The 60,948-nt window shown below is 39.8% G+C and overlaps 3 protein-coding genes across 3 annotated transcripts; 2 read left to right on the top strand and 1 right to left on the bottom strand.

The window, feature by feature from the left end:
• Window positions 1–1,002: 1,002 nt before the first annotated feature.
• nol10 (nucleolar protein 10) lies at window positions 1,003–20,060 on the bottom strand. The gene is made up of 21 exons (XM_044048066.1): window positions 19,897–20,060; window positions 19,481–19,526; window positions 19,303–19,401; window positions 19,133–19,210; window positions 19,006–19,043; window positions 17,982–18,118; window positions 17,804–17,869; window positions 16,168–16,228; window positions 15,537–15,622; window positions 14,110–14,188; window positions 13,172–13,321; window positions 12,682–12,748; window positions 11,594–11,646; window positions 10,029–10,155; window positions 7,627–7,706; window positions 7,378–7,476; window positions 6,071–6,163; window positions 4,848–5,024; window positions 2,682–2,995; window positions 2,450–2,552; window positions 1,003–1,447 (listed from the first exon to the last, which is right to left on the bottom strand). The coding sequence occupies exons 1-21, from the start codon at window positions 19,960–19,962 to the stop codon at window positions 1,265–1,267; spliced, it is 2,202 nt and encodes a 733-aa protein (XP_043904001.1). The 5' UTR covers window positions 19,963–20,060; the 3' UTR covers window positions 1,003–1,264.
• Window positions 20,061–22,392: 2,332 nt separating this feature from the next.
• atp6v1c2 (ATPase H+ transporting V1 subunit C2) lies at window positions 22,393–29,509 on the top strand. Its single transcript, XM_044048033.1, has 13 exons — window positions 22,393–22,521; window positions 22,940–23,007; window positions 23,724–23,809; window positions 24,285–24,347; window positions 24,476–24,570; window positions 25,380–25,471; window positions 26,045–26,140; window positions 26,228–26,296; window positions 26,913–27,005; window positions 27,098–27,185; window positions 27,286–27,383; window positions 27,500–27,620; window positions 29,094–29,509. The coding sequence occupies exons 1-13, from the start codon at window positions 22,393–22,395 to the stop codon at window positions 29,187–29,189; spliced, it is 1,194 nt and encodes a 397-aa protein (XP_043903968.1). The 3' UTR covers window positions 29,190–29,509.
• Window positions 29,510–31,883: 2,374 nt separating this feature from the next.
• On the top strand, window positions 31,884–34,475 carry kcnf1b (potassium voltage-gated channel, subfamily F, member 1b). The gene has a single exon (XM_044047923.1). The coding sequence runs from the start codon at window positions 31,980–31,982 to the stop codon at window positions 33,297–33,299; it is 1,320 nt and encodes a 439-aa protein (XP_043903858.1). The 5' UTR covers window positions 31,884–31,979; the 3' UTR covers window positions 33,300–34,475.
• Window positions 34,476–60,948: the final 26,473 nt, after the last annotated feature.

Here is a 60,948-nt window from a genome sequence, read left to right as displayed (position 1 = left end):
ATCACAGAGACAGTGGTAGAGAACATCATCCTGCCCTACAGCCAAAGAGTAGCTGGTTTGTGCTACTGAAAACGCACATTTTCAGAAGTCAGAAGATGGTAATTAAGCATTAAATTAAAAAGTGACCCTGACCAGGGATAAGATCGACCAAATAAGGTCTGAAAGTATTTTTAGGAGAAAAAGACTTTGGTAGAAGTTGAAGCCACCTTTTATAAAGGAGATAGTAAGTCAATGGTAGAATGCATCGTTCAACTTGCGTTTTAATCTCGACAAGCAGAAACTGAGACGGACAAGAAAAAAATGCAGTTACACGTCGTCTTTCTGATAAGTTCTTATCAGTTGAAAACAACTACCACCTCTAAAAAGAAGTGCAGTTGTCACTTACTTTTAGTTTCAGTTTCTCTTTAAGGGTATTAACTGAATCCAAGCAATCTGCAGGGGATATGGAATATGTACATGAATATCACATAAAAAAAGGCCGGAGAAAATGTAGCATTAAATGACATAGCATGTTATCAACTTGGAGCAAACTTCTGGGTGAGTTTGTGACTAAAATACTAATGTAATGGATTCCTCTTCAGTAATGTGTTGTGTATCCCTTCACAAAAAACAACTGATGGGTCACAGTGAAAAATGCGTGGTGACATTAAATTAGTTCAAATGAGCCTGGGGCCCGGTTTGGTATGCTGAGCGCTGAAATGCACCTCCCTCCCCTTTGAAAGCAGCCAACGCAAAAGCAGAGAAGCGTTCACACCATCAGCACACTGGGGGATGGGAGGGACACCCGAGAGGGCCCATTTCCAAGAACTACAGCTGTTGGCTTGGTAAAGGAGGGAAAAAAAACCTTTCCTCATTCACATTTTGTTCCTCCTCCCCCTCCAACTTGTCACACAAGTTGAAGAGTAATTCACGGCAAAGCAGGCAGTACTTTGAACACATTTTAAGTCAATAGAATGAGGTATAGCGTGATTTTAAGCAATAAAAACAAAGGAGAAGAGCAAGTGTTGTAACCAATGTTAATCCAATGTTGGCTTAACAATATACAATAATAGGAAAAGGATTATTTTACATACACACAATTGTTTTCTCCAAATCTTTAAAACAATAAACTCCACTGAGGAGCAATAGTAAGAAACTTGATCATGATCAAGTCCTCCATTTCCTCACTGTCAGTTTGTGTCCGCTAACCCTTAAAAGGACACATCTCCAACATCTCAAAAGACATTTATAAGCAATGCCTGTTCATTTTTCCAGGCTGCTCTCTTCAGTATCGGCCTCTTCCTCCTCTTCCTCTTCCGCCTCCTCCTCTTCCGCCTCCTCCTCTTCCTCTTCCGCCGCTCCAGCCTCTTCCCCGGGCGCTGCTCAGGTGTCCTGCTGAGCGCCGCAGCTTCTTCCTCTCCTCGTGGTGCTCATGCTCTGCCTGCTGCTGCTTCCTCTGTTGCTCCGACTGCAGAGGAGCAGATAATTATTTATGATTAACATGAACGTCTGATGACTTCCTTTGAAAAAAATCAAAGGACGAAAAACGAAACAAAAAAACACATCCCTTTGTATTAGTTTTTCTTTAAGAAACTTGAAGTCCATCTTTTTAATAAAATGTTTAAATCATCGTCACTTAAGAGTTCTGTTTTTTTTTTGCATTTTTTCAAGCGATACCTGGTTCATGGTATTTTCAGGTCAATTAAAAAGAACATCCTATTAAAAAAAAGTCACTTAATAACACTTCTTTAATTTTAAGCCTAATTAATCGTGTGTGTGTAGAATCTAGTTTCTAACACACGTAAATATCCTTAATTTAAAGAAATAAAGTCTCTAAGCCCCTTATCTCCAATGAAGCGACACTTCAGCATACAAGCACATTTTGGACAATGCTATGCGTCCAGATATGTATCAACAGTTTGAGGAAGGCCCTTTTCTATTCCAACATGACTGTGCCCTAGTGCACAAAGCAAGCACTATAAAGACATGGTTTGATGTACTGACCCACACAGAGCCCTGACCTCAACCCAATTGAGCACCTTTAGGATGAACTGGAACAGAGATTGTGAGCCAGGGCATTCCCAACCATCATCAGTGCCTGACCTCATAAATGCTCTACAGAATGAATGGACATTAATTCCCATAGGAAAAACTTGAGGTATGGAAGCTGTTATAGCTGCAAAAGCCTTTAATATGGACTGACTCCATATTAAAAGTCCTGTTATGTATTTGAATACGTCATTACAATCCCTGTTGGTGTCATGGTTTTGTCCATTGGGGTATACTGTATTTTGTTTATATGGATGGACAAAAAATATTATTTGTAGGCCATATTGCCCAGCCTTACAGAAATATTGATTGGATTTATATCGTTTTATATATATGTCTCAATATCAAATTATATAAAACAGTCAATCGGAAACATTTTTTTTCCCACATCACCCAGCCCTACGATGCATGAGCAGTTTACCTTTTTGAGAGTGAAAGTTAGCTGTTTGCTGCCCACTGCAGTGTCGGCCACAATATTGGTTTCAGAATTTTCCTCCAGCTTCAGACGGTCCTCCAGAGATGCTCTGGAAGAACATACACACATTTCTCAGATGCTACCCGTCACACAGTCCTTATTTAGGCTCTGTAAATGCTGACCTTCAGCTTTAAACATTTCAAATGACATTTTCATTCATTTAGAGACAAAGACATACTTCTGTAGTTTCTGCTTGCGTGCCATGTCATTAAAACTTCTGAACTCCTCCCCTGCTTTGATTTGATAAAACTGAGGCCGACTCGTCTTCTTGCTCTTGGCCATGTTTGAGGTCTGCTCTCCTCCGTTCTGCTCCGTCTCCAGCAGGATTGTGTTGCGGTCAGCTTGCTTCCTCTCCTGCCGCCGGCGGTCTCGGCCCTCCTCCCGCAGCAACCGCCGCTGCTCCCGGACCTCATCTACCCAGCTCTTGTCGTCGTCTGAGCTCTCCTCCTCAGAGCTGGCTCGACCCTCGGGCTCGTCCTCATCCTCAGCCGCCTGCACAGAGACATCACAAAGATTAAAAAAAAATAAAAATAATCTTTCTGGTACAGAAAACACAGCATACACACACTCCCAGAGAGTACAGCCGACCATGACTGTGGGGACAATGTAGCACTGCAAGCTTAGGCCGGATCCACACAGGAATTCAACTTTCCCTATTCCCTAAACCAGCGGAAAACCAGCCTTGCAAATTCAGGGCCGCCGACCCAGAGTCCTCAGAAACAGGAGGTCCCACAAAGTCTCGGGTCTCATGAGAAACACAAATTGCTTCATGGCACTACACACACACACACACACACACACGGCTATAAGGTCAACACAGCGATAGCATTATTTTAGACGTTCATCGTGGCAGAGCTGGCAGAAAAGAAGCAGCAACCATTGTCGGAGGAAGCGAGGAAGAGGGACAGACTGTCTGACCGAGCGAGAGGACACACATGAGTAAACATGGGACCAGCTTTTTTTCAATGGTGGGAACTGAAAAACACAGAAGCGTGCAAAATGGACACCGACTGGCAAGGACATGGCTCCAAGGGTTGTGTTCACCAGCTCCGGTGAAAACAAACACACGTGGCAAGGAGAGGGAAAGGGAGGGGGGGTGTCATAAAAAAAAAAGCACTCCCTCTAAACTGTAGGGGGACCTCCATAGAGAAATAAGCAATTTTCCATAAAGATAAACAAGAGAGAGTTGGGGCTATGACATCCTTAAGTAGCATATTGAGCGTCAACATGAAAACACAAGGATGGCGTTTTGAGATTTTCCCACTTTGGGACCTGCTTTAAAAAAAAATAGCAGTTCAGTGCTGCCAAAAAGCTGTTTCCATGTGGATAAAAACCTGATACAATAATAATAATACTAATAATAAAAAAACTTAAGCGGATTGTTCTGAACTTGTTTTCATATGTATGGCCCCTTAAGTCACACTTCCAGCACAAGAAGTGAAAGTGGAAAAGCCACAGTTTTAGTTACTATCATGGTATCACCCTCTGGGCTCACGCCAATTATATCCCCTCATAAGACTAGCTTCCTATGCAGACTTTTAGCAAGGATTTTTTAGAGGGTGTTCCCTTTTGTCTGCGCGGTGAGTGTCGCGAGTATTGTAGGGGGGTCCGGGGTGCTCAGCTTACTACCGTTGGTTTTGCCATTCATTTACAAATCCATGGTTTATAGCCCGAAGCTAACAGTATTCATGAAATCGGCTTGCGCACGTCAGTAGCGTACTCCCATCATGCCTTTCGTTGTTCATGGACGCGCTGAGCAAGTCGAGAACGTGGACGGCTTTTTCACATTATGGGAGTAACACTACTGCGCATGCTCTATGGGCCGCATAACCCGGAAATAAACCTGGAAGTCAGAAACATTTTTGGCATATGTGCTGGGTGAGCAACTCCATAGGAATGAACAGAGCCAAACAGGTGGTGCTCTATCCAGTTACATCCATGCTCCCTCTCCACTACAGTTCTCGCCGGTTGCATCGTGCTGGCGTTTTTGTTGTTTTTACCCCAGTTCGACGACAGTTATTGCCACCAAAGAAGCCATTTTCAAGGAAGAAGATGTCAGATACTCCACCAATAACAGCACCCGTCCACGCCGCGCCATGGAAAAAACGGCCAATGTAATGCGAGATGTGAGCTAAACACGAGATTTCATTGGTAAACAAACATGGCGGCGGCGAAGCAACTGCTCGGAAGACTTGAATCAGCAAATTTTGATCACATCACGCCCGGAAGCCCTGCTGGCTAAAAGCCTGTTCCTATGTAACACGCAAGAAGGCAAAAGTAGAATAAGTAGCAGTTCAACTCTGGATTGAATTTTTACACCTGGTGCTGAGAGTGTCAGTGTTACCTGCTGGGATGCTGCAGCCTGCTGAGCCAGCAGACGCAGCTTCTTCTTCCTCTTCTGCCCGACCTTGGAGACGATGGGGTTGAGCAGGCGGAACTCCTCGCTCTGCTCGTCCACCTGGTAATCCGGGTTTTCGAACATCACCTTGAAGCGGTCGTCGCTCAGGATGCTGGGGAGAGCCTTGATTTTCAAAAGGCAATATGGTGAGAATGATTAGAGTGGATGGCTAGACAGAGGATGCAGATTCAGAAAATAGTTTCTTGTGTATTAGAACTTTTTTTGGTTCACGTTTTAACTGAACCAAACAACAACAATCATTTTCAAACTGAAATCACAATGTGAAGAATACATTCAGCAAATCACAGAGACTGACATTTATTGCAAATTGTGCCATAAAGTATGACATTTCAATGTAAGAGATTTATTGCTTCTTTTGGTTTGTATTTATTATTTGTTTAACTGAGTCACAGATTTGGTAACATTTCTATTTTTTAATTGCTCTTTGTGCTATACCAGTGTTTCCAAAGCTTTCTATATGGGGAATTTTAAAGATGGCAAACTATGGTGAACCAAATCACAATATCACACATTAGGAGAGCAAATTTGTTGAGCAAACAATGTAGCAACTCATTTACAGCAATAATTTCCTTATACAATGTTCCATTGGTAACTTGATAAAATAATTTCCAAAATTGAGGGAAACATTTTTTCACGTTACTTAAAACATATACAAATAAATCTCAAGTTAAAGCTTGGGAAAATTCTGCAAATTTGGATGGAGACCCCAGAAAAAACCTCCAGTGATCCATCAGTGTGTCCCGACCCAACCACTGTTGTAGACCAATTCAAAGCAAATTACATCTGTAAGTTCTCAACTTTTTTCAACTAACTATTGATTCAGTGATTATTGAACAGAAAGTTGACTTAGAAAATTATATTCAAAATAAAATCAAAACTGCAAATACCGGTCACAAAAATCCCTATTAGGTGGTTGCCACCAAACATTTAGGCCTTTTTTTTCCCCTTACAAATAAGACTCAGGATAAATACAGGGTCAGATGGTAGCACCATGCATACAGTACACCTGGACAACAATGTTGACATTAATAAAACCAGAAAACAAAAATATAAATAATAAAAGTCATGACACGAGCAGCACCAAGTATCTCGGAAGAACAAATGGAGAATAAAGCACCTTGATGTGATAATAATCTGTGTTTAGTCACCTTGCCCTTCTTTTTCCTGGATGCCAACTCTGCTTCATCATCACCCTCATCCATCAGCTTCAGAGCCAGATCCTTGTTCACCTTGGGCAGTTTCTGTCTCAGGCAGACAGTAGAATGTTTGATTATACAGGGAGCAAAAAAACAGATCCAACCAGCTTGATTGGGGAACCATCACATGCAATGTTTACTGACACCTACACTTACATAGAGGCTATTAAATTGGCTCACATACTGTTCACACATAACCTTTTTTGCATTAAACATACAACTTGTAACGTTTTTGTATTAAAATACCTAAAAGTCTAATGTTCCATATTTTGTTCAGTAGGGTACTTATTAGGGCTGCAACAACTAGTCGATTAATCAGTTTGAGTGTTACAAATAAAGCAAGTTCTCTGATGTTTCACCTTCATAAAAGTGAATATTTTCTTTATTTTCATTATAACTGAATAAATGTGGTTTGTGAACAAGACAAGAGATTTGAGGTTTTGGGAAAAAAATGGATCGTCGTCAAACTAAATTTGGTGATTTTACATGAATTATCACTAACGTCAGTATTAAGATGAAGTATTAAGATGTGATCAAAGCAAATTAGTAATTAATTAGTGACACACTGCAAAAATTGATTTTCAAGAAAGTAAACTAAGCCTTGTTTCTTGGGAAATTGTTCTATTTTTTTTTTTTGCCTAAAATATTTGCACTAAAATAATCCCATTATAAGAGCTCTTACTTACTTCTAGCTCTTATTTGTACCCAAATGTTTAAATGCACTTTTGTAAGTCGCTTTGGATAAAAGCGTCTGCTAAATGACATGTAATGTAATGTAATAAGAGAAACTATCTAAATTAGTCTTAAATCATCATTTTCAGAGCAGTGATGAAATTGACGTCTATGGCAGCCAATGAGTTAATAAGGCATTACATCTTACTTCGAGCTTTAATTGCTGCTCCTAGTTTGTGTGTTCACTGCTGGTCTGTATTAAATGTGTGGTGTGTGTGCAAACAGAAGAATTTCTAATGCATGAATTCTTAAAGTCAGCTTAAGCAAGAACATGGTCTAATGTTAAGTAAATATTTCTTACATAACTGAATTTCTTTGCTTGTGAAAAGTGCAACTTTCTTAAATATTGGGCAGTTTTGTGTTTTAAGGCACATTACAGTCAACAGTTGTGCATTTACAAGCTAATTTTAAATACAATAAGATTCATTTTCTTCAAAAATAAAAATAACATTTAAATTAGGGTAAGAATATATGAAAAAATATACACCCAATAAAGTGGCTGAACCTATAATGACAGGACCTCTCACCTTGACCTGCACTCTCTGAGTCCTTGACTCCTCAATCTTCTGTCGGATCTTATCCTTGCGATACTCGTCGTACGCAAAAGGATTGACCATACTTTTGACCTGCAGCCGAGAACAAACAACAAACAAACAAACAAACAAACAAATAAACATCATAACGGTCAAAACCAAGCGTTCCATTTTTTCATAATAACAGCATGATAGATATTTCACATAAATGAAAGGTTGAGACTCAGGTAATGACCATCATACCTTGTGATAAAGCCGTATGTCCATAAAAAAGCCATGCATGTAAGCTCTCAGGAGAGATGATCCCACCAGGTGAGACAAACCTGACACAAAGAAGGGAAATAAAGTGATAAATTAAAAAAAAGTACAAAGTAAAAATGATAAACGATTCGATTCTAAACAATTTCTGATTCAAAATCATTTTTTGATCCAAAATGGATTCAGTACATATAGCGGCTAATTTGAGGGTCTAGTCTGCTGTCGTCATGAAATTAGAGGAAAGGGTTTACAAGATTAGAAAGCTTTTATATTTGAAAAAAGGAAAAGCAAATTCAAGAAAATGTTTACATTTATTAAGCTGAACAAGTATGCTGGGTATAACCTGAAAAGGTTACGTTGAGGGTATGTTTCACTTAAAACAGAAGCCTTTGTTTTCTACTTAATAAATTAATTATTTATTTATTTTTCTTAATTTTTAATTAATTTAGAATCATTGAGGATAAGAATCATGATGGCTCTGGTTTACACCTGAAGAAAGGGGTTTAGGGGTTTAATTACGCTTTAAGCATGCACATCATGGTTACATAACTATCTTGTATAATTGCCCTGTAGTAAACGGTTGATTACAGGCACATTCATTCTGAGAAAATATGTCACATGAGCACGACTGAGACAAACCAACCAAAGAGTTCAGTCACTTCCACCCTGTGATTAGTTTCTCCCTGGTGGAAAATGGAACAGCACGCTGCTGTGATTACTTTCGAAAAACTGCAAACATTAAAATGAGAGGGGACACTGAATGTGGGAGTGAGTGCTCTTCCCAGGAACGTTCATCACTCTGCCTGCTGCTGACTGGAGGTTACATAACAGGGTGACACTACACGGCTCCTGTAAATCAACACCGCTGTTCCCCTGCCTGCCTCCCCCTCCTCTCCATTCATTCCACATCAGCCAACCACCTTTTAGCTTCTTGTCATTTGATCTCCTCACTGCTGAGCCTGCATTCCAATGTTCATTCAACCCTTCCAAGTGTCTACTCCCTGACTCTGGGGTCTGCAACATGTGGCTCTGGAGCATCATGTGGCTCTTTTGCGTCTCTGCAGAGGCTCTCTGAAGCTTTGCCATAAAATTACATTAAAATGAATAATTAATAACTGAATTAAAAAAAAATGTGATTTTGTAAACTGAGATATGAATAGTCTATGGTGCTGGTGCCTTCTCCACTAAAGCAGAAGTCACAAACTTTGAACCCACAAGCCACACTCCCTAAACAGTCAGTGGCCCCTCCCGGTCTTGAGTTTGAGACCCCTGGCCTGCACTAAAGGAGCTTAGTCTTACATTTCTCTATTCCTCTATATTCGCTATTTTGAATCCAAAAAGAGAAAATGTTCAATTAAGAAGTATAATTTTGCATTAACAGATCTGAGTGCTGTAATCAGTAATGCTGCTTTTCCAGCTTTAACTGAAAAGTACCAAGCTGGAGATAAATAAGAACTTCTGCAAAAAGTGGATCAAATATTAATATTCACTATGATAGTGACTGAAATCTCAAAACATTGCAAATGGAAGACACTTTCATTGAAATATCATCTAATTCAAAGCTTTTTTTCATAGGTCAAATATATTTTGCGGCTCCAGACAAATTGTATTTAGTGAAAGAAGAGAAATATGGCTCTGGCTCTTACAAACTGCCAGAATGTACATCTGTCCTGAGTGATCTGAAAGCAAGTTGACCTGAATGTGTCCTTTATATCCATTATGTCCACATTCCAGTGACTCATTAGTGTAGGATGGATAAAAGACTGCCTCCTCAGCTGAAATATTCTGATCAGTGGGCAGTTTTTTGTACATTAATCATCCTCATTTATTTGCAGCCACACATATTTTGTAATGTTTAAACTTCTGTTCTTTGATCTCTCTCTGTCCCTTGTGTTTGAATGTCTAATGTCCTTTATTTACAGCACAAATGGTAAATGGTTTGTATTTATAAAGTGATTTTCTGGTTTTGATCACTGCACTACAGTTTTGCCATTCACCCATTCACACGCTTTTATTCAACGTTCATTCCCATTCCCATTCACATACTGCCAGCACATCGGCATGAAGACCCGCGGAGCAGGAATCAAACCCACAACCTTTGAATTGAAAGACGACTCACTCTAACACCGAACTACTGTCACCAAAAAAGATGACGGAGCATTACAGTTGATTCCTGAAACACAAACTATTTGACTTACAAAGAATAAGTCTTGTGGGGCAATTCTTGAATAAACAGAGTTTTAGTATGATGAGCCGTGTGAGTATAAGATTCTGCATATTCCCATGCAGAATCTGTTCATAGTGATAAGGTTTAGTTTAGCTAGCAGGACTGGGGCAACATTTTGATTTACATTTATTGACTACAAAAATTGGACAAAAGGTCTCACCAAGATTTTCCAGGTCTTTCCGGGTGACGAACTTATAGTCATCGTATACTGTGCTCTCTGGACTCTCCTCCAGCTCCTCTGTCAGGTTGTCAAGGAAGGAGCACCACCGAGGCGCAGGGCCCAGGGCCTAAACATACACACAAACATACACACAAACACACACACACACACACAGAGACACACACACACACACACAGGTGCAGGGTTCAGGTTTACACTGCTGAGTAAGTAAGTACAAGGTCTGTCATGCATTTGTTGAGTCATAAATAGCCAAACTGTCCGGGTTAATGTTTCATTTATAGTCAGGAATGACTGCGCTTCTCTCTTTTTATCTTCTTGGAACTGTAGAACTGTGCCAATTTGTAACCCAACACTGGAGGGACAAAAAATGCTGCTATTCTTGTCACGCAACAGTAATCTGATTCGTTGTGGGCTTGTGGTATGAATCAATGATTAATACATCCATTCATTTTCTCATTTTCTGTTCACTTGAGCCACTCCCAGCTGACATGATGCCAGTCATCACAGAGACCTACACTCATTCACTCAACCCTATGGTCAATTTAGAGTGTCCACTTAACTTCTGCATGATGTTTGACTGTAGGAGGAAACTGGAGAACCCAGAAAAAAACCCACTTACACACGGAAGAACATGCAGATTCTAAACAGAAAGGCCCTTGGTTGCAAACCTGAGTCAGTTTGCTGTAAGGCAACAGTGCTAGCCATTCCTCCACCATGTGACCTAAATCAATCAAGCTTAAAGAAATATTCAGAACTTCCACTAATGCAACACTGACTATCTCATCAATAATTGCATGAACTGTCAGTCAAAGACCAAAAAAACTGTTTAATGGCTCTGAAAAGTTGATTCATGACCACAAATAATGATCTTATTTGTTTTTACTGTTTTAATCCCTAAGTACATGCATGTGCAAGGGTGATTTATGTAATTGTGATGTTTAATCTGAAAAGTGACTGCATTTTTGCTCGTTGAGTGGAATCCATTCAGTCAACACTGACGTTGATGTTATAAGGCATCACATTTTGGGGCAAAGGTCAGTGACTACAGCCTACAGCACCTCGTCATTGTTTAGTTTTATCAATAAACTGATAGCGGCAAGCCACTCCTGCACAGATGTTATGTCAGAAGTCGGGGAGGGTTGAGAGAGCAGGTTTTCAACATGACGCACTGTTCTGACGATTTGTTTGTTTTCTGAGATACCAGCCTGTCAATATGAAGTAGGTCTAAGAACAGGATGTGCTCAAAGAAAACGGATATATATTGCATATATTAATCAAAACCACCTAACTCCCCAGGGGGGTTCCATGTGAGGAGCAGATAAATGATGGGAAAAACTAAAGGCCACCAAACCCTTGTGTTTTTCTTGCTCCCGAAAATGTTGATAATGATCACCTGCAACACCAAGGCTTGTAAACACAGCTGCTCTGTAGCACCTTACATCCTTTATAGCACCGTAAAATAAGGTGTCTGCGATATGTGGGCAGAGCATCTGATCAACAGGATGTCTGGTTGTAAAATTACACTTGAAAGGCTGCCAACTCACCGGGATGTAGAATGTGTTCATCTTGGGATCTTCATTGGCAGTGAAGAGCATACCTGTAAATACACAACATGCAGGCAAATCAATGTGGACAGAAAAATAACTAATATCGTCTGAGACTTTAATGCACTCATGTGTGAAACACGACATTGCATTGAGCTAAGTCCTAAGTCTTCAGTTACAGTGTTCATTTATATTAGATTGCTCAATATTCCCTTATGTTGCGTGTGTGTTACATTATAGAGAGACATTAAAGCTGCAGTGTGTAACTTTCGGTGATTTTGGTTGTTGATGTTTTTAATCTGTTAATTCTTTGTCAACAGAAATGATGTTACCATTAGTTGCTTGCTGTGCCCTTCATCTCAAAACAGGTTATGTCAAGCAAAACTATCATCCTCACTCAGGGAGCGTTTGTGTGTAAACAGTAGCCTTGCCGGGGCGGGCAGAGCCAAGAGGCATTTATCTTGTCAAACTGCTGAAGGACCGCGTTTTTTTGAGCAGTAAAATTCCCTTCTGACTTTTCATGGACACTTCTTTATGATACATTCAAACTCCAACTCTGACTCCAAACATGAAGCTCATCACAAACTAAAGTAATACTTTCAATACAATGTGAATGCCACCTCCAGTTTTTTATCTTGCATTAAATGACTGGCACAAAATGACAGACTATGTAAGACAAAGAAGTCTAATGTGAAATGAACTATGAAACAGTGCCACCTGGAGGAGTAGCAGGGCTGCTTCAAGTTATGTCATGAAGTGTCGAGTCTGCTTTGCTTTCAAAATAAAAAAAAGCGTTTCATCCAAATACAACAGTTGCTATTTATGTTGGAATATAAAGCCATAGAAATGTTTTAATAAACTTTTCTATCCCTCTGATCTAATACATTCTTAGATACAATGCAATTCTCTCTTTAAATATTAGGTCACAATGCAGACAAATGAATAGCCTGAATTAAAAAGTGTCAAAGTTGAATATATGTTATGGCCCTCTGAATCATAATCTAATTGAATTGCCACTGAGATACGAGCACTTCTCTTCCACAGTAGAAGCATTTAACATTTCGTAATTTTGTCAACGTTATTCTTACCTGAATGAGGGTAGATGCACACGTCATTAATGTTGGCCTCAGGCTGTATGGATGAGAACACCTTGCCCTGTTATAGATACAAATAGAATACAAAAAAGGATTATCTTCTTGCTTTTGTTGGCCAAATGCTTTCAATGTGTGTGTTTCATGCTATGAGATCAGATAAACCAAACTGTATGAGAATGTGGGCTTTTCTGAAGCATGCACGTTGACATGTGATGAGGACTTTTACTTGAATCGACTACTAAATTAATCCATGACTTTTCTGGTTATCAATTATTTGGTTTGATAGTTAGAAGACATATTGTGTGGTTTCAGCTACCAATATGAGGATGTATTCTCGTGTCATAATTGTGAGGTTTGGAAGGCAACAAAACGGATCTGTACCATTGCCTGAACCAAAACAGATTTATCTGTAATAAAAATCAATTTAAGGATGCTTGAGACTGATAAACTTCATGATTCTTGTGCAGCACACAGAAGGTCTTACATTGTTTTTGTTCCACATTTTTATAATCTTGGAGTCAGCAGAAACAACTAGATCCAGTTGATTGTGGAAGTCGAGGGACTTGATTGGCAGGTTGTAGAAATGGTCTTTGACCAGCAGGGGCTGGCTGGAGCGCAGGTCATACAGGAGCACCTTCAACACAAAAGGGTGATTAGATTAAAACAATTAGCCAATTAACCTCTACATGTTTCTGAACTGCAGCAATGCGAACCGGGAAATCATCTTGCTGTGAGGCTAACAAAACCTACGTAAAAATAATATTGATGAGCAGATGCATGGATTACAAAAAATATTTAGATTTTTATCACTACTGTTAGTGCAGCTGAAAATTGTGCAGTTTCTTCCTGACTTCCTGGACATGCTGTAAAAAGTGTTCTTAAAACAGCACTCTAGAAAGCTTGCGCTCAAAGTGCAGGGAATAAAGAGAATCATGTTTATGATTAACTGTCATGGGAGATGCATCCAGGATGCATTTTACTGCCAGGTGTAAACAGACATAGTTCACTTTGTGATTGGATAAGTGAGGACAGATGCCAACACCAGGTCCGAAAGAAGGCCTTTGGAAAAGTACGGGACTTTGTCTGGCATCGGCCAATTCAGCGAGAGCTGACCAAAGAAAGGACAAAGAGGAGAAATGTCATGCCATGCTGGCAGCTAGGTATTGAGTAAAAATATAATGAAGCTACAGCCTATTGATACTGAGTGAGGGCCCGTCCCTGTCTTTACAGGGAACTTTTTGAAAACGGTAAAGAAAAAGATTGTTTACGTTTCGCGCCATTTCTGTCTGGACGTGGAGTTTCAAACACCAGTGCAGGAGTGACTGCAAACAGTGTCCCACTTCATTAAATGATTAGCACCAAAAGTAAATTAAGTAAATTAAGTAAAAAATAAAAACAATGAACACAGTGCGTTTCCCTCACCTGTCCTGTGCTGGTTCCTACTGCCATTGTGAGGGAGCCATTAAACTTCAGTGCACTGATGGACGGCAGACTTTGAACTCTGTTGACAAAAACACAAAGTACAACGACAGAGGAGTCACAACAGCAAAACTAAATCATGTTGATAGACAGACTGGATGACCAAGTAACAGCAATCAGACGTGAGGTGGATATTTCTGCCAAGATGAAGCACAGATTGCTTTGGAGCACAGATAAAGGCAGTGAAGAAAAAAAGCCATGTGGTTTCCGGACGCATGATATTATCAGTACACACTTGTGTGTGTATCCATATAGTAGAGCTGCACAATATATCGTAAATCTATTTTCATCACCATATAAACGCGCGTGTTTAAACATATCACAAATGACAGCTTGAACTGCGATTAATGTTTACCCAACATTTAGTCGGCAGTGGCGTGCTCACTGCGAGCTTGTGGACCGTGCGCCCCCACAGTGAACAGTGTACAGTGTACAGCATTGCTTCTTAACTTCACGATCATTAACCCTCTTTGCCCATCATGATAATCAGGCTGCCTGGATTTATTTTGATTTTATGGCTGTAGTATTGGCAATAAATGTTTAATGAGTTAGTGCTTCTGTCCCTTTGTCCAAGATAACTTTCACTTTTGATATCTGGCAGTTGTTCGACTGTTTTTTTACGGTACTGAGAAGCTGACGTCACAAATATGTGAAGTGTTGGTGAAAGTCTTGAGGGCTACATGAGGGTTGCTGGGTGCTGTACCAATTTCAGCTGACATAGGGCGAAATGTGGGATACACCCTGGACAGATTGCCAGTCCATAGTTTTTGAATCTTCTAGATATCACAAACGGTCTAGGAGTTACAGTAATGAGAAGTACGCATGCCAAATCCTGTCAGCGACGAGGCTCAGTGTTTTCTCCATTATTCACTTGGTGAAACTCTTAGTGTATTTCGCAATTCTCTCCTTTCCTCCTGCCCAGTTCTGTATCTCAGACATGCAAGGAGTAGAGAGAAAGTCAACTTGGGTAAACAATAAGGTTTAAACTGGGCTGAAATATCAGTGCATGTGACTATCATTTGACTGCACTATCGCCCGTCCTTGAACTGGGTAACATAGTTGTGAAACACACACTGTGGCTGTGATCACAAACTTTAATATACATTAAAGTACTAATAATCTATTGTTATGTGCGTCTATACTGGGCAGCTAAGAAAAAAAAGAAAGCGACACAGGACTTTATGCAAGGAGTTCTGTGACTCTTTATTTTCTTGGTATTGGTTATCGACCAAATCTCTCCCAATATATCGGCATATTGGATATTGGCAAAGAGTCCAATATCAATATTGTGCATCCCTAAAGTGGTTCTGTAAGCATTGTCAGTCTGACATTAGCTGAAATCATTCGGTGTTCAACAGTCTGGTACTCACTCTGTTCCTTCAGTGAGGCTGCTCAGGGCACAGTCCAGTGTGCCCACTCTGTTCCGGACACGAGGGTCCCAGCATTCCACCCTTCCCTGGTGATCCAACAGAAGAATGGTAAATGGTTAAAGGTCTGTATTTATAAAGCAACATAATCACAATGACTACTAAAAGCTGCTTTACACTACAAAATAGCCATTCAACCTGTTCACACAGCACGTTTTTGTCCAGCATTTTCTTCTATTACACATCATTCATAGCCATTCACACACTGCCAGCATAGCCATCAGGAGCAATCGGCATGTGGGAATCAAACCCTCAACTTTTTGTTGTTAGAAGACAGCTGGCTCGACCTGGCTCGTCTGTTTGTGGTTTTCCTCTGGTGAGTCATGTTCAATATAACTAATGTGCTGTAAACAACTAACATAGCAGAGCAAATGCATCACAAAATGCATTTCATCCTCAGAGTGTTTATTTAGATATGCATGTAAATACTGGTTTGCATTTTAAGGCTTAGCACACTCTAGAACACATTTATCAATGAACAGTCAGTGTTTTACTTGAGCCAGATTAATAACTGCCTCATTGCGTGCACACGCGCGCACACACACACACACATACACACACACACAAAACTTACCTCTGAGGAGCCTGTGGCAAACAAATGATGGACGGGGTTAATGTCACACACATTGTTCCCTCTGGAAGAGTTGAGAAAAAAAGGCATTATGAACATCAGCTGAGTGTCATGACAACAAAAAGCTCATCAGTTAATGCCAGACTGCACTACAGTAGAACAACAACATAAATATAATAAGCAGATTTTAGAGTTTATGTGATAGTTCAAGTTTTTTTTTTAAATGGGGTGGTACATGTAGTCAGCATCTTTCTTCTTCGTCAGCTTAAAAGTGCATCTTCAGAAAATGTTTGCTGCTTAATCTGCCAAGAAGAAACTGGAGTATGTGTTACTTTGAAAACCTCTCACTCCCCCACCAAAGTCCATATAGAAAATCTGGATTTGCCTTAGACACAAAACTTACCAATCAATGTAGCAGTAGACCAGCAGCTCAGAGACACTATGAGCTTAAAGCACAGATTTTCTCTATGGACTTTGGTGCGGAAAGCGATCAGTTAACAAACTTTAGTTTTCCAGATGGAATAGGCTGTCTGAAAATGATATATTATTAAGATATTATAGACTTAAGCTGGCATTAGGTGAGCCTTTCAATGTGTTTTCCTTGTATCCACTGGCAGCAATGTTTTCTCTGAGTGTCTAAGCCTGTCTGTCTCCTGTGGCTCCTCATCATGGAGAGCACACACAGCCCATCTGCTGTATGCAGAGGTGTAGTACTTGAGTCTAGGTCTCAGACTCGAGTTCAACTCGATTCCTAAATTCCAGGATTTGTAACTTGACTGAGACTCAAGAGGTGATAACTCTAATTTGGACAAGGACTCCACCATCAACTGTAGACATACTCAGAGGTTGGAGACCTCTGGAGACTTTGTATTTGCTTAAAGTAAACTTAAAGATAAACTTAAGTCTTTCTTAAGGTGTAAAATTAAGGTGTAACCTTGTAAAATGTTCACAAGGTGCTACACCTCTAACCTGTGACAGCTCTGCTCAGATCAAGAGAACAAACCAAGCCTCTGACAGTGTTATTGCTGCTGATAGTCACTGCTTGTTTTCCCTGATCACAGACAAGTACAGTGCAAATGAGAAATAATACGCACGCACGCACCCACCCACAAAAAATGCCCAGCCAACGTGCAAGAACCAGAACCAGAACCAAAACCAAAACCGATCATCTCAAAATATGTCCTGCTTTTGTGATGTATGCAAAACTCTGACTATGTGTAAGTCAGTCAGTCATCATCTAACCGCTTTATCCTCCACCAGAGGGTCGCGGGGGGTGCTGTGCCAATCTCAGCTACATCGGGCGATAGGCGGGGTACACCCTGGACAGTTCGCCAGTCCATGGCAGGGCCACACACAAATAGAGACAAACAACCATTCACTCTCACACTCACTCCTACGGTCAATTTAGAGTGTTCAATTTACCTAATCCCCACATTGCATGTTTTTGGACTGTGGGAGGAAGCCGGAGTACCCGGAGAGAACCCACGCACACACGGGGAGAACATGCAAACTCCATGCAGAAAGGCCCTTGTTCCAGACTATGTGTAAGTACATAACATAATCATATGTTAAAAAGCCTAAACTATAACTTTAATTACAACAATTATCAGAGAAATATCAATAATCACAGAAAACTTACACAGCATCAGTCTGGAGTGAGTTGAGGAAACGTCCTTGTTCCAGGTTCAGTCTGAAAACCTCTGAGCTGAAAAATTAACATGAAAAAACAAAAACACAATTACTAAACCATCTTATTCATGGGAGACATGCACAGGATAAATGACAGTATCAGCAGTATCAGTCAATCACACTCTCACCTTGCACCAACAAAAAAGATGTCACAGGAGGGATAGTGGTAAGAGAAGTCCCTTCCAAACTTTGGAATACGTGTCTTGTAGTACCGTCCGTGTTGTGAGTGGAACTCTACATAGCGGTCACAGTGAAGAAACACCAGCTGCACACACCCACGAGAAAACACACGATTAATAAAACTAATCATTTCAAGGAGGTTGGTGTGACACAAAGACACAACATTGCATTAACTTTGCAGGAGTAATAAGTAAATTAAAGCCATCACCCGCCGCCAATTTTTTTTTTTATTATTATTCAAGGCGCTGACAGTCAGTGCTCACTGAACTGTGCCAAGAACCAGCCTGATACATGGATGGTTGCCTGATACATGGATGGCTGCCAATGGGATTTTTGCCACTCACTTAAATTGCTGACCTTAGAAAAGTCTACATGTTTTGTTAAGAATCTGATAAAATTAGGAGTCTCTTTATCTCACCATTAGACAGCCTTTTTCCTATGTAAACTGAAGATTGCAAACTGCTCACTCACCAGCACCAAAGTCCAAAACATGTGTTTCTAGCTCACAGAGACGCCGGAGCTGCTGGTCTACTTAGGTTATTCCAAAAGAAGGACTTCAGACATCAGAGTCACAAAATAATGATGGAGGCAGCAGTGGAACGAAAACTCCTGTGTCTAGCGATTTAAGATTGCTGGATTTCTCTATGAACTTTGGTGGTTTACAAGCTCCTACCAAAAGGTTGTGTAACAGCAAGTAAACATGGCAAATACATTTTGTGAGTTGCCATAGATTTTTTATTTATTAGGCAAGCCTTTTGTTGAAATCTGTGTTTTTTTCTGTTGATGTCCCAGGCTGGTTCTGGAAGATGGCAGCACACTTTGAAAAGTTCAAGCTGATAATATGATAATATGTCAATAATTCATACAACAATTTAAAAAAACCTGGATTAAGTGATAAAATGGCTCTAATTATAAAAAACAATTAAAAAATCTCTGGCAAAGTGTCGGGGCAACACATGCCCAATGTCTTACCTTTGAGTAGTCATCAGACAGGATGTCAAATGCAACGACTTGGGAGGGAGACAAAAATCAAACCTGTCAAATTCAGTCCTCACTGACAAGAAAGCCAAAGAACATGTGAATACATCTGCTGACTTACCATCTGAATCCAGACAGCGCTCAAACTTCAGGGACAGCTGATATGTGTCATAACAGCGAATCCTGGGCTTGTAAGTTCCTAAAACCCATTAACAGAAGATTCAAAAATCAAAGACATGAAACGACAACATGAAGGTTCTCTCTAAGCTCACTGTCCATAGCTCATCCTACCTGCTGCCAGGATGAACTGCCCATCTCTGGACACTTTGATTGAGGTGCACACTGTGGGCATCTCAAAGTCCTGGATGAGCTCGATCCTGCGCTGGAGGTCTGAAGGAATCAAAGAAAATAAAAGTCAGAAATGATGGCATGCACGACTAAAGTGTATCAACAGTAACACTCAACTCACCAACATCACTCTTTTGTAGCTGTCTTTTCTTCCGATCCGAGAGCCACTGTGTTGAAGGAAGACATATGAGGATGATGTGACATATAGATAAGTATTGAATCAAAGTACATGTCTCGTAGGCGTGTGGTTTATTTTAGTGTAGGTACATCACTGAGGTGAGAAATGTGTAGGATGATGGATGAAGGCTGGACTAAGTGTTAACTGATGTCCAACTATATACACGTGTTTGTTTATTCACATGATAGGTTACAATAATTCTGTTTGTTAGTGAATATACTGAAAATAATACTGTTTGTCACAAAACGCACTGTTGGGAATGCTTTTATGAACATATTAGTTGTTAGTAAACTCGCTTGGTTAGTGGTGAGCAATAACTTCATATAAACGTCGCTTTAAGATCAAGACAAGCTTCTTACCTCTGGAAGTGACTTCCCATGGCTTAAGTTATAAATCTTTACATCATTAACACTGGATATCTGCATTGTAGCAAGTGAGTTAGACACTGGTCGCACATAACACTTACAACGACACACTAGAGCACTGCATTAACACGTTGTTGCTGCGATGCAAAAACAGGAAGTAGAGGGAGTGTTGCCGACATAGGTCCGGATAGAAACTACACCGAGTGAGCACAGTTCCCATGCAACCCTTCTTCTCCTTCTTTTTGTTTTACGGCGGTTGGCATCCATCTATAGGTGCATTACCGCCCCCTTCTGCTCTAGAGTGTGAACCAGAAAAAAGGCCACCCTAACAACATACACTCACATGAACACACTCTTCTTACCCTATATATTATCCCCATTTCTGTCCCACTTTATATCCTATAGAAGAACTTCACTACTATCCTCACTCGTGCTTTCTCACTCATTTCCATTAATCCCTTTTAAATTAAATTCTTGATCCCCTAATTTTCTGGGACTATTATTCATCACCTCTCTATATGCCTCATATGCCCTACACCTCAAAAGTGCATGTTCCACAGTTTCCTCCTCTTCCTGACACCTTGCACACCGTCCTGTCGATGCTTCCCTACCAATTTAAGTGACTTATTCAGTGCACAGTGCCCTAGCCTTAACCTCATTATCACAACCTCCTCTCTCATGTGTCCCATACCTGCCCTACTGCCCTGATGCTGTTTTGTATTTGATATAAATGCCTCCCTCTACCCTCTCTATCCCAACTCTCGCCATATTTGATTGATTTTCCCCCAGATGACACTCTTAACCTCAGCATTACTGACACTCACTTCCATTTCTACTCTCCCTTTCCTTAATGCCCTCTTTGCTAATTCATCTGCCCTCTCATTCCCCCTCACCCCAACATGCACTGGCACCCACATAAATCTAACCTGACCTCTTTTCATTATTCTAGTAACTGACTGAAGAATTTCATACAATATGTCTTGCTGGCTATTAGAAGGAAATGATTTCACGTTCGATAGAACTGATGAAGAATGTGAGCAAATCAGTACCTTGTTGTGTCTAGCCTCTTCCACCCATCTTAATGCTACCAGCACTGCCAGCATCTCTACCATGTAGACCCCTAACATATTTGACGTTCTCCTACTTACCCTAATTCTCTTCACTGGTACCCCAAAAACCTGTCACTCCTGTTTCATGTTGCTTAGCCATCAGTCATCATCTAACCGCTTTATCCTCCACCAGAGGGTCGCGGGGGGTGCTGTGCCAATCTCAGCTACATCGGGCGATAGGCGGGGTACACCCTGGACAGTTCGCCAGTCCATCGCAGGGCCACACACAACTAGAGACAAACAAACATTCACTCTCACACTCACTCCTATGGTCAATTTAGAGTGTCCAATTTACCTAATCCCCACACTGCATGTTTTTGGACTGTGGGAGGAAGCCGGAGAACCCGGAGAGAACCCACGCACACACGGGGAGAACATGCAAACTCCATGCAGAAAGGCCCTTGTTCCAACCGGGGCTCGAACCCGGGTCTTCTCGCTGCAAGGCGAGAGTGCTAACCACTATTCCACCGTGTGACCCATGTTGCTTAGCTCCAGTATAAAATCATTATACTCTCCCATTATATACCTGGTACTTGGAGGAAGTTTCTGATCTACCAGAGGTACCCCAGAGGAAGCTCATGTACCACTGGCTGGTGGTACACATACCACAGTTTAAGAATATTGACTTAAGAGGATGGTGCCATGCAGGGGCTCTCAATCTTTCTCAGTTTTGCTGGGTTGCAGTAGTCCATCAAAACATTAATTAAAATAGCAGGTTGTGGCTGCAGGTAACTGTAGCCACAATAATAATCATATGAGTAATTATAATAATATTAATAACTTCACTATTAAGGAGGAGGGCCTCAATTTTAATAAGATACAGAAATACAGTTTCCACTTTAAGAATATGGCAGAGCAAATCATGTTTGACCTGAAAATAGAATGCTTTAGTTTTTGCAGATTTTGTCTGCAATTATTTAGTGTGTCCAGGAATGATTGGAAATAGGCTATAGTAGAAATTCTTAGATATAAAGCCAATCAATATAGAGATTAACTCAATAATGTCCAATTATTGTCCTTGCAGTGATGTAAGGGCTTGGTGTGATGACAGAGTTCAGTGTCAGTCAGCCTCAGGTGGAGCTGCTGCTCACACTGTGACTCTGGGACAGACGCTGACTGTGGGACCAACACAGGACAGTCACGAGGATGACCTGATGGTAAGAATGCTTTAATACGTTATTTCTCTTTCCTTTTACAAATCTAAATTTAGAGACTGGTAATCTCATCAGAAGATAAAATAAGTGTCAAAAAAACAGATATGATTTTAATGATATAATAACATATGCTTTAGTTATGTTTGTCTGTTCTGGGTCACAGTCTGTTTGGTGCCAAAGCCCGGAGGAATTGGACTGAAGGTCCCTGTCTGAAAACACTTGGAGTCATGACAGACTTGTGGTTGATTTCTGTCCCTCTGGACAAGACCAGTTTGTCCAATGTAGAGCAACTCAAACGCTCCATTGCCAAAATCGACCGGGCCTCCTGCTGCAAGTTCCATATTCCGGATCTTAAGGTGAGGCTGTTCGTTATCTCGGAAAATGACATTATTAAAAGAGTCGAAGAAGAACTGAAGGTGTATATCAGCTCTGTGTTTGTACCGGTACAGTAGAATGTGTCTGCAGAGGATGATGGTGTTTGGTGTCCTTCTCAGGTGAAGCGATAAAGGCTCAGGTTGCTCCTACAGTTTGAGGCAAAAATTCCATCTGACCCATTTCACCTAGTTTGAGCAATGCTAGTGGAATTTTATTTGACTTTTTCAGTTCTACTAAGAGTTCCTACATGAAAACCCTGACTGTGACTGGCATATGCGGTCACCAAAAACCTGAGAGCTGCTGCTCGTGATAAATGATTTGAGCTCTCGATGATGTCAGATGGACAATGCCGCATCAGCCTCAGTATCATTAACTGTGTTGTGTATGCTGTGACCTCAGGTGGGGGTACTGGACAGCCTCCTCACTATGTCAGATGACCTCTCTATGCTCGACAAACTGACAGAAAGGTAAGAAGAAAAAACAGTTACAACATGGACATAGCTAACTGAATTATCTACTCATGCTGGGTTGTGGCGAATGGCTCCTCCATTTCTCACATTTTTGTACCTTACTTTGTCATTAATTACAACCAGTAATTCTAAGCGCGTGTGCGGTCTGCGCCATGATTAATTGATGGTCAGGGACAGCTGACGGTTAGTTTTCCCTCCTGATTTTAAATGCATTGTTGGTATATCTGATCTGACACAGACTAAGATAGGAAGTCTGTTAACAACATCAGAAAGTGGAAATGTGCAAAATAAGTCTAAAACTAAGCAAGTAGCTGTAATTAAACACCAAACAAGCTTATAATCTTATATGTATGTATATATATACTGTATATGTGCAATTTAATGTTGGTAATAATAATAATTACATGTCTTGATATTACTATTATAAAAATACTGCTAGTAAACATATTTAGTATTATAGTCTGTATATTCTATCATCTCACTGGCAGCTGTGCCTCATCCAGAGGCCATGTTTTCATTATAACACGATATTAAGTGGTGGAATGACAATTAAGGTTAAAGGAGATAGGGAACAACAAGGTGGTCAGCACCAGAGGGGTGGGAACACAAAATGAAGGAGGGTGTAAAGTTGACAGCTCCACAGTAAATTGAAATTGAATAAGTTAAAAAAAAAGTTTAACATTTTGAAAATGTTCTTCCTCTTGTCTTGTCAGTGTGATCAAAAAAACAGGTCAGTGTATGAAGGAGGTGATGGAGCATGCTGCTGACAAAGTGCTGGAAAATGTCTTCGCCAATGGAGGTGAGTCTCCCAGTTTGGACCAAATTAATGCTGAAGAGGTCCAGAACCTCTCCTTATTTTGAACTACAAAATAATTAACACAGGTTCACACACTTTTAAAGACTTCCATTCATTTAGACCATAACAAGTTCATGACTAATCCTAAAGTTAACCTAACCACAATTCAAATCCTGGCCCTTAACTTAACCAGTTCCTCAGACATTTGGTTCTGCCTCATTGGGACCAGGTTTTGGTCTCCATGAGGACTACTGGTCCTGACAAGGTCAGTGTTTATGACAGAAACACACACATGTTCTCGAGCAGCATGCTTCCTGAGGACACTATAACTATATGCCTATGTCCCCTCTCCTTGGTTTATACGTGAATTGAATTGATACTTACAAAGATACAAAAGAACACACACACACACACAGAAAAACTACTGTCAAAACATAGATCAGACTAACCACTGTCTCTGATCACTTTCCCTCATCAGACCACGGCATAAACCAGAGAGTTGTCCTGTCACCACTGAACGCGTACCTCAAGTCTTTTAGGGGTATTTTCTCTGCTTTATTTTCTCCTTTGTGTGCAATATATACAGTGTCAACTTGTTAAGTGTGGTGTGGATGCGCATGTTTTTATTTCACGGCGGTTGCTAATTCATGCACTGTGTGTGTTTCTCAGCAGACCTGATGAGCTACGTGACTAAGTTTCAGTGGGACAAAGCCAAGTATCCCACAGCTCTGCCACTCTCTAGCCTGGCAGATATCATCAACAAGGTACAAAGTGAAAATGAGGATTTAATTAGCGATATGTATCTACATAGAGTGTGGTATTAGGCACTCACACATAGCCAGAGTCTTATATTCTGTTAACTATGTCCTGTATGAGCTGAAAAGGGAAGCCAGGAAAACAGATTTAAGCCTTTAACAAAAGGCTCAACTGAAATAATAGACACTGAATTAAGGTGTTAAGCCTGCACTACCTTGAGAATGTGTTTGCTGCTCTGTCTTGCCATTAGACAGCCATTCCCAACAAAACAATGAGGTCTGTGATGTCACTTTTTATTTCTGACTTTGAAATCCTTGATTCACAAATTCGGAAGGAGGCAGCAGTAGACCAGCAGCTTCAGTGTCATGAGAGCTAAAATCATTGTTCTTTTAAATGGACTTTGGTTAATGAAAAAAAACAAACAAACAAACAAACAAACACAAAAACATGAACTGTCCCTTTATAAAAGGTTCTCCACTAATTTATTACTGCATTTTTAACAGTTGAAAAACACAAAAGAAAGTCTTGGGTGAAATTGAGAAAACAACAGCTGTGGCTGAAGTCATATAGAGGACTCATGCTATAGGTGATAAAAACACAGTTTTTACTTATAAAAACTAAATTAACACATTGATGAAAACTGATCACCATTCAATTTTACACTGGACATTTGAATAAAGACATGATGTGACTGGACCTCACATAAGTGGGCATATATTAGCACACAGAGAGAAACACAGTGGTAGGAGTGTTCACTTCCATCCACACAAACTCATGTAATACTATAATAATATAATAATACTTGTATGTCTTTCAGGACGTTTCCCTGGTGGAGACTGAATTGAAATTTCAATCCACAGCGTACAACAACGTGAAAGCAAGCTTGCAAAGTCTCGAGTACGAACTTGAGTGAGTAGTATCAGTTCGAGTGATAGTTTTTTCGAGTGGGGTTGCACAAGGTACTAACATGTTGATAGAATTGAAAACATGGCGACCTGCATGGACACAAAGAAAAACAGAAACACTAAATCTTGCTTCAATTCATCCATCCATCCATCATCTACCGCTTTATACTCACACCGGGCATAGGCAAGGTACACCCTAGACAGTTTGCCAGTCCACTGCAGGCCCACACAACCATTCACTCCTCAATTTAGAGTGACCAATTTACCTAATCCCCATATTGCATGTAAAGTGCTAACCACTACACCAACCCTTGCTCAAATTCACAATATATTTAATTAAAGTTTTGCCCCTTTATCTTTCCATTGTACTGCCGTTTCTAAACTGGTTTTAAGTAGCTAATACCTGTTTTGTCTTTGTGTACCCACTGACAGACAGTGTCTGTACCTCAGGCTTGTTCCCTGCACCAGCAACAAAAAAAATAGTGCTTTGTGACAGTGCCTCATACAACCACACTTCAAAAAACCTGAACCATCCCTTTAAGAATAGATGTTGAACTGGAATATCTGTTGTTTCCAGTGGGAACTTGCAAACTCGCAGTCTAAATGGCATTGTGAGAAAGGAGGACCTGGTGTTCTCTGAGTACCTCACCACTCTGCTGGTCGTAGTGAGCAGGTCAGTGTGTGATACGCTCTGAAACATGAGTGGATGTAAATTCATGATTGTGTCGACGTGTTGGTGTACATTTGTTTTATGTGACAGAGGGAACTACCTGAAGTGGGAGAGGACCTATGAATCTCTGTCAGACTTTGTGGTTCCTCGGTCAAGCAGGTGAGGTTTTTTTTTTTTTTACCACTGATCCAGGCACAGGTGCACCGACAAAACTGCTCTCAGCATCCTAACAGGCCAGAAAACCACAGGTGTTCCATTACCAGAGAGAAAGTAAGAGTCTCTGTGGCCAGTTTCTTCGCTTACACCTGTGCTTTTCCAACAGTGGTCAAAATGTCTCCCATGAAAAAAACACATGATAGTAAATTATACAATTTCATAACTATAACACTCTCATGCTCTAGCGCTGTATACTGTACATACTGGCATCTAGTGGTGAAGGTGCCTACTGCAACCAAATTATATCCGTGAACCACACATTACTGTAAATTTGTTTTTTGGTCATCTCATTTTTAAAGTTTTTTTTGTCACATAAAGTACTCATAAATAATTAATATTATTGCATAGACAATGGACAAAAAAAAGGAGTCCATGTCTCTGGGTGGTTCCTGGTGCTTGGGGGCCAATACGTTGATTTTGTGATAGAATCTCATACTTTAAAAAGCCTTTATGTCTCACAGTGCTTGATTTGCATTTGGCTCTTTTATTTAACGTTAAATTAATAAATACAATGAAAACAGCCACAGGCCACACTCCTCTTTTTGTGACCATGACACAGGAAGCTGCACGAAGAAGGAGAGAGCGGCGTTTTCTCTGTGACCCTCTTCAAAAGAGCTGTGTGTGAATTCAAAGCCAAAGCCCAGCAGAGCAAGTAAGCAGCATGGGCTCCTCGAAACATAACCCACATAGAGTCAGAAGATGAGTGTGAGTGAGTTACCACAGTGCAGCCTCTGATCCACACAGGTTCACTGTGCGTGAGTACAGCTTTGATCTGGAGGAGGCGAAGCAGCGGGAGAGGAAGCAACTTAGTGTTCACAAAAAGGAGCAATATGTGCGTCAAACATCATGTATTCTCTCTGTACAGTTTCGTGTGTGTGAGTGTGTGCTCTGTGTTCTGCAGTGTGTTATAAATGTGGTTTTGTCCTCCCCAGGGAATCTTTGTGCGTTGGCTGAAGGTTAATTACAGTGAGACGTTTCGAGCCTGGATTCACTTGAAAGCACTGAGGGTGTTTGTGGAATCAGTCCTCAGGTCAGTGCCGATAACGTGATAAAGTGATTCTCACTCAGTTACTCTGGTAAATGAATGAATGTAAGTTGACGTGCGATTCACGCATGAGTAGACTGTTGAGAAATGTCCCCTGCCAGGTATGGATTACCTGTGAGCTACCAGGCTCTCCTGCTGCAGACTGAGCGTAAGCACTCGCAGAAACTTAAAGACGATCTCGCCTCCCTCTTCATACACCTGGACCCCACTGCTACTGCCACTGCGGGCAAGACAGACGTGAGCAGCAAACCTCAACTTCACTGCTTCAAATGTGCCTCATAAATATGTTTAATTCATATTTCATCAAAGGAATTCACAGCCTCATGGTTATTATTCTCCACGTGACAGGGAATATGGTCACAGCCGTTTCTTCTGTTTTGCTGTTAAACTGAAGTCAGACATGGGTTTCCACATTACACACATATAACACATGAACGTACACAACAAAAATGAAACAAAACAGCAACAATGTAATATCTTGAATTCAACAAGTGAACAGAAAAGCCTTAAATTATCCTCAAAAAGCCCTCAAGTTGAGAAAACAATGGCAGACATTACTCTTTCAACAAATATGCCCCCTGCTTGATTTCCCAGTCATAAGTCTTCTTTTTCTTCATTTATATGAAAGGCAAGTTTATTTATATCGCACATTTCAACACTGAGGCATTTCAAAGTGATTTATAATAAAACGAAAGAAAAATACAGCAGCAGCAGCAGCAGCATTAAAGTTATAAAAGGCATAATAAAACACTATATAACCATTTAAATGGAGAGGTAAAAGAAAGAGGGGGAGAAAAAGGAAATGAAAATCAACTAAAAGCTGCAGTTACAGCTGAGGTGCAGCAGTGAAGATAATTTAATTTAGATTTTTTTCAGGCTAGATTTAAAGGAATTAATTGATTTAGCAGACCTGCACTCTTCTGGGAGTTTGTTCCAGATATTTGAGCCACAGAACAGACCTGACCGAGATGACCTTAATGGTCTGGATGGTTCATAGTGAGCCATCAGGTCCGCTAATTTGGGGCTAAATCATTCATTGCTTTATAGACTAACAGCAATATTTTAAAATCTATTCTTTGGCAGACGAGGCGCCGGTGTAAAGACCTCAGATCTGGAGTTATGTGTTCCACCTTTTTGGACTCAACTTTGACTCTTACCTGTTTAGCTCCAAAGACAAATTAATTCTGTGTTGTCTTTGTTTAGCTGCACATTCCATCATTCATTTGCTCAGTGCAGTGTCGTCTGCATAGTTGTGGTCACATATTTTGTTTTTTTTTAGAATCTGTTGAATTGTTGATTTTCTCCATGGACTTCAGTGCAGGGAGACACACACACTTGTTTCCAGTCGGAAAAGGCTGTGATTCAGTCGAATTTCTCCATTTTCATAAAGAGTGCAACCAGATTTCACATTAATGTCAGAGGAGTGAAGATCAGCCATCTGCAGCCCGGCCCACTTAAAATGACATCTGTCTCATGCAAATGTATCCATGGCCCAGCCAGGCAACTGCAGTGAAGAGAGTCAAAGTGAGGGCTACCACACAACAACATCTACTGCAGGCAAATAAAGGCATGGTGGAAAAATAGTTCATAGGGAACAAAACTGAACTGCCTGTGAAATAAAGTGACCTTGTACAGTGTAGTGATGGCTTGTAACCGTGTACATTTTTTCTTTTCTGTGTCTCCTTCTCAAAAAAGCAGCCAGGCGGTGACATCCCAGCAGGACTGTGTCAGCAGGAGTACTTCTCCTATGTGCGCTTCGACATCAACACCAACGTGCTGGAGATCAGTTAGCGGTCAGCGACTGAGAGCTTATACCCACACGACCACCATGCTGTGAGAACTCTCCGTTGCACACGCTCTCTCGCCTTTTCTCCAGGACAGTCCCTCAGCTTTGAGAGTGTGATGGGCCCCTGACACTAAGTGAAGAATATATCCTCAAAGGTCTCTTGCGGCGATTCCTGGAGAGACAGAAGTCAACTGCCGGCCTCAGGCGGCGGTGTAAATAATCCTGCCAGGTTACCAGCGGAGCCATTTCTATAAATTGACTGCCTAAAACACGTCACTCACTGTTTTCTCTTAAATGAACATGTACTGTAAATATTAATGTCAGCGCTCAGCTTCAAGCAGTTGAAGTAATCCCAGTAATAAAGTGGATATAATAACTAACAAAGCTGTACATTTGTTTTAACACTCTACAACGACTAATCAATTATTAATCTATGCCAAATTAACGGCCAAGCACTTTTATAATCACTTAATCGGTTTAAGTGTTTTCTTTAATAATTAAAATAACTTCTCAGATTTTGCAGCTTCTTAAATGTGAATATTTTCTGGTATCTTTGCTTCATAATTAAAACTGAATCATTTTGGTTTGTGGAAAAAACAAGACATTTGACAACGTTGTCACTTGTGCTGGTATAAATAGGTGCGTTTTCATCAGCTTTTGTATGCGCATTTTTGATCTGTACATTGAAAAACGTAAATATAAACAGACAAAACAACATTGCCGAAAAGTTTCCATGCTTGAGGGAGCAGGAAACGTTGTAAACATAGCACATAGCATGTCCCTCAGTGCTCACTCTCGCTATCTGGCACACACAGACGTTTGCACAGCTAGTCTTCTTAGAACACTGCATTGACTTCCATTTAATATTGAAGATTCAATTTGTGCATGAGCAGACAGTCTGAGCACACTGGAGTTCTTGTGTAAAACTCCCAGAGTCAGTAAATTAAAAGAACCAGGCACAGAGGAATACAAAAATAAAGCTAACTTGAAAAAGTAAATAAAGATGAAAAAAAGTGGATCGGGTGACAACAATTGAGACTGTGGAAAAAAACAATTAAGATAAACAAAACCTTCTTCATTGAATATGCCATCTCAAGGAAATGTACAACACTGTAAACAAATGGGAAATATTAAACTAGATCATACAGAGGAATATTGCACTTAGGAAAAGTTAAGGTAGTGAGAGAAACACAAATTTTAAGGCGGTATTAGGTCAGTGCTTTACTTTTGTTATGGCCATCAATCTCACTGTGACCAAGAAGTTAATTTAAACAGCCTAAACAAACCATTGTGTACATGTCATTTCCCAAAGAAGATATTAAATTTGTAGACAAAACAAGGAACAGGAAACATTCACCAATACTTTTTAAGATTATCTTATCTTCTATTATTTTGCTTTATATTATGTCACATCACAGTTACATTACTGTCATTTGGTTACTACGGCTGTGGTCAGTAATCTCATATAATTGAATTCTGTAATTATTCTTACCTTTACACTGGCAGCTGCAAATTCTGGATTTGACTTTATATTTATCTCTTTATATGCATTTATACGATGGGGATTTTCGGTAATTTACTTGAAGGACTGATCTGGCATGTTTTAATGTTTGTGAATAAACACCTTTTTTTTAAAAAACTACAAAAATTAAAGGAGAAATGTGTACAGATAAACACACATGTGTATGTGCTCTTACAGTTGTCCATGCCTCTTGTCCATGTCTGTTGCTTATGGAATTGATTCCGGAATCAAAAACAATGACAAAACAAATGTATGCGTAGCCAATGCTATGTACACGGTTGGCCAGGGAATGAAGATGGTTCTGGAAAGAGACAACATAACCACCAAGAAGTAAGAAAACATTCATTCTCTTACTGAATCTACAGAGATTCTATTGAGGTAGTTTATAAAATTCTCAGATTCAACATTTAGCAACATGTATTGATAACGTCATGTGTTGCAGCTGAATATCTCTCACTCATTGGAGCTTAGGTAACATTGCATCACATGAAGATGTAAAAGTAGCAGGAGATCAAGTAATTTTCTGTAAAACTTCCCCCCAGTGGCAAAGAGAGTGAAAGCACCAGCCTTTTTCACAGCAGTGAAATTACACCAGCGGGTAACACGTCATTATTTAAGCATCTTGTATTTTGTAACAGTTTCTTTTTGGAAGAAATTACTGTTTGCCTATTAAGCTATTTTGAAGTTGAAGATTGCACATTTGTTGCACACATTGTTTACAACAAATGCAATGTCTGTTTTTTTTTATTCAAGTTAAGTATCACCACACTTAGTGCTTCACTTTGAAATTAATTAATTGTAAATTAAGAGGCTACTAGGCCACTTTTGTGATGTTATTACCCTCTAAGGTTACAAAAAGTTTGGTGTGGATAACTCAACTATAATTATGTGTTACATTGGTTTCAATAACAGACAAGCACATGTGAGTGGGCCCCAATCAAATGCTGCTTAGGGCCCCATAAATATTTGGGCTAGCACTTGTTTATACATTTTTACACATAAAAAAACGCGCGCGCACACACACACACGGAGCGAGAGAGAGAGTGAGAGAGAGAAAGAGAGAGAGCAAGGTGGGAGGTGTGAAGATGAAGCTGACTGTTTTATCTGTGGCACTCAGTGCGTAAAAGAGTCTGAAGAGGAAACATTGCAGACGCTCAAAAACTGGACAATAATGCATATAATCTGATTAGTCTCTCTTGATTTCAGCACTGGCATTAATGCAGGAGATTAACTTCCAGACTTGTTTCATTGCGCTTTTCATTTATTTAGTAAAATGTGGACAATCCCGAGGCCAAACTACAGGAGGGATGAGACCGCGCAGGCGGAGATTGCTGTGAACATCGGCGGAGTGAGGCTGGTGCTTTTAGGTGACATGTTGAACCGTTACCCGGAGAGCAGATTGGCCGAGCTGGCGAACTGTTCCACTGACAACGATGAAGTTATCTCGTCGCTTTGTGACGACTTTGACCCGAACAGAAAAGAGTTCTACTTCGACCGAGACCCCGATGCCTTCAAGTGCATCATCGACGTTTACTACTTTGATGAAGTCCACATCAAAAACGGCATCTGTCCCATCTGTTTCATCAAAGAGATGGAGTTCTGGAAAATAGACCAGTGCGTTTTGGATGAGTGTTGTAAGAGTTACCTGAGTGAGAAAGAGGAGGAGCTGACGGAGATTTCCAACAAGGTGAAAGTCATCCTGGAGGATCTGGAGGTGGAGCGGTGCATTACACGCAGCCAGCGGTGCCAGAGGTTCCTGTGGAGGCTGATGGAGAAGCCCGAGTCCTCTCTGCCGGCGCGCGTCATCGCCATCGCGTCCTTCCTCTCCATCCTGATCTCGGCGGTGGTGATGTGCGTGGGAACCATCCCGGAGGTCCAGGTCACAGATGCCGAGGGGAAACTCGTGGAGCACCCGACCCTGGAGGCGATAGAGACCGCGTGCATGATGTGGTTCACGACGGAGTACCTGCTGCGTCTCGCCTCCTCTCCGAACAAGCTGCACTTTGCGCTCTCCCTCATGAACGTCATCGACTTCATGGCCATCATACCTTTCTACGTGGTCCTGTCGCTCACCTACCTCGGCACCACATCCATGATGGAGCTGGCTAATGTCCAGCAGGCTGTCCAGGCGCTGCGCATCATGCGCATCGCGCGTATTTTCAAGCTGGCGCGTCACTCCTCCGGACTACAGACTCTGACCTACGCGCTGAAGAGGAGCCTCAAAGAGCTCGGGCTGCTCCTCATGTACATGAGCGTGGGGATCTTCGTGTTCTCGGCGCTGGCCTATACTATGGAGCAAAGCCACCCAGAGACGCTCTTCAGGAGCATCCCTCAGTCTTTTTGGTGGGCCATCATCACTATGACCACAGTGGGTTATGGAGACATCTACCCGAAAACCACGCTAGGGAAGTGCAACGCCGCTGTCAGTTTCTTGTGCGGGGTCATAGCCATCGCTCTGCCCATCCACCCTATCATTAATAACTTTGTGGTCTTTTACAACAAGCAGAAAGTGCTTGAAACCACAGCAAAGCATCAGGTGGAGCTGATGGAGCTGAAGTCTGGAAGGGACATGCGCAGGAAAAGTAGGAATTAAGAGGAGACAGTGGGCACATCGGCAGTCTGAGCAACACAAGACTTTATTTTTTATTTTTTATTGTATTAAGACTTAATGTAAGGGTAAGTTAAAGGGATAGGTCAGGTTTTTAAAGTGTGGTACAAGCACAACCAACATGCATGCACATGTTGGCAGCCAACAGATTTAAGCTCCTTAAAAATCTACGTAATGAATTATATGCCTGATTAAGTCTAAGACCTCACTCTTAGACAGCCTTTTCTGACTGGAAACTGAAGTATGTATCCACTCATACCCCTCGCCAAAGTCCATTGATTAAATCAACAATATTAGATTATGACACAAAGATTTGTTGATCCAATGTTTTCTTCCGTCACTAAGTTAAAACATCTTACTTTGTGGCTTTGGTAATTGGAATTGTTCCATTAAACAAAATGACCTAATGACAGATTTTGGTGTGGAGGAGTGAGCAGTCTACAAACCTAAGATTCCATTCACAAAAGGTGTACTGTCTGACATTATAATAAAGACATTTTAGACTTAAGCAGTATTACATTTTATTGAGTGAAAAACACAAACCATCACATTATATAGCCAGTTGTCATAATCAACATCAGAGAATTTGAAACTCCTAAGGTTTGGCTGTAAAACGTGGTACTTGTAAGTGTATTCAAACGAGCTCCTTTCACCAACACCTGTAGATAAGATAGCATTGATGTCTTTCCTTTGCTGCTGCTTTCACTGGGAAATGTGTGATGTGCTTCTGCCTCTGCACCAAGATACAGTATCTCACCTGTGACTCTTCTCATTGTGAAGGCCGCTGTTCTTCTCAAATTAAAATGTGTGCATGTGAAAATAAATCATGCTTAGAGAGTCATTACATAATTACATAAATAGGGGTTAAGGTAAAAAAAACACACACACAATTTATAAACAGTAAGAAATACAATTTTAAATGAAGGATGAACAGTTTTTCTGTGCTCTTCTAAAGCTGCAATCTGTTCAGATTAGCCAAGATTTTGTCTGACTTTCAAATTCTGCATGACTGCAGAATAAAAAATGAATAAAAGCAACTGAACACTGTCACTTAAAAAGAAACGCCTCAAAATTCAATTAAACACATAAGATGCAGCATCCAGAAAACAGGTGTGTGACAAAAAGAGTAATCAGATTATAGATGCATCTTTTGGGTGAGGAGAGCTTTTTTTAGTGTATATACTGTATATGTATATATATGTATAAATATATATTGTTTTTAAGTAGACACAGGCTCACTGAAAACATGGCCACTTAGCGAAACATTCACTTGAATATACTGTACACTATGTGTTTTTAAGCCTATGCCGTCTTAACAATACTGTATGTTTGCCACTTTATTTCACTGTTAGACAGCCTTTATGTCCTTTTCACTCTTCCACACCAAAGTCCACAAAGGAAATCTTTGATTTTACCCAGTGAAGACACAAGAACTGCTCTTACTACATTATTTTGGAAAGTTTGTGTTCCTTAGGTTAATCTAAATTAAGGATTTCAAACATCGAAGTCACAAGATCATTTTTATTTACTGATTGAAGCAGCAGTGGATCAACATCTCCATGATTGTGTGCCATGATTTTCATGGTCTTGAGTGCGGGAAGTGAGCAGTGTAAAAAGTAAGAAAATAAGTAAGTCATTTTCTTTATATAACGGTTTTCACAGACAAAATCACAAAGTCCTTTACAATAATTGCATAGATTAAACCATAAAATTAATTAATTACATACAGGGCCAATAGATCGAATAGCCATTACTTTGTCTGCAAAGATTGAGAGATAAGCAGACCTGGTTTCCTTGTTTAAGACATTAAGACCATGCATGAGTTCCTTAAGATACAGACGGTGTATTCACAGTCCTACGACACTGCCTCCTTAAGCACAGCACACTCACCGTCATCCAGGGTATAGGACTACATATGGGCTTAGATTTAACACACGAAGGAGGATGCAACATTCATTAAAAGAATGCATTAAAAACTCCACGTCAAAGATCGTTTACAACTAACTGAAAGCAACACAAACTTGAGTTTCCAGTTGGAAAAGGCTGCTTAATCATGAAACCATGCAGGTTGTGTCAGTGCTTCGTACTAACTTCATTGCTGTGTTAAAGCGTACAGTACATACAGAGACTAAGAATGTGCAACATTGAGTGTCTGATTTCGGTTTTTTTCAGCACAACCTAGACAATCTGATGATTTTTTTTTCATTTTCACCAACTATATAAACACCTCTGAGCAAAAAGTACTCAAAATGTTTAAAATTGGAAATATGTCACAGTTCAAATTTCACTTGGCTCATTTTTATGAAGAAAAGGAAAACATATATTTTGTGACTTCTGCACAATTATTGCTACTTTATATCGCTACTAAAAATGCTACATAAAACAAATCATAACTTTGACTCACATAACACATACAAAGACAAAATAACACAAGTTTAAAGCCTGAATATGTGACCTATAAGCATAGGCACATGCTGTTTAAAATAATACGTTGCTGACCACAGCTTGTAATGACTGGTCAAACCAGTCTGAAATTGTATGAGCCTGTTGTTAAGTAAAATCCACTTCTGCCTGTGGCTCGCTTGCTGCGTTTGATTGATGGATCTCTTCTTTCATAAATCCTTCAAAGACGGTAAAAGCCTTGTTGTCGATACCTGACTTCCCCCGTGTGCTTTGATGCTTCACAGGAGAGTTCTTCCACAATCCTTTTGGTCCCAGAGTGCACATCTATGCCTAGAGGAGAAATTGACAGTAAATAGCTTTGGATTGAAGGAGGGTTTAATAGTAATGATCAGTCATTTTTAATTAGTTCCCACTGGTAATAGTAATATAGTATCGTGGGCGTGTGAATAGGTGAGTTAGGGTTTAGGCGAAGTTTCACACACTTTGTTTCAGGTCTGTCGATGTACACAGCACTGCACCAAACACACAGTGACACTACTGTATTACACCCACTCAATCTTCTTCCTTTAAAGGGGTTTTGCTTGTGTCATCGCCCGGTGGAGAGCATTTTAATATACTGCATCGGTGTGTGGTTTGCAAGCTGTCCAGCAGCAGAGAAGAAAGCACTCCAGAGAGTCAGTCATCATCATCATCTACCGCTTTATCCTCCACCAGAGGGTCGCGGGGGGTGCTGTGCCAATCTCAGCTACATACAGACACAGACAAACAACCATTCACTCTCACACTCACTCCTATGGTCAAATTAGAGTGTCCAATTTACCTAATCCCCACATTGCATGTTTTTGGACTGTGGGAGGAAGCCGGAGAACCCGGAGAGAACCCACGCATACACAGGGAGAACATGCAAACTCCATGCAGAAAGGCCCTTGTTCCAACCGGAGCTCGAACCCGGGTCTTCTCGCTGCAAGGTGAGAGTGCTAACCACTACACCGCCGTGTGGCCCCTCCAGAGAGTCATTGACACAAAATAATGGGCTGCCCTCTGCCCTCTCCCCTGCTTAAAAACAACCCAGTCCAGATTCAAAGACCCATCCTCTCCCTTTGAACTGATGCCCCCAGGCAGAAGGTTCAGAACAATTAAAACCCACACGTGTGTGCGCGCGTGTGTATGTGTGTGTGCGCGTGTGTGTGTCCTTTTACCCCATACAAGCAGAAAAAAATGGAAGTGGACATTTTAAATCTGACGCTCCTTCTCTATCCTCTTTCACCCCTCTATCTCAAGATCAAGTTCTCTCCCTTATAACCTCTGACCGCCCCACCCACTTACCCTTTGACCCTATCCCTTCTCACCTTCTTCAGTCAATCACTTCTGATCTTCTTCCTTTCCTCACCCATCTCATTAACACATCTCTATCGCTCTTAAAGAGGCCAGCGTGACCCCCCTCCTTAGAAAACCCACCTGTCTCTCTTTTTCCATTTCTTACTAAAACTCTGGAGCGTGCTATCTTTAATCAACTCTCCACAACCTTCTCGATCCTCATCAGTCTGGTTTTAAGGCAGGTCACTCGACCGAAACTGCACTTCTTGCTGTCACTGAGCAACTCCACACTGCCTCTCTCTCCTCTGTGCTCATCCTCTTGGATCTTTCTGCAGCGTTTGACACAGTCAACCACCAGATCCTTACTTCCTCCCTTCAAGAACTAGGTGTCTCAGACTCTGCACTTGCCATAGTCTCAAAACTATCTTCAAAACCGAACATACAGAGTAACCTGGAGAGGATCTGTGTCGGAAACCTTGTCCTCTAACTACTGGGGTCCCTCAGGGTTCTGTCCTGGGCCCTCTCCTCTTCTTCCTCTTCTTCTTCTTTCGTTCACTCTCATGGTTTTTCCTATCACAGCTACGCTGACGACATTCTCTCTTTTAACCGGTCCAAAACACATGTAGCAGAACAGATCTCTGCTTGTCTGACTGACATCTCTCAATGGATGTCTGCCCATCACTTGAAACTCAATCTCGACAAAACCAAGTTTCTTTTTCTTCCAGGAAAGGGCTCTCCCACCACAGACCTGATCATCACCCTCGACAACTCTGTGGTAGCTCCCTCCACAGGTAGTTTTTATTATTATCGGCACATTATGTTTTTTTTGGCATCCAATTTAATTGTACAGATTGAGTGTGCAATGACAATGTCAAGGTCAAATTTCTATTTAAATTTAAATCAATTATACTTATACTATAACATAAATATTGGTATTTATGTTATATTACATTTCTGCCACAGTTGAGGTTTAATGTCAGAAGAAATGGTCTGTGCTCATCTGATCTCAGGAGAAGAGATCAGGAAAGAGAGATTTTTTAATAACAATATTCAATATTTTTTTTTATTCCTGCCTTTCACAGATTCCAGGCAAATAAATCTCTTATCACTCAAAGCCATATTATGTGATTTGTCCTCTGCATTTTAAGCTACAAGACAAAGGTGCGTGGTAAAAAGTGAGTGCAGTGTCTGTCCTTCCAAACCACATCATGTAGGCTAATCATTTATTCTTTTTGTCCCTCATTCGACATCATTATAGCAACACGTCCTCTCTCCACTTTTTGTTTCATCTTGAAAAGCACACGCACACACACACACACACACCAACAACCAGTGTCCCTCACCAGCAGTGCATGGTCCTCTTGTTGTCATGGCTCCAGTCTTAAAAATAACAGTCTCACTCTCATTATTCTGCCTCCCTGCTTTTTGTCCGGACTCCCACATTAAACGCACTCTGTAGATGATGGTAATAGATTTAACGCAGTAACACATTTTAATTTTGTTTTATAAATGATTTGATGTCAGTAGACTGAGTCATTGCTGAAGTGTTCAAATTCCCATTTTACATTTCACTTTTTTGAGTGCAGCTCAGGTCAGACGCAAAACCTAAGCCTGACTAATTCCCAACACAGTTAGAATAAATGGTCTGTATTTAAATTACACTTTTCCTGATGACCACTCAAAGCTGCTTTACACTACAGCCATTCACCCATTCACATGCATCCACTCACACTTTGGTACAGTGCATCTGAGCATTTTCTATCATTTTTCATTCACACTGAGCTACCGCAACAGAGTTTATTATTTACGGTAATGGAAACAGCAAATACATTGTTACATCCAGCAGTGAGCATCTAATACAATAAAATATAAAGAAGTATAACCATTTTTAGCATTCAGAAAATAAATGACATAGGGATCAGTGGTAATTTTATGACAGTGGCTACAAATAAATTAACATGCAAGCTCTGATTAGCGAAAAAAAAAAACCTGAAACTGATGCGGATGAGACAACATCACCTGAGAAGGTGGTCACTCGTGCATTCTCTGGATGGATTAAATTCATGCATGCTCAGGAATGTGTCCACAAACCGACTCCAAATGTGGTTTTTATGATTCAGATTGGAGTATTCAGAGATGGAGTTGTGATTTGTATGTGATTGGATCATTCTGGATGGATGTTAATGCCAGGTGTGAACAGGGTCTTAAATCGATGAAAATTGGAGTTGGTATCATTTATGTGTCCTTACTGAAAGACTCAACGGTCCATTTGTCAGCTAAATTGCTGATCTTTAGAAGTAATCAATAAAAACAGCAGGACTGTCAGACATTTGTTTCTCACTCTGTCGGTACGATGCAGAGAGAGCACTCAGCATGGTCTGCTCGATCCGCTTGCTTTTTACTCCTCCTGGGCCCCTGCTCCCTAACAGCGGGTCACTGCATCTATTTCTGAGAATGTTTCAAATGCCACCACTGGAGATCTTTGTGTTTCACTTTTTTTAGTTTTACAAAGCACTTTTTGGTGAATAATGCATGTTCTCCCCGGAAAGGCCACAACTAGCAGGGGGCGAAGAGGTTGTTCTGGCCTTGTATGTTCTGATTTATGAGCATAGATTAGAACCATAGTTCTCAAACTGTGGTACTTGTACCACCAGTGGTATGCAAGCTTCCTCTGGTGGTACTTGGAGAAACAAAATAGAAATACTTTATTCATCCCCAAGGGGAAATTTTCCCTTCACAAAATAGAATAAAATAGAATAGAAATACTTTATTCATCCCCAAGGGGAAATTTTCCCTTCACTCTAGCTGTTGGCTTAGTTGTAGAAAGTTCTTACAAACTAGAAAGAGCAATGATAAACAGTCGGAACAAAGATTTCTGTTGAGGCGGACAGATGAGCATTTAAGATGAGTATTTAAGTTTTTTATTATTCAATTGATAATAAAATCAATGTATTTTTAATCAAAATAAAAGAAAATGTGTGTGTGCCTGCATAGATTTCAGTTCAGAGAATATTGACAAATTGTCAAATTTCAATCTATAATTCAATCTATCCAGACCCACAGTGGATTTAACATCTCAAATGAACCCCACTCTTTTTCTTTTTTTTTAGTTTTTAGGATTAATAGTATCATCAATTAGGACACAAACTTTTAGTATCCGTGTATCAGTTGATAGTATATCAGTTACTGTAACTATCAATAATATTTAAAAGACACCAAAACAGATGTTTTATCAATGATTGCATTTCTACAAGTAAATCTTTCTACTCCAATGATGACCTCATTTTTGGTACATCTATTACCACAAGGTGGCAGCAGCACCAGCAAGAATTTAATTAGGGGATTTTATGTGTGTTTACAGAAGTGATGACATTTCCGAGATTTCTTGAAAGCATCTTGGAGAGGCTTCTCTAAGCTCAACACTATGTGGACCCTGCATTACTTACAATGGCTCTCATGAACTGGAGTTGATAATACTCAATGAATACTACCATCGAATAGTATTTTTCATTCACAGATAGTAGATGAGTCATGGCCAATTAGAACCAGTCAGAAGGCAAATGCATGCAACTCTTTGGCCTTGTTTAGACTGCAGCCCAAATCAGATCATTTATATTTTAAGTATATCCAGATTGTATCTAGCTTGATTTTTTTTTCAATATGTATATATATATATATATATATATATATACACACATATATATGTGTGTGTGTATATATATTGGGCTGCAGTCTAAACAGTGATGATTACCACTGCTTTCACTAATAACCCTCAAATAAATGTTAAACAACATTTAAACCCTGGGGTGCTATCATTAATTTTTGAATTTTACTAAACATCAAGAAATTTTAAGACCTTTAATCAGCAATTGAGAAGTGAGCTCAAAACATTGCTGGATTCTTGAGAAGGCCACCTGAGGGTAATGTGTTCATACCTTTGCTGTTCTGGAATCTGCGCCTTTGTAAATATCAGTGGGAAATTTTGAAATCATATGGCTGAGCTAGCTTCATTTCACTATATCTTTCAAATTGCCCTTTAAAATGTCACCGGCTGCAAGCAAGCAAAAATCATTCTGTGAAGGAAGATGGGAATAAGTGGGTGTTGGAACAACCACTAAGCAGAAACTAGAGATGAAAGTAGAATGACTGAGCTTTAGTTTCCCAATTAAAAAAAGAAATCATGAAAGCAGGCTGGTTGGCACATGAAAGAAGCTGCTACAGAGAAAAGCAAGACATGTCGGCATCATAAGGCAGCATAAAAACCCTCAAAAGATTCCTACAAAGAGTAAATGATCCCCACAAAAGATATATAAAAAAAACATTTAAAAAGCACACAGGAACTATTGAAAGACAGAATGGTGGATTATTATGGACATGGGTGAGCATTGTCAGCAGCCCCAGGACAAACCAACCACACCTAGATTAATAAAACATATAAAACAATCAAAAACAAACAGGTTCTCCACAATAGGTTCATCTGTCAGCACTGAGTCATTCAACCATAGACAAAAGAATCTGAAATATGACTTCAGTGAGACAAGAACAAATATGAGGGGGCTCGTCCATGAACAGGTATAGTAGAAGTATGTAAGGGACACGTTTTTCCACGTTCACGTTTCAGTTAGTTATAGTTCAGTGTCACTTCCTGTTTTACTTTGTGTTAGTTAGTTAGTTTTAGTTCAGTCTCACTTCCTGTTTTATTTTGGTAAGGGGTTTCTCCACTTCCTGTGAGCACCTTGTCTGTCTTGTTCTGTCACCTTGATTTCCTGATTGTGTTCACCTGGTGATCATTACCCTCACTCCCTCTCTCATTTCCTGTTGCCAGAGGTTCAAATGTGTGTAGTCAGCATCTGTGCCACTTCAAGTTTCAAACCAAGAGGAGATCCATCATTGTCTTTATCATAGTCAGGCTACGGTTTTTGTTTGTTTCTCAGTTTAGGATTTAGTTAGTTAAGCCAGTTTGCTCTTTTGTTTGCTGAATTACGGAGTAAATAAAGCTCTTTAAAACCTTCTCCTGATTCTGGTCTTCTACATTTGGGTCCAGGCCTTGTGAGAGTCCTTAACAAAGACTAACAAACCTGGGATAGACAGACATTAAATTCAAATGTCTCATATGTTCAAAATTAAAGCGAATAGAACAAAAACACATGAATAATCTGGATTAAGACCTACATTTTTCAAGTTTCAGATTGTAAAGAACTTCTTTGACCCAACAGTTATATGATGGGGGGCGGAAAGCTTCCAATCAAGCAGAATCAGCCGGCGAGCCAGCAAGGTTGAGAAAACCAGGGCCCGTTTTGTCGCAACAGAGAGGCGAACACCAGGAGGGGAGCCGAAAATAGCTGATACTGGGTTAGGGCAAATAGTTTGACCATAAGCCCCACCTATGGTATCGAAAATACTTTGCCAAAAAGGGGCCAATTTAGGGCACGACCAAAACATATGAGAGTGACTAGCCGGGGAGTGATTACATCTATTACAGGCATCTCTAACTGTGGGATAAAACCTGGCCAGCTTTGCATTCATGTAATGAATCCTGTGGAGGACTTTACATTGAATCAGGCCATGACGGGCACAAATAGAGGAGGGATGGACCAGTTTTAAAGCAGAGGTCCATTGCTGATCCGTCAACGCCACTGACAGGTCATTCTCCCATGCGGTCCTAATTGTTCTACCGCTCCAAAAACCCAGGTGTTGGTGAAACTCATGAAATAACATGAAATGATGATTTAATAGTTACACAAATAACTGAGTTAAACAACAATTTTGTTGTTTTAATGGTAACACTGCATCTGGCGTCTACAGTGGCCTTTACATACCAGAAAGTATGTTCATGTGGACCGAACTGTTATTTACCAGTTTGTTTGTTTGTTTTTTATTTCTTTGACTAGTTTGTCAATTCAGGTTGTTGTAGAAACAATTACGATGCTCCCTCACATGCACATCAAGCACTATTTGTAGAAACGAATAAATTAAGAGGATGAGGGGGAAAAAAACTGCATCACGGTTTGTCTGCAGGCAGAGCAGGTTACACAGCCGGAGACAGCAGCTCAGAGTGGACGTCGGAAAAATGACATGAAAGGAATGCTGCTTGGTTAGTGTGTTGCTAGTTAGTTACAAAAATATTTCAAATATGCAAATAATTTGCCTGAAAAAGAAAACATATGTGCAAAGGCCTTAAGGCTACATTTTTATTTTTATTTTTATGTTATTTCGAAAAATGTAATGTTCAATCTGTAACAAGAACCAAAAGAAGTTTGACTTGACTAATTCACGTCTTAAATAAAAATGTATTGCTTCTGTAAAAACTCACATTTCCAATGACTTGACTTAGTAAATATTTAGCAAACAACACTTTTGTTTAAGCTGTAAGAAAATACAAACTGAATACATATTTTCTAATCCATTTCCAACATGAGTTTGAGTTCATGCATTCCTTTGCTTTCTGTAGTTCTTTAATTTTTCAAGTGCAATGCGCCAAACAACTCATTAACTCATTACCAAAGAGACGCAGTACTCACAAGTTTGAAATCCAGTTGCCAAATCTGAACTCCAAAGGAGCTGGCTCTAAACGGGCTGTTTTATTAATGGGACAAAAAGAGACTCCTACTTTTGGACAACTAACCACCAGCAACACGCAGGCAAACGTGATTCAGCTGTAGAGCTCTAGAACCTGATGTCATGCAGCAATTACAGTAGAATCAAAACCACACCCTTTCGGCAGGAAGCAACACAGATTACATCTATAGACTCTTATATCAGATAACCTATACGTCAGGCCACTGGTCTCTTCAATGGCTGTGTTCATAAAAGTTAAAGACGATGGATATCTGTCGTGTTCTGGCAACATTTTACCGGATCACCCAAGATCCTGAGAGACAGCAGGGATGGATCGCTGTAATAAAACAAAGAAGACGGAGCAACGGGACAGAATCCAACGTTTACTAACTTGTGGTTCACAATTTTATTGCAACATGAAAGCATTCTCAGGAGTTTGACGAGGGAAAGTGTCTTGAGATACAAATAAAATTGACTTGATTTGAAGATACGTTGACCTTGATGACTCAGACCCTTCACAGAATTTCAAATGATTTGCATGTGTGTGTGTGTGTGTGTGTGTGTTACTGGTGGTTTGTTGGGAGTCTTGTGCTCAGATTTCCTCAAGGCCCGGACGTAAGACTAAAGTCAAGCTTTACATATGAAAATAGTCCAAACACTTTGTTTATCTAGGGTGTTATAAAAGCTTAGTGTCAGATCATTTGGAGTACAGATATCAACATTTTAAAATCCTTCAACAGCTGGATTTCAAACTTGTAAGTATATTGCATGTCTGCATCTTTTTGGACACAATTGCTAACCTTGTTTGCTCCTAGTTACATATTCAGGATTTAATGATATCTCTTTTTCTTTTCTTTGAAAAAGTGTTTTTGTTCCCATTCCATGAATTGAAGTAAAAAATTTAAGATTTCCTATATTGTAAACAAAAGCCTTATGTCTTTCAAATTTGTTAAAATCTGTATTAGTGAGAACGACACCTTTACTGCAATAATCCATCCACCTGCCACATGAGACAAATCAGATAATTACACAGATGAGCCTGAATATTAGAATACTGATCCTCACGTGTTAAAAATACTGTATTATTTGCTTTTTTTCCCTCTTGTTTGCAGTCAGATCAGAGATGGGTTGTTATGGGACGTTGACTCTGCTCTTTTTTGGTGAGGAAAAAGATGAAATTACTATTTTATTTCGTTGATGACATTATGATGAATTGTATTCATACAAACATTAAAGTGACTGCTTGGCTTAAGGTAAGGTAAACTTTTAAAGGTCCAGTGTGTAACATCCAGGAGGATTTATTGGGAGAATTGGATATACTACCCTATACTAAAGTATACATTCAAAATAAACATGTAGCCTTAAGGTTTTTGCACAGGTGTTTCATTCAGGCAACTTATTTGCATGTTTGAAATGTTTTTTGAACTTGCGACCAATCAATTTTTGAATGGTGGTCGATTTTCCCGAGCAACTTTCCGACGTCTACGTGTGTGTGTGTAACTTGCTCTGGTTGCAGACAAACCGTGATGCAATTTTTTTCCCCCCCTAATTTATTCGTTTCTACGCATCATTCTTGATGTGCTTGGGAGGGTGCATCGTAATTTATATTTGCCTCTTGTCTCGTGTGCAAAGACCCTCAGAACGTGTTTACTTTAGGTAACGGGTTGCCACCGTCATGCACCACCATGTTTCTACCTGAATTGACAAACTAGTCAAACAAACCCAAAACAAAATAATAGCTCTGTCCATATGAACCTGATGCATAAACCTACAAAGAACAAAGAGGGAACAGCAGCGAGAGTAAGTGAGTGGTGAAAGAGTGTTAACATCCTTTCTGGTATGCAAAGGCCACCATAGATGCCTAATGTACTTGGGGAAGGGAGCTGTAAGGGGAGGATTCCTCCTTGTTGTTACTTCTGCAATGTTACCATTAGATGGCAGTCATTCTTACACACTGGACCTTTAAAATTGTTGTTTTTAACTCAGTTATTAAACAGTAAAGATATCTTCTGTCATCAAATCTCAGGATGGAGCCTCAGCTCCTGCTCTAAGTTTCCTCCACGTAAGTACTACTACATAGACCAGTCCATGACCTGGTTGCAGGCTCAGAGCTACTGCAGAGAGCATTACACAGACCTGGCAACCTTTGAAAGCTACGATGATATAAGCATGCTAGAACCTACATTTTCCTACATGTTTGCATGGATTGGACTGTTTGATGACCCCGAATCCTGGAAGCTAAACCTTGGAAATGAACCCAACTCCTGGAGATGGTCAGTGACTGGTGAAACAGGCAAAACTACTTTTAAGGCTTGGGCTAGTGGAGAGCCCTCGTTTTGGAATGCAGAGGAAGTCTGTGTAATCATGACAACTGATGGAACTTGGGCAGACATCACCTGCACCACTGAAAACCCTTTTGTTTGTTACACGGGTAAGAATGCATTTGAGGTTACATCAGCTCTGTTTATGTTTATTTTTACAAGATAGTGTTTGTATAAATAAATGGTGAAAACATGGCTGCCAGTCGGGACACAAGGAAAAAATGGATCTTAGCCACTTAACAAAAGGCTAATTTCGCAAAATGTACTTTACACTAAATATCATAGACTGGAAGTTACCTCTTACTTATTACAACTTATTTTAGAGCCGATTCTCTATTATTCCAGAGTCAACATCTGACAAAATAATTGTCTAACGGTTTACCAAACAACACAAGCTTCAGATTCCAGTCAGAAAAAGTCAGTCTAATGGTGAGCTAAAGCAACAAACACCCAGATATATCCCAGATTAATTGGTGAAATTCAACATGAATTGATTATTGATCTTCTACATGTTTTTTTCTTCTTCAACTCCACACTCAACATTTTGGTTTTATCCACAAAAACGATCACCTTTTATTTATGCCTCCCCCTCATTCTTTTCCATGTTCATAGAACATGATTCATCATCACATTTTACACTGATCCTCATAGATTATATTGAAAAGACTGACCACTACTCACTTTCTGTTAATAAAAAAAACATGGATTTTCATAATATTAGACATGTATAGTTGTTGCCCTTTTGCACAGATCATAAAATATAAAGACACTGACTTCACTTCTGTTGCATTGCAGTCACAAACCAAAGTGAAAAAGTCTATCATTTCATCGCAACTGTGAAATCATGGAATTCTGCTCAGGAATACTGCAGAAAACACTACACAGACCTTGCTATGATTGAGAACGCTACAGAAAACGCTATGGTCTTTTCAGAAACTGATCATCGTCAGACATCTTGGATCGGTCTGTACCGAGTTCAATGGACATGGTCTGACAGGTCTCACAGTTCCTTCAAGAACTGGGATGACGGTGAACCAGACAACTTAAACTCAAGCCAATACTGTGTGGTTGAACGGGCTCAGCATAGGTGGTTAGACGCACCGTGTTCCATGTCGCTGCCTTTCATTTGTCATGAAGGTGATCGTTCAACAAAAACAAGTCACTATTTTTGATTCAGTTAAATTTCAGTACATGAGTGATGTGCATGGTTTTTTTTTTGTACTTTTCAGGAACAAGATTGAAGACCACGGTGGGGATACAGATTATGACTGATGCAAATCTGACAGATCCAGCTGTTATTGAACAGTTTCTCCAGCAGGTAGACTGCAGTATATATATATAAATATATATATATATATATACACAAAAGCTTCTAGATGCAGCTTCTCTGTCGCCGTTGTGTTCGCTGAAAAACCAAATTGTTGGCAGATTGGGTTCACCCAGGCTTATGACTTTCTATTTGTATGGTTAGTAGAGGAGTGATTGTGTGCTGTTATCAGTCAGCTGCTTTGTTTGCTGCTCAGGCATTTGAGTGCCGCATGAAATACTCATGTCATTGTTTACCATGTTCATGGCACGAGCACTGCACTCAACTACAGTTAGCCTTTATTTATGATTACAGCAAATGGCCAAAGTTATTAGTTAAGAGGGAGCATCTACTAGCTCCCTGAACACAAACAGATATGTTTCACCAGCACTAACATCTGATCTGGATTTCCGTCCAAAGAAATCGTGCTCGCTGTTTAAAATATATTTGATAACAATATTAGATAGTATTGTTCTGGCATCTCTACACTCGCCCGTCTCCTCAACTTCCACCACTAGTGGCGCTCATGTGTTGCATATTTGAACTCTCACTAGTGACAACAAGCTTGCACATTTCTTTATTTCTCCTCAGATCAATGCAAGGCTAACAAACCTGGGATGGACAGACTTCACGCTTCAGTGGCAGAATCTCTCCTCAAACCAAACCAAACAGACCTGAGTGGACGATCTTTATTCGATGTCCTAAGCAGTCGAGAAAATATTTGACTGCTTCCCAGTGCTTTTGCTGTGTTTATCAAGTGGTTAAGCTAATAGAGAATAATGATAGTAGGTGTGGTGTGATGTTAGTATCTTCTGTAACTTGTTGTCACGAAGCATCAGCTCTGTTAGTGTTTTTGTCTTGTTTAGTTCAGTTCTTGTGTTAGTTTATGTTTAATGTCACATTAAGTTCATGTCACTTTTGGTGTTGGGTTTGATTTTCACTTCCCCTTTTATTTTGGTAAATGTCATGTCTTCCTGTTGCGTGGTTTCTTCAGTTGCTTTGACACATCTCCTCTAATTCCCTCATGCACTTCACCTGGTGATCCTTAAGTAATCACTCACACCTGCCCTTGACTCCCTCTCCCCTATATAGTGTTCCCTTGTCATTTGCCAGTGTGTCGTTTATGCTTTGGATGATAGATGATACTTATGATGATATTTGCTTTATTTGGTTATTTACATCGAAGCAATTAACTGCTGAATAATTGTTTTTTTGTGAGCAGTAGAACTGTAGGGGAGGAAATATCTACCACCAAGTAACAATCACTCCCCAAGAAGTATTCTGTCTTTCCAGCGTTAGCAAGAGGTTTTCCAAAGTAAAGTAAAGTAAATATTTATTTAATCTGACTCCATTTAAACAGAAATTAACTTTACTTTTAAATGTTGTTGGGAATTAAAGTTAACCAAACATTTAAAATGTAAACCTTTTAAGAATTCAATCCTATTGTCAAGAAATCTGACATTGGTCTAGTTCAGGGATGGTTTATATTATAACAACCACTCAGTGACCTTTTTCCACATAGAAGATTAGCCCTAATGCCTAGGTTGAAGTATTCAGAGGTCAGAAATGTAACTCTTTTCTATTCAACTCAGAGGTGGAGGGTATGAGTGTTAAATCTCACCATATAACTAGACTAAATAAATCTTTAGTAACGGATTCTGAACTATTTACAACAAAAGTCTCAACAAGGCAATATTTGAAATGAAGGGTTAACATACCAGTTTATTGAAATGTCCAGTAGTACACTTTACATTTACATATACATTGTGATTTACTCAGGAATGCTATTTCCGTCTGAGGACCTTTTAATCACCATGGGGTATTTTCACATGACAACTGAGCCACCTTGACTTGTCTACTTCCTGCACTGAGAACACCAGACCTACACACTTCAAATGAGACAGTGTTTACACTTCAGAGTGAGGTTTGAACCTAGTTGATGAATTCATTTGCAGATAATCAAAGAGCAGAAGATACAGAGTGATGACGTTTCGTGGAAAACTGTGACCCTCATATACTGGTAGTTATTAAAAAGCTTGGTCATATATCTACATCACTGCATCATTGATTACAACTAGGCATCTGCTTCCACATGAGGAAAACTTCAAACTAAAACAAGAAACGACAAAAAACCAGACACAAAGAAACAAAAACCCAGGGTAATGAAAACAGAAATAGCAACAAAAGTCCGGAATTATTCAGGAGTGGTGACACTAGCTGAACCAAAAGGGTGAAAATGTTGATTTTCTACATTTACATTAATATTCTATACATTCATTGATGTGGCGTTCACAGATTTTGGTCCCCAGCGTGTGTGTGTTCACTGCATAAGAGGACAGTAATCCCCCACAGGCTCACATACACATTTTAGGTGAATGTCAATTCTCTACATGTTTGCTGAGGAGGAACTTTAATATTGTGTGTGTGTGTGTGTGTGTGTGTTCGTGTTCACCTCCTCCAGTTGATACGCCCCTTAGTGTCTCAGAGCAGAGAATTTTGCAGAATTTTAAGGTGGCTGGTGCGTGCACATATACTGTACCATACATTAAATCAATGTAATGTAACTACTCTATTATCGTGACAGTCCAAGGAGTTACTATGAAATGCATATTACACAGTAAGAGTGACACTGTTAGATTTTGAAGCTGCAATGAAAACTCGGTATGGATAATATTTATGCCTTGCACATACACAGCAATGAACCCAGACACCAGTTTTAATGTTGTGGCAGATTGCAGTATATCTTAAGTTTTTAAAGTACTGCGAGATGAGGGAAATTCGGTCCCGCAACATGAATTGCAAATTGCATCTCCTGTGATGCTTGAAAAAAAGATGAAACTTGAAACACAATATTTCACCTTTTTTTGATAGTGCTGATACCTGTGCAGAGGAAGTAAGTGGCATACTAACCACTGTAGGCACCAAGTGTCCATAATATGCTGGCGTCTGCCCGACAACATCCATTTGAACACCTACCCTGTGTGGCTGTGCTTTCGTTCTCTCTCTCTCTCGCTCTCTGCCTCCCTCTCTCACTTCATCATAACAAATAATGACTGAGTTTAAGGACATTCACGGGTGAATTTTTTCTATTACTATGTTTAAATGAAATGTAAAGAGGGTATAAGGATGTGCAATATAGAGTGTCTTATATCCTTTTTTTTTCAGCACAACCTAAGCAATCTGATGGAAAAGAAATTACCAACTAAACACACCTGAGCAAAAAGTACTAATGTTTAAAAATCGGATTGAATTTGTAAAATTTGGAAATACGTCACAGTTCAAAGTTCACTTGGCTCGTTTTTGTTAACAAAAAGAAAAGAAAAACGTCTATTTTATTATTTTGTGACTTTTATTATTGCTAGTTTATATCACTGCTAAAAATTTGATATAAAATTAATCATAACTTTGATTCATAACACATAAGAAGGGGAAAAAAAATAAATTTTTTAAAGCCTAAATATGTGAACATCCCCCCAGGATAATCCATATGAGTTAGGTATTATTCCCATGGCAAATTACCATGGTTGCACCTGCGGCACAGATCTGAGCACTAGGGTTAAACAACGGTGTCTGAAATGCACACTGTCTGATTACTCATTAATTTAGAAGTAAAGCAAACTTTTAATCGCGATTAATCTAGATGAATGAATTTCGAAACGTGAGATTCAATTAGTTAATTGTTTTAATCTACTGACAGCCCCTGTTTCTTAACTGATCTACAGTTCAGCATTGTGCAGTTTGATTCTTGTGTTGGACGTCGCGTCATGACTCCAGTGAGGACACTCTCTTAGCGATCATGTGCCCTGGTGAAAACTTTCCACCATGACCAGTATCTTCAAGCTGAGGTTGTACTGACTGATCTCGCGCTGATCCTCAGCAGTTCTGACTCATGTCCTTCTTCTTCAAAGCAGCTATTATTAAACTCCCTGCAGAGGTGAAGCACTTTGTGCTTTCAGAGATTAATGAAAAGGAGTCAGCTTGGCGTTATTCCAGGCTTGTCCTCTTCATTTATTGCTGAACTCCAACTTGGATAATACCCTCCCTTACCCCACAGTCTTCTCCTCCCTTCAGCTGATACGCCTCAAGATTTTGAGATGATGGGGGAGATTTTCATTACACGACTGCAGTGTTTGCAGAAACAGGGTGTAAGTGGCGCATGAACAAATGAATAAATTATGAGTTTGTGAACCACAAATGTAATCTAATCTCTAAATGTGAAAGAGGGGAATTTTACATATAGGAAATAATTGAGGAAATACCAATTTGACATTTGACTGCCAGTGACATTCTTCCACACTTTGACTTGATACTAATTTAACATATGCAGTTGTTTAGTGATTAAATGTTGAGTGTTTAGTATGGATTATAATTTAAACAGCCTTTTTTATTTTAGGCCACGTCTGCCTATAACCCTGAATCTTGATAGTTAGCGTTCACCGGGCTGTGGGTTAATACTGACTGGGGACAGTTCAACGTTCTCCGCATACATAAGTGCACGTATTGCGCAACACGCGCAGGAACCAAACACAGGGGGTGTAAATAAAACATAATTTCACATTAAAATAATCACTCATAGTATTTATATATAGATATATCGTTAACTAGTCAATATAATAATATGCAAAGCAAATAACTATTATATTTAATAGCCTATTAGAAGATATAATCTTTACAGTTTCAAGAGGGTTCTTGAAACCTTGTTGCTCTGAACCCCTAATAAACTTTATTTGTGAGTATGGGCAACTGAAAAAGGGCATCATAAATTAATATAAATACAAAAGCTTATATATACCGTAACCAGGTTACACAACTACTAAATGTTGAATTGCTAACGCTACCTTACAAAGTCCAAGTTTCCCCATTGGTGACAATAACTAGAAGTTAACTGGCTGGCTTAGTTTCTTGACGCATTGTCAGCGATGTGCGATTTTCTTGAGGTTCATATTCCGTTTATCCCCAGTTGGATTCATTCATTCATTCATTCATTAAAAGTTTTAGATTATCGAGAGTTCACCAAAGAGTCAGCAGTTTTACCCTCTGCAACCTGTTGAGAGAGGTTGAGGCTGTGTGTTTAAGCCACCAATGACACATTCACGGAGATATGGTTGTGCTATTTTGTTAATTGGTTTAGTTAAGAGATGCAACAATACTAAACAAGGCGGCAGATTAGACCAGCAGCTCCTGTGTACGCAAGCTACAAACACTGATTTTCTCTATGGGCTTTGGTGCAGGAAGGTGAGCAGTTCATTTTACAGTTTTACTTGAGTTTCCTGTTGGAAAATGCTGTCTAATGGTAAGATAAAGTGATGAACAACTTCTTAAGATATGGTAGTTTTATATTTCATTAGCTAGGCCTTTTGTTCAATGGCTAAAATGTGTTTTTCCTTATGTTTACACTGGCAGCCATGTTTTTCATTAAGGGCAGCTGTATGGTTTGAGGCCAGCAGCACATATGAGGGAGCGTTGACTATATCCAAACAACCATACTTTAAAAAATAAAAAGAATCTATCACAAAGTCAAATAAATAGCAAATCTGTGTCTCAAACGCATGTGTTGTCTGATTAAAGGCACATGAAGTACCACATTTTACTAGCCACATACAGAACATTCATTAAAACCAGTTACCACCTACATTATCAATTGCTGCCATGCACTGACATCATCATATTAACTCTCTGTTCGGGGAACCAAATATATGATTATAGAATCAGTGCATGTGATCAGTTAGTGTTTTCAGGTGCTGCATCTATTAGGAAAATCCCTTGTCCCAAACCACTGGAGGTTCCTCTCATTATTTGGCACAATCATGTTCAAAGTTATTCTGAATGTCCTTCTCTATTTCTGGAACATCTAATCCTAACCCTGTGTTTTTTTGGCAGAGAATTGCTTAGCAGCTTGAGGATTAGAGATTTATGAGTTTGTTTGAGGTCAATCGCCCCTAGAAGCTAAAGCGTGAAATGGAAGCAAGGACAGCGCCTTGTCCTATTGCAACACTGGATGAACCAGCTCTGAAGGATATTTAGTGTAAGCCATGTCCCTGGTGGATTGTTGTTTATTTGAGCCATGGAAATCCTGAAGCAACCTTTTCCACAAGCAATACATTCAATTGTGCAAGGACTCGGGAACTTCTTGGGATTTTTGAAAAAGTGCCAATTAGTGGTAATACAAAATGAGCAAATCTGATTTCTGACCATAATTCTTTTTATTTTAATTAACCAGATCACTATGTTTACACCTGCAAAATGCCCGAGAAAAAGTGTTCAGTCAGAATGGAGTATATTGACATGTGAAGTGTTATTCAGCCTGTCAAGTTCTGAATCAGTGGAACCTCGTGGATTTAAAGTGATAGTGAACTCTGACAGGTTGAATCCAGCCAACATGGCGACTAATAGAAATCCAAGTCATGTGGTCCAGAGTGCTATATACAGTATAGGCTGTTGGAATAGTTCTTATTTGACTATAGAGCTTTTACATTATCAGCTTTCCTTCAGGCAATAAAAGTGGGAAGATAATATATATCACCATAGCTGATTTACATGTAGCTATGGCTATATATATATATACATATACATATGTATATATATATATATATATATATATATACATATATGGTCCAGTTCATGTTAGAATTACAAATAAAATGTGTTATTTTTGCATACACACCAGTTAGTGTGAGTGTTTGACCTCTGCATTTAACCCATCCTTTTTACACACCAGTGGTGAACACACAAACAGGGCGCAGAACCGCTGGTACCTTGCTCAGCGGCACCCCAGCCTTTGACCTGTCCTGGGATTTGAACCTGTGACCCTCAATTTACAATTCCTTTCCTCTTGGCCAGCCAAGTCCAGTATGAATAACATTACTTTAGGATATGATTATAGCCAATTTATAGCCATACATCTAGAGTATGTGGAGAAATGATATACATTGCGACTGGTATGCAAAAAAAAAATTACCATGGTTGCACCTGCAACACAGTTCCATGCTGCGTGAGCTCTAAGGGTTAATTAATGCAAAAACACTGACTTACTTACCTACCAGCACCTCCTGTGTCCCTGCATGGGAAAACATGCTGATTGTTTTTCTCTGCTGACTGAGTGATTGATCTATAAGTTTTCAGTGAGAGTGTTGCTGACAGTCTCCAGCAGGGTCCAGGCATAGGGTACGCGCTCAGTTGTGAGTAAAGCACTGGCTATGTGTCAGTATTTCACACAACCACACTTTTTGTTTTTTTTCAAAAGTGAACACATTGTCACTTCAAAGTGACATTATTTCATTAAGAACATGTGTCCGCCCAAATTAATACAAACAGTCAGATCTAAGTATATATCACCTGCCATCTTAAGGGAACAAAAGAATTCATGAAAGTTTAAGCTTACATGGAGACTCTAAAAGCACCCGCAGTAATTACTGCTCCATTTCCAACACTCATTAAATTGGTTCAACCTGACAGAATGAAAGAGAAGAAAAAGAAAAGAAATGTCATCACTATGTGATGATGTATGCACTTAAACTACAAAGCTGTGAGGTTTCATCAGCAGGGAGCAGGACAGGATGCAACTTCATACTCAAGTCAAGCTGCAGCAAATCTGAGTTATGGTGATGCTGTAAATAGTGTTTATAATGTTAATGTTGAATATCATAGTTATTTTGTCATTTCAGACAGAAATTGGGAATTCTTAAAATGTTTCGGACAACCATCTGTTAGGGTTAGGGTTAGTTTTATTTAAACTATTTATTCATTCATTCATTTATTTATTTATTTGTTTTTTTTGGTAACACTTTAGATTAGGGAACACATATTCACTATTAACTAGGTGCTCACTAACATGCATAAATAGCACACTAGCCCTTTATTAGTAATTATTAAGCATGTATGTCTTCATCATACTCCAGTGTTTGGAGATTGTTTGACAGTGTAGCCAACTACTATCAATGAAAAGTAACTCAAGCCTGCCGGAAAAGCCTGAAAAGACATACTAAAAAAATATTAAAATGAAAACAAACAACTAAAAGGCTCTAAATTCTAACTGAAAAAAGAATTGAGTAGAAAAACGGGGAGCAGATGAGAGACAGAAAAAGGTTACTTTGGCAGACGGCTGAAGAGCAGGCCAGGGAAAGTGGAGAGTGGGTGCAGTCACATGGGGTATTTCGGGGGGGGGGCGGCCAGGAGGCTGGGCAGAACAGCAATGGCGGAGGCGGAACCACTATGGAGATTATCGAACAGTCTCACAGATTTGTGGTTGGAGGCATGCAGGCCCTGTACTCCCCTACGTCCACCACACGCTCCCGGGAAGATGGCCAAAAGAGTGCCAAAGTAAAGGTTTTATAAATCGGTAGTTAAAGGGGAGTAAAATAGAGAGATATAATAAAGTAAAGTGCAGAAGCACTTTAATCCAAGGTGAAGTGTTTGTTGTGTGCTAAAGAATTTGGGTACAACAACAACACCTCATCCATGCTTTGCATGAAAATAATGAGGGGAATGTGGCTGGACTCCAGCACAGTGGAACATATTTTGTCCTTAAGTTGCACAAGCAAGTTCACTACCTTGTTAAAACAATGCAACAGTTTGAAAAGAATGGTTTTCCTGTCATGAGTTAAAATGATTTAAGTATTATTAGATTCCATTGTATTGTCATGTTACATACCCATAATTTCTACTAATTAAAAAGTAGAAATTGTATTTATACAAATGAAATGCATTTATTTCTTTTACTTGGCAGCAGGACAGTCTTGAGTGTATTAAACATAACATAACATTCCTATACTATATCTGGCCAGTCTTTGAGGGGGTTTATGTGTACATAAAGCCTCGAGAAATGAACCTCTGTGAACAATTTGGCTGGAAGGCTTCAGGGCCTCAAGAAGCTTCATGTCGTCATCATAAAGGTCAAACTCAAACCGTATGTAAAACAATAAGCATGAAAACCACAGTATGAAAGAAACAGAGCAACAGACAGGACTGAAATGAAGTGACCAGGAACAAACAAACTAAAATGAACCAACACAGACATTGGGGAGACTAAGCCCCTTGTCCACTAACACCTCATGCCTCAAGCCTCAACACGGTACAGTCTGGTTATTCTGTGTTTCCATTAGCGACCTGGTCCTTTTTTAGTTCCTGCTCTGGCAAGGTTCAACTCAAACTTTATTTATAGAGCACATTTATAACAACCAAGGTTGACCAAAGTGCTGTACAGAATGACGTCAAATACCAAAATAAAAGGCAATAAAAATAGAAAGCCTAAAAACATAAAACATTTAAAAACGATATAGAGCACAGTAAAACACATAAGAAGCAAAAAACAAACAAACAAACAAACAATAGGAGGGGCATTCCAGAGCCGAGGATCTGCCACTGCAAAGGCTCTGTCACCTCTGGTCTTCAGCTTTGGCTCTGGCACTCTGACTGGGCTGTGTAGGTGCAGGACTTCAGCCAGGTATTGCGGTGCCGACCCATTTAATGATTTAAAAACAATTAATCGAATTTCAATATCAATGCTAAAACAAACGTAGCCAGTGGAGTGAGGCCAGTATCAGTGTGATGTGCTCACCTTTGCGCTTCCCGGTCAGAAAGCGTGCTGCAGCGTTCCGCACGAGTTGCAGACGAGACATCAGTGTTTTAGTTTTAACGATGCTGAAGTAGAGAGAGTTGCAGTCATCCAGCTGCAAGGTGATAAAAAATTATCCTCTCCAGATCTCTAGGGGGGAAGTAGCCTTTGACCTTTGGTTACAATAAGGTTTTTTACCGATGTTAGGAAAAGAGGAGCCTAAAAGACCAGAGGGACAGTCAGTCACTGGCCATTAATCTCAAAACATCAGCACCTGCTGGATTACCAGGACATTTCCATCTATACCAAACGGGAAAATGGGGCAAAAGGGCGATGAATGAATTTAAGACAAGGACCTCAGAATGAACACATAATAACATGGAATTAATTATTTTATGTTCAAATGACGGGTCACACGGTGATGTAGTGGTTAGCACTCTCGCCTTGCAGCGAGAAGACCCAGGTTTGAGCCCCGGTTGGAACAAGGGCCTTTCTGCATGGAGTTTGCATGTTCTCCCCGTGTGTGCTTGGGTTTTCTCCAGGTTCTCTGGTTTCCTCCCACAGTCCAAAAACATGCAATATGGGGATTAGGTCAATTGGACACTCTAAATTGACTGTAGGAGTGAGTGTGAGAGTGAATGGTTGTTTGTCTCTATCTGTGTGTGGCCCTGCGATGGACTGGCGAACTGTCCAGGGTGTACCCCGCCTATCGCCCGATGTAACTGAGATTGGCACAGCACCCCCCGCGACCCTCTGGTGGAGGATAAAGCGGTTAGATGATGACTGACTGACTGATGTTCAAATGACAATGAGATGAATATGTGGGTTTATAACAGGTCTCAGTGGAGATACTTTATGTACATAAGGTGAAGAACATAACAAATTGTTTTCTAAATATTACAGAAAATACACAAATGTCATGCCATACACATGAACAGACAAAATGATCAAGAAAAAAGACGTGAAAAGACCTGAAGGCAGCAGTTATCTACCTGCCTGACTTACTTGATTGTTCCTGTCTCTATAACATGTGATAGCTGTAAATTGTGCAAAATGAAACGAAATTAAAAGACATCCTTCCTCTGTTCAGAAATAACCCTTTTCTTCTATTTCAGAAGCAAGTCGCGGCCACACAGAGAGGAGAGAGAGAGACAGAGAGAGAGAATAATGCCGGACAAAAGTGGGAAGTGAGAATATCATTTGGGGAATCTCTTTCACAATCAGTGTCGACTTTAAATACCTCTTTGTAATTGCTGTATCGTGACAGGGTAATTACCACTGTCATTCCACCCATTCAGCATGCCTGCACTCTACCAGGCACTGTTCGCCCTTTGGCCTGATGCAGTGTGGAACTATGGCTGCTGCATGGCTGGCAGGAAAATAATTGCAGAGGAAAACGAACATTAGAGTACATTTAAAAATTTAAATGTACTCTAACTAAGACAAGACAAGAGACCAGGTCACACCTGTGTAGTGTTTCCTCCACGAGCTTCCTGTTACTTTTAGGATTGATTTTAAAATTCTGCTGTTGGTATTTAAAGCGCTTAATGGACTGACACCATCTTACCTCCCTGAGATTGTCCATCTTCACACCCCATCCTGAGAGCCTTTACTGCAGCTGCCACCCGAACTATGGACTGATTTACCTAATGTCTTGTGATTTTAAGATGAGTGTGATATTGCCAAGTGATAGTCTTTTTAAGTGAGATTTTTTTCTTTGTCTTTCACTTACATTTTGAGCACACTTTTAAGTGCCTTGTCGTGCAAAAAAACTCACCAAACTTATTGTTCACACCGGGACCTGTGAAACCGAGGTTTGGGATGATCTAATGAATTTTGCAGGAATTATAGTTAAAAATTAATTTTCACATTCTGTGTTGCAGCTGGCTTCCACCCAGAGGTTTCTACCACATAGGTTCTGTATCACTAACAAAGTTAAATAGGTTTCTTTTAAAATGCTTTGCAGGTTCTATTGATCTGTATGCAGGTTATCACGGCAACCAAGGTAGTTGCCAAAAGTATGTTTACAGGAATAGCTTCTGCCCCATCTCTATTCCTTTTTATCCTCTTTTTTAGCCCTAATTGCTCCACAATGATACCCTGCAAATCCAGTCATTGCGCCACCTACTGGAAACAGGAAGTACACCTTGTGTATGTGTGTGTTTACATTTTGAAAGTCCAATTTTAGTTGGACTAAGACAATAATTTGCTTGTCTTAAAGTCATGTAATCTAGAGGTGTAGATCTTTGCCCAAACCGACATTTACAAAATTTTCACAAGGCTTCGGGCTTGCGCGTGCGCTCCGGCTGGCGCGGTAAATGGAAAGTGGATGTTGAGGATGCACCGGATACACTGGGCTTTTTGATAGACTTCCACTTTGAATTCTGTCGGGCTCAGGCCTTACAAGTTAGGCAGCTCTAATGTAAACACGTTAGTTCAACTGAAATGTTAGTCGGACGTACCTACCGTACATACCTGGATAATGCGATTCATAGTCTGATTACTCCTGCATGTACACTATTAGTCGGACTGGAGTCAGACGACGTGTAAACTACAGTACTGTTATCGGAAATCATACAGTGGCGTCCTACTTTGGATAACACAGCAACCACAAGAGCCATGCTCCATCTAATTTGTATCATGGTGACTTCTTTTGACGGTTTCATTTTTTTCTTTTATTTACTTTGAGAGAAATCTATCCAAGAAAATTCCACAGCAGCCTTAAGCATTCAACTGCAATCTCTTAAATTATGCTGTACCCTGCTGCAGTTGTCGTGGAAAAACCTGTGCACACATTATAAATGCAGTGTGTAAAACCTGCATTTTAAATGTGAGTGCTAACACTTAGCATGAGCTCAGCTGCTCACATGGCTGACAACTCATAGAAATGAAGGGACAACAAAAAAAACAAAAAACATTAGTTAAAGATGTTATGAAATAAAGCAGGAAAAAAACAGCTCTTTTGAGAGTGGATTTGACAAGATTCTTGGCTGGTGTGTGGTTTCTTGTTCCTCTGCAGCTGAAGCGTCCACTGAGCTAAATGCATTTCTAACTGTATTTTAAAATAAAATACCCAACTAATAACTGTATCAAAATAACATTCTCTATTCTCAAAATAATATAAATACTCGTATAGGTATCTTTCTTGGGTCAACAATAACTACTTGATGACAACAACTCTCTTTGTTGCTCATTATTTCCAAATGAAATCGGATGAAGAGTTGGTGAAAATAATGGTCTAGATGTGATTTTCTTGATGACACTCAAAGCTGATCTACACTGCAGTTTTGCCATTCATCCATTCACACCCATTCACACTGACATCTCACATCTTTCATGTGATAGACACATCACCAGGACACATCATGCCGATATGTTGCATGTAGATTGGCGGAGCTGGGAATCCAACCCACAACCTTCAATAGATAGCCACTGAGCTACCGATGTTCAATTCTAACTTATTTTTTAATACTTACTTTAATTATATAACTTTTGATATCGTAATATTGTAAAAGGTGACTTCTACCAAAGCCATTTTCTGGTAAGATACTTGCAGTGTATCTTATTGGTGTGTGCATAATCTCTATTAATGTAAATACAACACACACAAACTGTAGTCACATTTAAATGTAACATCCTAGCACCATCCAATACAATAATTTCCTCATCAATTTAACTACTTAGAAACCAATAATTATCAAATGTGGCTATGAAAGCATGTGACTTTGTCAGTGTGTTGTGTTCTTATGTCATCACGTTCTTTCAAATAAAGTATTTTACAGTTTTCTCAAATGGACAACATTGAAGTATTTTGATACATATAAAATATGATGGCATTTTCATCACCTCAATAAAATGTTGCATTTTAAATACATGTAGCAGGAATACTACACTCATCAGGGATGGGATGAATGTAGTGAAAGGCAGTTTGCATGAGCGATTGCTGTCAAGAGAGTGTTTTTGCTGTGCGGCATAGAAACCAACAGTGGTCGATAACTATTTAGTCAATAAGCATTGTCATCAATAACCTGCAGGGAGTAAAAATGTTACATAACACTGCATTTCTTTTGTTATCGCAAAGCCATGAAGAGGACGGAAATGTCAATAAACAAAAAAAAGTCTATAATGATGTTTGTTTCACCTCCTGCATGAGAGAACTAAAGCTCTTAGTATGGA

Source organism: Solea senegalensis, linkage group LG16 (genome assembly GCF_019176455.1).
Source record: "Solea senegalensis isolate Sse05_10M linkage group LG16, IFAPA_SoseM_1, whole genome shotgun sequence".
Lineage (NCBI taxonomy): Eukaryota > Metazoa > Chordata > Actinopteri > Pleuronectiformes > Soleidae > Solea > Solea senegalensis.
This window is presented reverse-complemented; position numbering and strand designations above follow the sequence as displayed.

Coding starts and splice junctions, on each gene's coding strand:
- nol10 (XM_044048066.1), bottom strand. CDS start 19,962: ATGCAGATATCCAGTGTTAATGATGTAAAGATTTATAACTTAAGCCAT. Junction 19,527..19,896: donor ATGGGAAGTCACTTCCAGAG/GTAAGAAGCTTG, acceptor CCTTCAACACAG/TGGCTCTCGGATCGGAAGAA. Junction 11,647..12,681: donor GTGCATCTACCCTCATTCAG/GTAAGAATAACG, acceptor GTGTATTTACAG/GTATGCTCTTCACTGCCAAT.
- atp6v1c2 (XM_044048033.1), top strand. CDS start 22,393: ATGACAGACTTGTGGTTGATTTCTGTCCCTCTGGACAAGACCAGTTTG. Junction 24,571..25,379: donor TGGCAGATATCATCAACAAG/GTACAAAGTGAA, acceptor TATGTCTTTCAG/GACGTTTCCCTGGTGGAGAC. Junction 27,006..27,097: donor GCCAAAGCCCAGCAGAGCAA/GTAAGCAGCATG, acceptor TGATCCACACAG/GTTCACTGTGCGTGAGTACA.
- kcnf1b (XM_044047923.1), top strand. CDS start 31,980: ATGTGGACAATCCCGAGGCCAAACTACAGGAGGGATGAGACCGCGCAG.